The sequence below is a fragment of the Streptopelia decaocto genome (genome assembly GCF_964273445.1).
Source record: "Streptopelia decaocto genome assembly, chromosome: 6".
Taxonomy (NCBI): domain Eukaryota; kingdom Metazoa; phylum Chordata; class Aves; order Columbiformes; family Columbidae; genus Streptopelia; species Streptopelia decaocto.
Window position 1 is genome coordinate 41,692,981 of NC_138660.1, and position 72,089 is coordinate 41,765,069.

Consider the following 72,089-nt stretch of genomic DNA (forward strand, 5'->3'; position numbering starts at 1 on the left):
GTATAGCAAAACGACTCCAGAAACACATACTGAAGATGCAAATAAGATTATTTCTAGCACACCACAACAGCCCAATGGCCAACATAAGAGAAATGCACTGAACAAGAATTTCTAGGAATGTCCCAACTGTGTCTTCTCCAGTTTACAGGATAATACTTTTTCTAACACTCAGCTATGCCATTTTATTCTCTCCAAGGGTTTCCAAAGTAAATAATGCATTTCTTTTAATCCGTGCTTCAAAGCATAAGCAGGTAATCTCTGGAGAAATATAGAAAAGCTTAAAGTAATATTTGCGAAGACTTGACGTGTAAGCGTTAACATGACTATAGATTACATAGACAGTATTCCCATGAAAACACACAGTTCAAGTGAGGCTATTCCAGTTTGGGCTCACAGATTAAAAGCAGGGTGTGATCCACTTTGTGTTCCTGGACTTCCAAACTCACTTGCTCCCTCCCCACCCAAGCCTTGCAAATTTAGCTGGAAAGCAGATATTTTTCAACAGTTAGTGCCCTATGAAAAAAACAAAAACAAAAACCAAACCAAACAAACAACAAAAAAACCTACAACCAACCCCCCCCCCCCCTCCAAACGAAACAACAACAAAAAAGGAGTAAATATATATACAATAAAGAGAATTTGGCAACTCTTCTACTGTCTGGGTCTTGTTAAACTCCTACTGACACTCATGCTTGCAATGTACAAAGGAACAGAAAAGGTCAGGTGCATTCTTAAACAAAAGCAATGCCAAAGTTTCTTTTAGATAAATTTATGGCCAACAGTTTACACATATAATTAATTTGTTGCACTTTTTTTCTCAGAATTGTTGGAATTAAATGTCAGTTATATAAATTATGGAAAAAAAAATTGTATACAGTGGAGGATTCAGACAAATAATTCAATGCCAGAGAGGCATTCTTCAGACTCAGTACTCTCGGGATTTTAAGGGCAAGATCATCTTTGTTCTAGAGTCTGTTTTTTTGGCAACAGAAGTCTGTAAACTCAAATTCATTTTCTACCATAAAAATTACCAGTTTTTATGCTGCAACTTCTAGTATTCTTATTGGAAGTGTACTCCAGAATGGTTTTAAAGCCTCCTTCTACTCTGCAGATTAAAATAACTTCGATCCACAGTTTGTACACATCTGTTCTTGTGCCAGCCCTCACCAAGGAAAAACAGTCCTCTAACAAACAGCTGGCAAGAGCAGCAGAGGCCTTCTCAGTCTTCAGCTGTGCAGCTGAAGCAAACCAAGGTCTTCTCGCCTCTCCCAGCCCCCCTGAACACCTTGGTAATTGTTCTGTGTTCACCTCACTTTTTTCTTTAAGGCCTGTGTTAAAATGGCATTAGAGCACCAATGTTCCGGGTCATTTCCAAAAGGTACTGTTGTACACCACCACTCGTACCTCAGTTTCCACAGTCCCATCGCGTGACTGGGGCAGCTGTGCCTGAGGTGAACAGGAGGAGAAGGAAGAACCAGGACACCTCAGCTCAACTTGGAGAGAGAAGAGAAGCTTTAGCTGAGGAGAGGAGAGGAGTAACCTCCTGTCTCAGCCTGTGTTGTTCCCCCCTTACCTCCGCACCCAAGCGCTGCACGTTCACCCGGGGCAGCCTTGTGCCAGGCCTGGCCAGGCAGCCTGGGCGCTTCACGACCCCCGGCAGCACGCACCATGGCAGCCACAGTGGAGTGCAGGGCCCTGCTGGGACTCCCGCCTGGGACAGGAGCAGTGAGCACCCTGCAGGAGCTTCCTGCTGAGTGACAGAGCTCCAGGCTGAGGAGTATCAGGGGGTGATACTAATCTTAGGCTACTAATTCCCCTTGCTATATGTTCTAGACAAAAGGGCATATGCATGAGAGATGATAAATGAAAACAGTTGTTCCTTAAAGCCGCATTAGTATGGCAACAACGGAGCTTTGAATCTTGGCATTGAGTTCTGTACGTATTGTCACGGGAGTTACTCAAAGGGATAAACTCAACCTTTAAAATACCAACAAAGTACACATGTGAAATAATATTTTCATTTCAGTTCAGTGGAAATTTTATTACCGACTTCAGTAAATCCAGAGACTGTGCCTTTAAGCATGTATTTAATCTAAAAGTCTGCATTGAATCACGTTACTCTATGAAAGTTTTTGAAACAGTGAACACTCCCTAGCACAGACACAGCATGCTATGGGTACTGCTAAATTACTAATAACTATTATCAATGTCCTGTCTCTTGCATGCAGACCTTGTCTAAATAGGAGCACATACAAACTTCAGTTGAACTGCTAAGTGGTGCAAACCAAACAACTGTGGTTTAAGCCTGATCAACACTATGGTGGAGACACTTATTCAGAAGGTAACCAGCCTTTAGTTACTGTAAACTGAAGGACGTTGAGCTACAGCAAAATCAAGTCAGCATGTACTTTTTTGATCATGGCCCACATGTTAGAAGGCAGGAAAAACAAGAGTACTTATTTCCAAAAAAAGATCCATCTCTTGGGATGTCTACTTAGCCCTAATTCACAACAGACTCTCGATGCAACAGATTACCCTGAACAACCTAGTAAGACGTTTGTTTCTCAAAAATAAAAATGTGTCAAATCCATTCACGTAAACAACAAGATCTGGCATTTTTTTCCCTTCCAGAACTGTGGTTATCTGAATCAACTGCTTTTCAGAACTGGGATGTCAGCAGATAAAATGGGTTTCCAAAAGATTTTATAGCTCTCCTGTTGCTATAACTAAAACCACAGTAAAACACTGAATGGAAAGGTACCTAAAATTCAAAATCTGGCATCTTGGTGGGAAGTTTCTTAAGCCTTGTTGCAAATTTTGTCTAACATGGTAATAAAAAAAAAAAAACTTCTCCTTTATTGTGTATGTCAGGGGTTTTCTGCATTTGGCAAAACTGTTTAGAATTTTGTTGATGCATCGTCTCTGAGGCCAAAAGCAGAATTAAGCAAGATTCAACATTTTTCCAAACTAGTACAAAAAGTCAAAAAGCCCTATGAAAGGTTTGAGCCTGTTCTTTCCCTGCAAATTGATGTCTCCCATTTCAAGTCTTGGATGGAAGAGGATGTCACAGGGGTGTTTTGGACATCTACCTGGCGAAAAGTCAAGGTCACCAAAGGCTTTAGGGTCTTTGAGTTTCAGAGGACAAGGATATAGGACTCCACATGCAAAAAAACCCTGGCAAAACCATCTTAAATTATATAGAATTGTTTCCTGTAAGTATTTAAATACAATACTCCCTGTTTGCATGCCTCACTGTTCTCCAAAGGAGGGAGGCTCATTAAGGAGCCTGCTGTAGTTCCAATTTGTAGCATATTTGTATCTCTGATATTTAATTTCAACTACGGAGCTTGTTTAGAATACAGAGAATGAATGAAAAGGCAGTCTTTTTGTATACTACAAAACCATATATACTTGTTCAAACATCCAGAAATTAAAGTGAATCACAGACCTGAAATTTGAGTAGTGACTGGTCTATGCATTCTCACAAGATTTTGGTGACAACTTTCTGGATACTGTTAATGGAGGGCATCTTGGGCAATAATGGTCACAAGTTGTAAAGTTCAAAAAGGGAAAAGAGAAGCACCAAAAATAAGTATCAGGGATCTCTAGGAGGCAGGGTTCAGTAAGCCCGCAAAACTGGCACATGAGCTCTCACAGAAAGTAAATACAAAACCAGAAAGAAACAGAATTGGAGATTTCCCAATGATAACAGACAGGAGGATGAGATAACTGAGAAGCCAAGTAACAAACTGGGATAAAACCTCCCAGGAGTTGGTTTCAGGAAGACCATCTGAGCCTGGCCCAGTGTTTCACCTCCCTCTGTCATTCTTCTTAAAAAGAATTAAAAACATACAAACAAACAAACCAAAAAAATGGCAAGAGAGCAAGCAGGTAGCTACAAATTAACCCCGTTGGTGAGCAGGTACTATTTTGAGCTAAGCAGGGAATTAACACTTGAAAGAATAGTTAGCTACAATAGGTATTTTCAGAATGAAAATCTCACACATCAGAACATTGGTTCTTGCTATCTCAAAACCGTTCACAATTACCTGTGAGAACTGTGAGAAATGATAGCAGACTGGAAAAGGGCAAATACAGTGCTAAACATTTAACATGGTGCATGTAAGAACTCAGTTCCAGGAAAAACAGGGAAGTCTTTTAAGCCTATAAGGACAAAAGGATTTGAGTAATATCCAGTCTGGATTTGCTGAGAACAAATGGGGTACAGCCAATCCAGTGTCTTTTGGGGACAGTATGATAAACCTTGCGGATAATGGAGAAATCTTGATTTTAATACAGCTTGTATTTATTTTACATGACAGTCTTATGAACTGAGGAAACAAATCTTTGACAAAACTAGTAAATGGTAGGTGGAAAACTCAAGAGTTTTTATTATTGATTCTCTGTCAAGATGAAAGCAGGACTGTATGTAGAACACCATGTTCTTCTGTCTGCTCTGGAGTCAGTGCTTCTCTGTATTTCAGTTAGCGATCTACATGACAAACTGAGACCACGCTTATCGGATTCTTAGGAGTCTACTGTGTTGGAGAACATTGTGAAAATTAAAAATTACCCGAGAAATGGGAGATAAAGATGAGAAAATCGGAATCCCATTCAACAGGAAGAAGTGTAAAGTACTGCACCTAGGAAGTCACGCTTTTTTCAGATAGTCACATATGAGCTCTGTCCTCTAAAGAGGAATACATGTGCATTACTTTTCATCACAATCAGAATGTGACTCATTGATGTCATACTACTAGGGAAAGACAAGCCCTATCCTTGCAGAGAAACAAAAGGCTAGCTTGTGAAACACAATGGAGGATTTTTTTCACCTAAGACCAAGACTTTTTTTTTTTTAATTCTTAGCACTGAAAACTTGTAGATCATTTGGAAGAAGTTCAAAGACAAGCAGTGGCTTAAGAGCATCAGGACAGGAACTATACTTCACAGGGTACTCCACAACTTAAAAAACAAATATGAAAGAATTGCAGATGTTTTAAGATCTGTTTAAAGGGCAGAACATATAGAAATGGTCTTCAAGTACATAAAGACGAAGTAGAATATATTCTCCATGTTCACTGTGGATAGAGCAAGAAATAGCAGGCCTGAAGTAGCGTAAGGGGGGGGAAAACAGGACTTGACAACATTTCTTAACAATAAAGACAGCAAAGTCATTGATCAGATTGCTTGGAAAGAAGGCATAGTCCTCAACACCAGAAGTCTTTTCAAAGAGGCTGGGAAAAATCAAAACCAATCCTGTCCAGAATGGCACAGATACGCTTTGGCTCAGGAAAGTTAGGTAATCTGTAAAGTGTCTTTCATTTCTTTTTCTGGGATTCTGAGAAAGGTGTGTTAGGGACTGCCTAATCACACTTCATGAGTTAATTGAACCGGACAAGTACATAAACCTGTAATACCAAAAGTAATGTTCCTGTTGGATTTATTTAGCTACTAAAACAGAGCCAACAGAAATGTCACAACAACAACCAAACCTCAGTTTATTAAAATTATATACATGCCAACAAACCTGCAAGGGTTTTGTTTTCCCCTTTCAAATGTGTTGGAATATATGTTGAATGCTAGAAAACTGTAAGCAGATTCTAAAAGCACACCAGCCAAGTAATTTACAGTTAATTGTATTCACTAAACATATAGACAGACTTCTACTCTAATTCCTTAGAGTCTTCCAACCATGAACTGGTCCTGCAGGATATCAAGAGCTAAATATTTTCTGTAGTCTCTTCAACACTGTTTGGAACCAGCCCCATTTTGGAGAAAGGCACTGGAAAAAAGATCTTTTTTTAGTGAGGACCTGGGAACCTCCTACCTACTCTTGGACTCTTCATCTAGCCAGTTCTCCTAAATTGTGCTGAAAGCTAAAAATATCACACTGACAACACTAAATGTGAAAACAGAATTAGGTGGTGGGATTTGGCTGCACTGAGAAAGGGAATTACCTATCACCAAAGGAGTTAAGGGGATTACAGAAGAGTGGGAAAGTATCAGAGCACTCCTGCGAAATCGGCACTGTTTTTAAGTGTTGTGCAAGAAAAATTCTGCTTTGGGATTAACAGAGGCTACAAGCAATTCCATGTGTCTAAAAGAATGAAATCTAGAAGAAAAACCATGCTGACTTTCAAATTTGAAAGTGGCAGGTCTTTTGAAAATCATTACATTATGGCTTCAAAACAAGATGTAGAGACCATCTAGACACAGCCATTTTCTTTGATACCAGATGAGGGTTTCTTTGGTATATTTTTAGGCTTATTCATATTTATTAGGATTTAGTTCACTTACAAATGTGCCAAGACTTAATTTTCTATGAAAATCTGTGATGAAGACATAGGATTGCAAATGCTGTTGCCAAGAAAACAAAATACTCAACTTCTATCCACCAGGTCTGATATCAGTCTGGAGTTACACATCATATGAAGAGCACAGACATTGACATTAAGCTGCTGCTTTTTGATACAGAGATGCTCTTTGCCCTCTAAGCCCCAAAAGGAAGTAAAGCACAAAATTGACCTCACACACTATTGGGAAAAATGGAAAACACAGATAAAAGGAAGACATTTTGACCAAAAAAATTAGGATTTTTAATGTAAACAGTGCAGTGTCTAGAAATTTTTTAGTGTAAACCTATGTCTGATAAAGCTACTTACCTGTATTTCCCTTCTTTCTATTACAGTCTATCAGTCATTTTTACCCTCATGATAGTGTTGGAAAAGAACAATTAGATTTTACAATGCAAGTTATACAAGCAACCCAATCATATGGGAGAGAGTTAAGAAAAGTCAATACCTCAAGACCACAACTAATTTAAACTTCTGATGACTTAAATACCATTCCGTTATTTTATGTCCTTGCAACAGAAAGTACTTTAGCTTGTAACCTCCCAGTGCTGCAACTGGTCCAAGTTAATTGGAGAATCAGGCCCTTAAGCTGGCATCATAGAAACCCCCTCAAAAAAAAAAAAAAATCTCAGGCTATTTCCATGTCAACATTATATTGTGCTATTCTTTCATTATCTTGGAAGAGAAAAATCGTTGATTTAATATCAATTTCAAATGCCACTATGTGGATTTTGGTTGTGGTAATATTCAATATTCTACTGTTTTCAAAAAAAGATATTATTTGTTTTGTAATCCTTAACAGCAGACTCTCAACATCATGACAGTGAGAGTGAAAGAAAATGCTACTTCACTTTTACAGTTGACATACAATGACAGAAATGAAACCCTTTTTTTTCCCCCTGTTCATTTTTCTTCTGATGACCGTTATGCAGACTACATCATCTATCACCCTGTCCCCCCCCCAGGAATCTAGCAAAGGATTTCTATCTTTGCTCAAATTAAGGAAGTATTTTTAAATCATATGACTGTACAAATAAACAAAGTAAGATTTTCTCCTTTGAGGAAATATCCTTAGCTATAATACTACAGCTGAGTCAGAAACCTCCCACATCTGTAGCAAAATATATTCCAGATTATTTTAGTCCTTCCCTCAGAGGATCTCTGATCCTCTATTAATGAGGAAATGTCAATTCACAATTGACTCTGAGTAAATCCTGATTCATACCAGGACAAGGCAGTGCCAACTGCACATTTTGAAGATGGTGCATTATTGCGCTTGATGATAGTTACTGCAGAATCAAAGTCAACTTCAACATCAACTGCCATTTTCACGTATACCCAAATATTTGTTATAAATAAGCCTCCTCTTTAGTTCTTAATGAGGCAAATTTCCTTTCCCCTGCCCCTCCCCAGCAGGTTTTTAAACTGATTGGGTTTGCTCTGTGGACTCAGTTCTCTATTTTAGTCTCAGATGTCAAATTTACAGACACTGAATGTACAGAGAAAATGGCTGGAACAAAAGCAAAAAATATTTCTTCCATCGACATAAAAAGGCATTCATTTTTAACTGGCTGAGAAATCCAATCATTTTTGAAGCTCTTGTTATGCTAAAATCCTTTTTAATTCTGTGTGCAAGGGTCCTATCCATTAATTTTTTTTCTCATTGCATGAAGGGTTGAAAGGTGTTAACAAGCAGCATTGTAAGCATTGTATTCACTATTTCTGGCTTAAAGCCTCATCTGACTTCACATCAAGGAAAAACAAGACAAAACAGAAACAAAACAGAATGCAGCTTTTCATTTCTATATATAGATAATTCAGAAAAATATTAGAAAATTAATAACTCAATGGAAAAAGTAATATGTGATTGATCCCAACGTATTCTCATGAAAAAACTGAAAGCCTGTTCCTTTGCAGAGCTCAGAGCCTGAAGTGCAAAGTTCACCATTTTGCCTTTGACTTCATTCCCTCAACAGCAATTCTCACTAATGACTGCCCCAGTGTTATGCTCAACAGATGAACAGTCATCTCTGTGCCAGAACATTCTGCTGGGGATTGTGGTATGTGCAATGATGCTAATTCTGCACTAACTTGCTCTTATGCACACGGACTCCCAGAATGCCTCCATCTCGCTTGTAGCATCCTTGTGCTCTGGCTCAAACCACATCCCATCAACATAGATACAGAAAATCTGTAGAGACCATAGTAAGTATTACAGTATTCCTGTATGGGCAGAACTAGGAATCATAAATATGCCACATGAATCATAAATATGAATCATAAACAGCTACAGTTACATTTTTCTGCATAGGACATTGTGTAATATGAAACAATGCAAAGACTGGGTTGTGCATAGAGAAAACTTCCTGATGCCAAGGGACAAAGTTTTTGATGGAAGACTTAAAGAGCTGAGAAGTTTACAGAATCCAGGCTATGTCAGACATGTCACACTGATGGTTGGTGCATGCAGTTTGCATGTAAAAAAAGTTGTAGGAAAGAATTTTAATTCCACCTCTCTCAAGCAGCAATGCACCTGAACCCTGTGAAAGCTGTGATGCAGAATAGGGTTAATTCAAGGCAGAGGTCAAGATAATGTCTCATTTTATCTCACCAGAACATACACTGCTCTCCAGGGGAAAACTGTTCCAGAATACATTAAGAGCAACAACACTGCTATACATAAATGAACTTGATTATTTTGTTTTCACATGAAGATATTAAAAAGGAAGGAAAACAATGAAAAAGCAAATCCTCTGTTACAAGAATCTGACTCTTCATTCCAAGAGGACTGTAAATTCCACCTTATATTTATCCCAATAGAGCAAAACTCCACTCTGCAGCTCTGTTGGTCCAAATATCTACACTGGTGCTAGAACAATTACACCCCCATTCCATTGAACAAAAGTCCTCCATATTTTTTTTTTTCTTCTCAAGTTCCCCAAAAGAAAACTATCCAACAGAAAAAAATGAATGAAACATGGGATCAAGACAAACTAGAAATATAGACTCTCAAGATAAAAGAATTGAAAAAGTGGCTTTGAATTACTTGTTATGTAACAAGCAATTTATTAATTTTAATTGAATTATTATAGTTAAGAAGTAAACTTGCATTAGTAAATATTCAAAATGTTTAAGCAGAGACAAAAGAAACATTAAAACTGTATGTTTGGAGATGCTCCTTCCAAAGTAAAACCCACTTTTAACAATGGTGAAAGACAGCAAATTATAAAAAATACAGTGTTTATTATGCTGTTAAGGTAAAACCCTTCACTAAATATCACAGCATAGTTGGATCTTTTGCTCTACAACACAACTACTTCTGAAATTATTAGGACTGAGCTCCCATACCATGAGCACAGGTGAGTTATGCATAGCTTCTAAAGAAAAGTTTTAATTACAGCTGGTCCTGACAGCTGTTACTCAGACCTCAATCAGCACCTACATCTTCTTGCACATGTGGAAGAACCAAGATGAACAATAGCACCAAGGAGCCAGAACTCTACACAAGTACAAAAAAAAAAAATTAATATGTATGTAATACTGTATCCTGCCTATTGGAGCTTTATCTACCTAAAATACATCAAGTACCACATATTGAACTCAGAGTTCTGTAACTGGAGACAACTGAACCTGATGTCTCACCCATTAAGTAGGTTGCCATAAAGAAAACCCCAACAATGTTATCATGTTATCCTGGAACAGAACTAGGAGAAGGAAAAAGGAAAAAAAAAAAGGAAAAGCTTCTGCTTGCCAAACTAACTCACTTGCTCACACACCACATTTCAAGAGTATAATGATGGTAGATTGAAGCTACAAGTATTTCGACACATAGAATCCAAAGGAAAGCCTTAGCATTTAGACGCTTATCTTTACTGGTGATTTATTTCAAGCATCTTGCAGTCCACACAGACATCTTTAACCCCTGACTTTGAAGTCCAGCTGGCCAGCCTCCCACTGACATAGCCCAGCACAAGCCTGCACTCCACACAACAGCACTCAGTGTAGCTCAGACACCACCAGCTTCTCTCAGCCATTTTCATGTTTGCTCTCACACAGGTAAATCTGAATCAAGACCACAGCAAAAACACATAGCAAGTTATAAAATCAATTAAAGGAAAACATCACCTCTAAGGGTGAGAAGCCCACTCAAAAGCAGGGCCAAAGTAAATAGATTTAGCCTTACTTCATTCTTCCTGACCCACAGCCCTCTCTTCCTGGGATCAAAGCCATTGTCTTAGCCCTAGTTCCTTCTCTTCCCTTGGCTGTGGGCCTTAATTGCTTGATAGATCCCAGCTGCTTTGATCTCATCTCCTTTTAACTCATTCCTCCCCAGTACTACAGCACTAATGACATAAATGGGGTGGGTTTGTTATTCACACATCTGACAAAGCTGGTTCCAAGTATCGTCTTGATAAGCAGAAGATAAAAAAATGTCATAGCAAAAGAATACAGGAAAACTTCTGGAATATTTTAGTGTAATTGGACCCCTCTAAACTCTGAGAAGTCAAAATCTCTGAGAAGCTGCATTTTACTTATTATATCTGGATAGAGAGAGCACACATTGGCTTAATCCAGCAGTCAGAAGTTTCTAGAGCAGCTATTTTCCCTTCTTTTTCCCCAATCCTCTCCAGCATTATTATTTATAGCAGAGATGGCTTGTCTAGTGCACTCCTCACTTCACCCTCCCTCCTACAGCAATTGTGAGAGACACATGGAAGGAGGAAAAAGGCAGGAGGAGGATGTTCTTGTTCCTGTTTTCCTGGCTTGATGGGTAGTTTGAGATTCAGAGCAAAATGAACAGGCAAAACCAAGAAAAATTTACACAGGTAAACTAACTTAAACTCTGGAATTGTGACAAGAATTGCCGCAGTATGTGTCACATGGAGAGGCAGAACATGATGCAAATTACTTTCAAGCTGATTTGGGAGCACCAGTGGATTATTGCCCTCAGAATAAGTCTATATCACAGTCAACATTTCCTGTCAACTGCAGAACTATGTGCTATACAGTCCTGCTGACTACAGTGGAGTACAGAGAGCTGAAAGACAGCAATTTGGGCACAAGCAATGGTATTAACTGCATTAGCTTTTGGCAGATCTAGTTCTACTGCTGCCTGAGGAGAAGGATTTGAAGAAACCTCATTATTACATATATCACTGAGCAGGTGCTCAGTGCTGGACAATCCAGGCAGAAAAATGTGCTGGCTTTTTGTCTCTCTAATTTTTCTCCTATGCTATTTTTTTCCTTTGAAATTTGGAAGAATATAAACAATTTTTGCAAATTCCTTTCCAAATTGAAACATCCAAGGGGTCTTTTTTTTGTTTGTTGTTTGTTTGGTTTTTACCATGAGACTTAGTTTTCTTCTGAAAATCTGGATTAAAAGTGACAAGTATACTGAATTCCTGGAAATCATACCCTTTTGTGGAGTTATTAAAAAGCATGTGCGACATTATCTCCTAAACCTAGAACTCCAGTCATGGGAACCAGCTCCTCAGTAAGATTTGAAATGCGCATGACACACGCAATGCCCATCAGTACCAAATACTTTGTAGTCTATTATGACACTCATGTTGCACTAGTGTCCTCCTGTGAGCTCTGAGTTGGACCATTCAGGTCAATGGAAGAATTAGACCTGCCTGTGCACAAAAGCTACAACACTTCTCCAAGATTTCTTCAATTATTTAAAGAGAACTTGGACTATCATGGGAAATGGTTCTTGAAAGGAGTAGAAGTCTACTCAGAAGTATAGAAATGGAAAGCTACAGCTGGTGAAAACTGAACTCACTTTGCACTTTGAGTCTATCATCAGTTCTGGCGTAAGAAACAGTGAATTCCTGAAATACTGATATTATGTCAGAGTCTGCACATACACACAAAAGATCATCAATGGCATCAGTACAGCTCTCAATAGGACCAGAGATAATACAGCAGCACATGCACTTCTATTTATACCAAGTGTTCATTTCTGGAGACAGCTCCCAAGAGGTGGTATTTTCACTGTGAAGGACAGTTATCAGGAAACTACAAGATTTTTTAAATATTATAAATTTTGCATTTAAATGATCATGACATCTCCAAGATCAGATTCTCAGTAGTATAATTTGCATGTTCCCTCAATATATGACATATAAGCATTTGTGCTTACGAATAAGGAATGTGGCAGAGCAATTCTTCCCTCTAATAAACTATTATGCAGTTACGGACACTGACATATTTTGCAATAGAACAGGCTTAGAAATTCAGCTGCCTACTACAAAAGTATGAATTTAATTATCTTTGGATTCTACTGGTTTTCATTTGTGGTTTGTTTCTTTACTATTAGTATGTCCTCATATTATCTATTATTATAGAAGTTGGATTAAAATGATGCTTTTCACCCCCGTTTTGTTCTGGTAAAAAGTTATACATGCATATGGAATCAAAACATCTAATCTCACCTGTACCCAAGGCCAACAGATTTTTTTTTTTTCAATAGAGATTGCAAATACATTATCTGACATATTGGCCTACATACTGTAGGGCAAGGTAGTTTCAGAGTAGTCAGCTGAATGGAGCAGCTCTTCATAGTATTATGAATTTCTTGTAGCACAGTTTACTACAGTAAGCATCGGCGTCAGCTGGAAAGTGTCCTCTTGCTCTGGAAGGTTTTGTTTGAAAGTAAGGAAATCTGCACGACAATAAATTATTTCCAGTAGTAGGAATTCTCAGGGAAAAAAATCAGTTACCACCACAGAATACAAACAAGAACAAGGAACGGGTGGAAAAAAAGACAGCCTACTCAATATACATGAAAGAAGCTAAAATCACCTTCACGCTTTGCCAGTGTGCAAACCTGCTGTTTAGAGATCGTTTAACTCTTCCTCAGCCAAGGCTGAGTAGTGACTGCTGCAAGAGCCTGACCTCCCTGCAGCCTGAGGGTCCTGCACACTTCGGTATTTTCTCCACCATTACACAGTAACTCTACAGAATTCAGAAGTACAAACCGAGACTAAGGCACGAAAGAACAAAACACACATCAGCATCCTGAGCGGGGAGTTACATAAAATGAAGCACAGGAAATACTAATGTATTAAAGCCTGTTCTTTTCAGAGTTCCTTCTCTCACTAAAGATTCACAGATGAGAGGCCTCTCAAGGGGGACATCTAACATGAGATGAAGTATTTCTGTACAAAATACTTGGATGTTTAGTCCTCTCAAACTTGATTTGCATGTCCTCTTCACTGAATTAAATACACCAGCATATAAGTTACAGGTATATAATGCATTTCAACACCATAAGGCACTGGCTGCTGATGTGTTTTTGGGAGAAGCATTGAAATGAGTGAAGGTCTTTTAAGGACAAGTCAGTTTTGTGTTTTGTGAAATATAAAAATTGACTTATTTTTGGTTTTAAAACCTTAACATGAATTTGACATGAATATGAAATAACAGTTGAATTTTTTTATAGTCACATTATAGTTGCAATTTGAGTTTTCATAAACAATTATATATGAAATTATGTAGCCATAATAGGAATTCACTTATACTTTACTATAAAACCACAAATGACGACTCTCAACACAGAATCTTCAGTACACAAAGATGGTGATGGATCACAGCTTACAGCCTAAACCAAGAATAGTTGCTAATTAATCTGATACGTAAACAAGTATGGCTGACTTAAATAGACTAACCTCTATATTACTATAAAATTACTAGATGTAACCTTTTAAGCAGGATAAAAGTTTTACAGCTACTTCATAGATTATGGGGAGATGGTTATTATAGTAACTTCTTTTATATAAGACAATACAGAATCTATCCAAATATCGTATTACGGGAAAAGTGCACTAGGGCAAACCCTAGAGATGAAGTAATAGGGTAAGCCAGCCAAGGTTTCTCTTTTCTAGCCTGCTTTAAGTGATGTTTTTGTCACAGATGTTACTAATGACACACACTGTTGGAGTGAATATGGAAAAAACTTCGCAGAAGAAATGTTATACTTTAATTTTCCTTGCCAGACATAAATTGCTTCCATATACTGTTACCACAAGTCCTGTGAATACTCTGTTCTGTGCAAAAACATACTTTGCTGGCACAAATACTCTGTGTTCTAGTTTTGCTGGTTTTACTCAATATTAAAACTACTCTTTGTTGCTTGAACTTGTATTAAAGGCATAGAGTTTATATGACTAAGATGAAGGTTTAGCTTGTACCACTATAAAAGCTCGAGAAAATCACTGCATTCTTGTCTGCTCAGTTTTTCTTTAGTTTGAAAAAGAAATGTGAACTCGGCTTTATTATCTGACCACGCATTTCAAGAGCTCTCTACAAGACACTGCTCATTTGAGGGTGTATCCGTTAATTTGGAAGACATTTAAGGAATACTGAGTAGAAAGAGAAAAACGCAATGAAATAACCAAACTTTTTTCCCCTTTCAGCAAAGCTCTTATTGTTCAAAGCAGAGTTCAGTGTAAGTGCATGTCAGTTCTCTGTTTTAATACAAAGCGATTAATGAAATAAAGGTCAAAATCAATCTTTTATCTTGCTGGTTTGGGTTTTTTGTTGTTGTTTGTGACACTAAACTGAGCTAAAATGCCTCCTTGGCTTCTCTGAGTGCTCAAAGGACACTGCAGAGCTTTGCTTTTCCCTCTCTCTTTGCCTTCAGGTCCCATACAATTGAGCCTGACCAAGTGTTAGCTGTTACATCCAACTCCCAGAAATTTCTCCTGAACTACGGTTATTCCTGGTGATTCATATGTCTGAGAATCTTACTGAAAAATAAACTATTGGAACCTTTAAAATAAGTAACTTGGCTCTTTTAATGCACAGGATCTTTTGAAGAGATTGCAAGGAAGGGAGACATGTAAGAGAAGCAGAGGGCTGGACTGTGTCCTTGTGGAATCCTGGCATTGCGAAAGCATTTGCCTTTATCTGCTTACACTGGGGCCAGATGCAGAAAGCCAAGGGCAACTTACCTCCCAGATGCAATGACTAATGATGTGTAAACATATCAAAGAGATCTCCTCTTTTCCAATAAAAATGAGTCCAACATCATTTTTGCTTCAACAGAGTGAAAGGAAAATTAAAAAAACCCTAGATGTACAGAAGGCTCGCACTCTTATCTAAACTGGTCAGTACCTTTCCAATAAATCTTTTTATATAACTTTCCTTTGCCCCATTTCATGTGAACATAGGTATTCAGTCTTGTCCACACAGAATAAGGTTTTAAGCAGGGTAATAATCAATAAAGATTCAAAACTCAAAAGACCTGCTGCTAAGCCTGCTGCTGACTCACTCAGGGAGGTTAGCAAGCTGATTAATCTATTTCTAGTTCTGTTTATTCACCTGGAAAATTAAGGAACAAGTCATAATTAGTGTTTATAAAGCACTCTGAAAAAAACATATAATTACTTCCTCATTAAAAATCTGTATGATTTGTTTGACTCTGTACACCACCAGTGCCCTTGTGTGTCCTCCTAACTTAAGGACTTGTCAACATTTCCAGAAGACTTACATGTTGCTTTGCTGAACACTTTTAGTTCTCTGCTTCTCTGAGGTTTCTTATGCTCCATGCTGTATTGCATACTGGCCTGTAAAAACAGAAAGTAAAGATGATAACCTACATTATTCATTCAAATGCTGGAGTCTACATATCAGGGTGTTCAGAGGGAAAAGAAAGAATCTGCACTTGAGTCAGGTGCACAATAGAAATTTATTGAGGAGGAAAGAAACTTGGATTCAGGGAGATGAAGTGAAAATGCTGATAGCATGCTGAGAACTGGCTTGCATCCTCCAGGGAGGAACTGGCAACTAATTTGGGAGATTATTAACTGGAATCAATAGCTCTGAAGTTTCAGAAGAAGTCAGGTTTGGTAATAACAGAAAAAGCTGAGCTGCAGTGAGCTCTTAACTGAGAATAACTCCTTTTCTTATCTCCTAATACAAATGCTGTTCACTTTCACAACCCCAGTAGAGTTCTCACTGGCTGGACATGTGAGTCTGCTATGTATAGAAACCAGTAAAACAGCCAAGTTCTTTTTTAATAACAGCTTTGAGCTCCTGCTTTTGCTGTAACACACACTGAGGGGAATGAGCTCCCTGTTTGTTAGAGTCACTGGAATTGCATCCCATGTCCTAGATTCGCTTTACCCAGGCTGGCTCTCCCTGTTCCCCAGAAGCTTGAGCAAATCTGCTCTCAGATCTCATTAGTTGCAGTATTTATAGGGGTACATCTTGATTGAACACAAAAGGAAATCAGATTCATGAATTTGGTCTTCCATTAGTTACTTGGAGAGTAACTCTGTGTTTCTATGTGTGCATTTAGATAGACAAATGTATAAAGAACAGCCTAACATCTACTTCTCTGCCTCCTTTGCCTCAGTACTCCTGAGCCTTGTTTTGGCCGTGGTTGGGTACTTGAACTTTTTGCACATACTCTAAACTAAGGGTTTTTTTTTCTCTTTATCTTCCTGACCTTCGGGGTCAGTGCTCTTCCGCACTCTTGGCCACTCTGCGCTCTCCCTCTGAGTCTTTATGTCCTGGCAATTAGACATTATGTCTTTGTCTCCCCACCAGGGAAATTCCATCACTCCAAGTCCTGGCTCTGGGGAGGATGGGGGAAGACTAAGACTTCCTCTTGCCTCTTTTTCCGCCCCCCCCCCCCGCATTCTTGTCTTAGCCACTTTTATTCACAGTTAAGGACTGACTGGTTCAGTGACGTGCCTGATGTGTCTCCTCTGCTCCTTAACTCAAAGAGAATGTGAACAACAGAAGGCAGCAGGCGTGTTCACATACGCTCAGGGAACCTTCCATATTGTTTCTGTTTTGTTTCCATCTTAACAGAAAACTCACAAATAGTATTAACTAAACTAAACCATCTTCTCTTGCCAATGCAGTGAGTCACTAGGACTTTCCATAATAATAAGATGAATAAGCATATTTTTTAGACTTTTACAGTCGACAATGCTTCCCAGAAAAAGGGAGCTTTGACACTGCTTCTGGACCTACAATCTTCTGCTCCTAATAAAACATGGGTTTACATCAAGCTTTTTGCCCTGTGGATGATCAATGAGTTATGCACTTTTAAATCAAAACTGAACATTGTACGTATTGGTCTTATGAGTCAACAAAGCTTTTTAACAAAGCTGCCCTGTAAGCAAGATAGCATCCACAAGATGAAAATGAGAGACAGCTGTATCACAGGGCTTTGCAAAATAGAACCTCGTTTACACGCTGTATGGATACAGACATGATGATCCAGGGATATTCCACCAGCCTCCTGAAAATGAAAGGCTACCATCTCTTTCATTATTTTTTCTGTTGGTTCTAAACAAAATGTGGTACATGGTCCAACTGATTTGTCAACGGGATAGACACAGCACACAGTGAAAGCTGACCGTACTGCAGAAATCCAGAAGTCCTCTTCCTGGCAGGACTTTACAGGGATTCATTGTACTGTTTCATATCACTGGAAATAATGACAAGTGGAAATGTTCAATATGCTTAAAGGAGGTTTTCTCAGTCTAACTGTAGAACTTAATGTATCTCTGATTTTCATAATACAGTATTTCCCACAGATTCTGAGATGATCATGTTTAGTAACTCAGTTCAAGCACTTCAGATGAATGCAGTTTCTATAACAATCAGAAGAAAGGAAGGGAATCCTTCAATTTGAGGACTTAAATCATATATGACAAGGTTTTTTAAAAACTTTATATCAACATTCTCTAAATTAACAAGGAATCTGTGAAACTGAAGTCCCAGTATAACACACTCTTCACTACCAAGAGCAATGAATGAAGAGCTCTTTGTAGGTGATGTCATTAGGACTACTGCAGCCATGAAGGGAATACCGTGTCACTGGGATACAGAAACCGATATTCTATATGGATTTGAAAGCCATTTTTGCTTTCAAACCTTTTCAAATTTGAAATCCAGCTTGAGAAATCACCAAAGTCCATGGGAGGGAGGCAGAGCCCCTGCTAGGATTAATCAGGAATGTAGACTGATTTCTAAGGGATCAAATGATAACAGCAATAGTTTATGACTGGTCATTTCATTACATACCACATTTGGAATGTGGTTATTTCAAAATGTATGTACCAAAATGTCACATAGGCCATGTATCACAAACTACCAGTTATTTTGTGCTCGTATTCCTATGTTTTACATTCACAGTGTGTTACTGTCTGGGGCACACCAAATTTTCTAAGTAAATGCAGTTTTAGCACCCCACTGTTAAGATGCTGTTTACTTCCAGTTTTGGAAAAACGTACAAAGTTGTTAATGGAGGCACAAAATTCACTGCTTTTGTTTCTGAATATTCACTCTATTACCTCCCCACACACATTCTAGTTTAGTCCTATTTATTATTATGCCTTGTCCTTGTGATTTTTATAATCCAGACAATTTAGACTGGGAGTAGAAATTAAAAAGGTACAATATAAAATAGATGGCAAAATAATTAACTCTGTAATGTATTCCATAGAGCTGTACTGTGCCTATAATGAGCATACATAAATCCATTTTGATGTACCATGCTCAGCAAAGAGGTGAGCATGTAATTAGCTCATTTATTTCATGTTTCTTCTAGTAAATTTTTTGTTTCAAAAGCAATCAAATTATTCCAGCACCATTTAATTTAAACCTAGTGTATGATTTACTGTACCAGATCTTGTGATTCTGTGAAGGCACAGAAATTCCTCCTACCCCTGTGCCTCGGCCCCCACAACACCTTCCCCATTTCAGCAGGTAGAAAGAAGGCACGTGCCATACTACATTCAAAGTCACAGAATGTCAGAGTGGTTTGGGTTGGAAGGGACCTCTGGAGATCATCTAGTCCAAGCCACCTGCCAAAGCAGGTTCACCCAGAGCAGATCACACACGAATGCATCCAGGCAGGTTTTGAGCAAAGCTTTGGAATGTGCAGAAGCATAATTAACCCTTTGCTAATGTGAGTATATATTAGTTGATTTAAAGGAATTACTGTGCTTCCTTTTGCAAATCTCTCCTTAAACAGAGAAACAAACAGGAGTCTTCTACTAATTTCATTGGATTTTGGCTTAAATCTTGCAATGACACCAAAATACATATTCATTTGTAAACTATCATGCAGATTTGTTTTTCCAGGATGACCTATTCTCTTCTTCCACAAGGAGCTGTTCTTTCATCTGCTCATACTTTCTTGTACTCTGCTGTGCTATAGAACATCACAATCTCATGAGCAACAGGGAATTATTTTCCAATTCAGAACCCAGAACCTGGATGCACTGGTGCAGATATGGGATAAGGGAGAAAGGACAATCCATTTCTGAGGCACTTGAAAATATTGTCTGTTCAGGCTGAAACTACATTTGCCCTTTGTTGTGCCTAATGACACACACAGAAAAACAAACAAACAAAAAACCCACAACTTTTTCTCCATACCAAATCTGCTCCTGAGAGTTCAGATTTCCTTAGGCAGAGCTGGTATTTTGGCCAGACACCTTGGATATGTGTTGGATATGAAAATGGAAGATAAAGCCAAGCTACAGAAGCTAGTTGTGCTCCCACTCTCTCCAAATAGATGTTGCAAATATATCTGCACCTGCCTGATTTGGCTGGATAGCTGTGCACATCATCTGAAGTGCAGAATGACCAGTCTGCCTTGAAGACCAGGGATCCTCTGGAGTCATCTTGGCTGCTTTATTTTCTGTGCCCAAAGAACTTGGTAGGTTGCAGAATATCCTGTCACACATGATCCTCAGCATATGAACAGAGAGAGTACTTGCACTTTAGAAATCTGTTTAAGCCATTGTTTATGTGCAGTTCAGGAAACTCTAGTATGTCCCTGGGAATATGAAGTTTCATGGAAGGACTCTTGCCTGACTTTGTGGCAGAGACCTTAGCTATGTGTTCCACAGGAGCTCAGCAGGAATGTTTGAGAGAAAAGGACCAGTCAACATTAATCAGTGGGCAGAACTGAGCTCTCATGAACACTTAAAATAGTAAAAATACTGCTGCATACATTTGCATTGTTTGAGAAAATGTGTGGCTTATACTGCAAATACTGTCTGCCTTAGAAATGTCAAGGTTACTTTAGATATTGCCTGCAGAAATCAGCTTAGTCCATAATGTAGTAGAAAGGAAGGTGTCAAAACTGGTCTGTCTAATCAAAGATGTCATTTTGTCTTGTGTCTTTAAAAAAATTCAGGCAATAAAACCTCTTTGTTGGTATGTAAGAAAACGTTGGTAGTGATGTTTCATATTATATTCTGTTCCTGTTACAGACAGCTGCTCAAGAATCCTTTGTTTTTCAGCGAGAGGTATAAAGGCTATGTTTCTTATTACAGTTTCAAAATAAATCTTCAAGAAGTTAAAAATATCATAATTATTTTTTCTGGAGTTAACCTACTTTTCATTCCTATATTGCAATACAAAACTTCTATGCGCATGGTGCACCTTTTTTTTCCCCCCCCCACAAAGGACTCCTGCATCATTCTGTATTCTGTGAAATCCACAAGGAAAATGTAATTTGTTCATTTCTGATTGCCTCACCCCTGACAGAAGCTGTATGGCACTAGTGAATGAAGCACAAGATCACCTATCTCCGGGACAAAAAACAGACAGTATGGTGTCAGTTAAGGTGGTACAATGCTGTACTGAAAAATAATATAAAACTCAGTGCCACCGGCTGTGAATTATCTGTGGCTGATGCTCTAGTCATCTTATCCCGGGTGTCCAATTAGGACATGAACATATCAACTGTGCAGAACTGCAAGCAAGTCACAGCTGAACCTAGTGTTGCTCGAAGCTACACTTTGAAAATGCAAATCCATGCTTCAAAAAAAAAAACCTAAACTGCACCATCTGAGACAATGGCGTGCTCTGATGTTAAACTGTTTAGTTCAGCGGTGGAAGTCTGAATAACACTTTTGCATTCCATTGGCTTCACAGGAGGTATTCCACAAATAACTTAGCAATTCCGTTTTTTAGGTAGCATTTGACAAGATCACAGTAAATAACGTACAGGTCACACAAGGGAAACTGCTTTTTAATGAGCAAGCTCAATCCTCTAAACAGAATGAAATAGAAATCAAATATACTTAGCTGTTATTGAAGACTATACTAAAATCTTTATGTGAAAGGAAAAAAATGAGAGTTGGCAACAGAACTACTTCACCTGTAATTTAAACCCTTGACTTTGCCACCTCACAACCTCATTCCAATATACTTTTAACAGGCAGTGTGTAATTTTAAAATTATTTCTTTCCTATTCCATACATTGTTATTCTCTTCTAAAGAACAGGTGCAGTTACAAGGGTAGATGATAAAAAACAAAGGAACCTCACCATTACGATGCTCCCTTATTTAGAAAACTCAAAAATTAGTTGTAATTAATTAATTTATTAAGGAGAAAATACTGTACTTTTTTTTCCTTTTAAATGTGATAGCCTCCATATGTCTACTAAATGCATGGGAATGTATGTAATAATGCTACCCATTTGGACAATATTCAATACAGATGTAAAGCAGTACAAATTGATTCAGCAAATGAAGTCTTGTGACAAAGGCCATGTTCTGGAAACTGAAGTCACTGGTGATAGGAATTGCAATTCATTTACAACCTGGAGAATAGCTGTTTCCCCACTTTAAGCAAAGCAGGGAGCACTGTACCTGGCTGCTACACAGAACCTTTTCTCTTCTCAGATATCATTTTACAGTTCCAAATGTGATTTCGCTTTTAAATTATGAAAGAAAGATGACAGCATATTTGCCCAAATCATGGTATTTAAAGACATGAAAAAACACCAGTGTCTTTTGCTAGTAAAGTATTATGAAAGTTTGATTGTGTCTTCAATCCATGTCCATGCATAAAGGCTGTCCCCTCTGGGCTGTGACTACAAGCGCAGCAGTGGCGAGAGCAGACCACGCTCCATATACCTGCAGAAAAGCAGCTGACATTTTTCAGGTTGGCACCAAGTCCCTGTGTGTCAGCCAACAGATGTGGCCAGATTTACGACGGAGAGTGTGCTAAACTTACAAGAGAGCTGGAATAAATTACTCTGTTGTTCCGACAACTGAGAAACTGCAATAGAGTTGTGTTCAAGTCACATTTTTCTCCTGGTGCTTCTCCCAAAATGATACAAGTTATATAAGTTATAAAGTCTCCATTACTAAGTTGATGAGTGTATCATTAATTCCATCGAAGCTCAAAGAGATAACCTATGTCCAAGAATATTAATCTTCTCTTCTTGAGAACCATGTACTTAAGTATTTTCTCTTTTATAAACCAGGACCTCCTTTTATGTCAGGAACCTTACTTCTACACAAAAACTGCTCCAATTCCTCTCTGCATCTGCCAGACATCAGAATAAGCTAATACGCAGTTTTAGTGATGCAAAAGAGTTAAACAGTGACTTCCCAATAGAAAAGAACAATGGATAATCCCTTTCCTTTTTCTAACACTGTTATAAGTAATTTATAATATCTAATACTTGGCACAAAGGGTTTTTTTTCTAGTGACTGGGATTAGTCAATTTTAATTAGGATAACTCAGCCTAGAATACCACAAACAGATATTAGCATTATCAAGCAACAATCATGGTTAATGAGATCTTAAAGAGATCACGTCTCTTTTTTCTCTGAGAACATGAAAATTAAAGCTGAATCTTTCACTAAAGATCTCCTCACCTTCAGCTTATTGACTTCTGGCAAGTCTCCCTGCTTCCAAGGATTATGGGGTTTTGGAAAGGGAAAGAAGGTTTTCCTTGTGGAAAGCTTGATGTTGCTATTACTAGTCTTTGGAGTTGAGTGGATGGGTTTCCAAACAATTAAACACTTCTGCATGCACTAATGAAACAGACTAACTTCCAAAATGTGTTCACAGTTTCAGGAGTACTGTACTCACAGTTTCACAGAAAGGGGTATGCCATAGGGCTCCTTCTCACACAGTCTTTTTGGCTTTTGTGAAATAAGTCCTTTATGTTCAGTAGTCAGGCATATTAGAACTTGGCCAGAAGAATTATACCCATTTTGTTCTTCGGGATTTACTCGAGCAACACCTATCTTCTTGATTGGCTTGGCGCAGGTTTCTGTGTGCCAAATTCATTGGATGTCATGTCATGTTTTTATTCTGGGGGAAAAAAAAAACCCAACAAAACAGCATTCAGGCATAAAGATTCTCTTCTATAGGATATGACAAGCACAGATATATGTAGGACAAAGAGCATTTCAATTCTTTGAAAATGACGGCTTGGTCTTTTTTCATCCACAAACTTGATCTTGTTTTCTATTTTTTCCTCTAAGTCAACATTATCTTTTTGCTGTTTCTTGTAAGCCTGAATTCAACTTTGAAATACCCTCTAGCTTGTTTTTCACTCTCAGTCAAGGCTTGGTCTTCTCATTAAAGGATAAAATAAGCTGATTAATTCCCAAGTGGGTAGTCACAAAATGAGGAGTTCCAGGACAGGTTTTATTGACTGTCAAAAATTAACATCTTCAGATCAAAAGGGCAACTCCATTGTCATCTATCTCTGCTACCAAACTACTTGCCTGAATGAAGACAACTTTTCAGTTTAGCCACAATTTGCAACAAAACTTGATCCTTAGTGCAGAATCTGATCTGGTCTGATTGTCTCTGATTCTAAAATAGATCTCTTAAAGACTTGTTTTTAAAGCATTTTCCCCCACATTTTGCAAATGAGTTTTAAAGCTTTTCAACCTGTACTTTTATTTCAGCGGAACGCTCCAACTTTCCATGTTTCTTTTTAGAGTAAATTAGTTGATGGAAATTCTATCTTTTCCATCATATATGGTTGTCATAAGACATACAGAAAAAACAAAAAAGTTGTTTAGAGAGATAGCAATTACGTGGTGAACACTAATATCTTCCTTAAAGTAAATAAGCTATAAAATAAAATCATTTAGAGCAACTTGTGTTGGACTTTATTTCACCCAACCTTGCATCTCTGAATTTAAGTTCCAACCTGTAGAATGTCTCTTAGCCTCCCAACTACCCCAAATGTAACTTCTGTTCCTAATTTCATGCTTCATCTTCATTCAGTATCCACATGTGGATTCAGTGGGTTCCCCACAACTAGTTTACAGTAAACTATTAATTCAGGAAGCTTAAACCTAGCTCTCCCCTCTTTACCTTCTTGATGTACGGAATTGTCAGCTGTAAGTAACAGAATGACCCAATTTATTAATAATTTCATGGTAAGCAACTAGAATGAATAATTCTTCCACATGCCTAATTCATGTTTCTCTTCCCCTTTCCTCTTGCACCTGATGTGAGCTATTCAAACTGTAATCCAGAGCTGCCCCCATTCTCCAACTCAATTTAATGGAAATGATGAAAAATGCCTGCAGAAATGATGCACAAAAATTGTTCCAATTTTTCCACTTCATATTTGAATGAGCATATTCATATAAAATGATAGTATTACTGCCTGTCCAAATATATGTGACAAACTTACTGCTTTTAAAATGGCTTCATGTCTGGATATTCTTTGGATTCCTTTCAATTAGTTGAACTTCTTGTCAATGCATGCCAATTATTTGTCATAAATGAGGTTTTTGCCTCATTTTAGGTGAACGCGGAAGTCTGTACTTCAGCATCTAAGAACAAAGTTTTCAAGGACATGCCAAAGAACTGCGTCTGATTTATAAAAGGAAGGAGGCTTTATACAAATTCACTTCAAGACGTACTTGATAATGGATTAAATCTACTTGTTTTAATTCATGTCAGCAATTTTTGACGGATACTTCAGAACAGTTATTTTGACATATTAACTCAGCATATTCTGATGCACTCTGAAGAAAGAACATTTTCTTCTGGCCTTTTTAGAAAGCCTGAGCAAGAATAACAATAAAAAGTGAATATGAATTTTAGTTGCTGAATGGAAAATGGTATGTAAATTAAAACTTTCCATGGACATTCTTTGAAATGTTTACAATTTTATCTTTGTGTTCTCAATAACTAAGACCTGACAGTTTAGTTAAACATCATACACAGATTAAGTCTAAATATTTTCTATAAAATGTGTGAATTTAGGATTAGATAGGTAAATTGCTCTTAAACCTGTGATTGTGAATACATCATATCTTAAATATGAAAAAACAATAAAATCTGACTGGCTCGTTGTAGGCCAATGTTATACATGTTCCAGAGATACTTCACAAACTTCTTGGGCCTAAAAAGTTTTTAAACTGGTACTTTAAATACCACTCATTCTCATTCATCAGGATTTTTTTTTCATATTTGAGGGCTTTATGCTAGCCTAACCATAAAGATGCAGCTTAAAGTAATAAAACTTACCTTCCACCAAAATTGAATATTAACATGCACAGGAGGTTTTTTACACCTAAATTGATGTTGAGGCTTACCTGATCATTCTGTGGAATAAATGCTGCTATGAATCAAGCTGCTAAACTGCTGTGCTTCATTTGACTTTTCTTGAAATCTAGAAGACCTGGCTGTTTCTGGTCTATGCAAGAAGTGCAGCCTGTCCTGTAATTAAAACAAAAGTAAGGAGTGAATGTGGTATTGACCTTTAGTTTATGAGCACGAAACTACAGTGGCATGCAGAACAGTTCAGGGAAAGGAATAGGTATTAGAATTATATAAATACAGGGGGAGCCTTGAACTTGCAATTAAGACAGTTACACTATGGAAACTAAAAAACTGAGTAAAGAAAACACTAGTTCTACATACAGTGCTACCTCTCTAAACCCAAGAAAAATCTCAGTTTCAATATTGTAAGTGTTATTTATGGAGGGAGATAGCTAGTTGAAAAAAAACTTATAATGGAAGAAATTAGCTGCCATAGCAACAGGACTAAGATTAAATTTATTTTAGTGATGGAAATTCTTTAGCAATCCATCAGTGACGATCAATCTATGCTTCACTTTCCTGATATTCACCAATTTAAAAAAATTTCCTTTCCAGGTTCTACCAACCTCTTTTCAAATCCATTTTTATGGTTCTCCATCTTTCTGGAAATGCTATGATATTGTTAGAAAGAACTTTTTTAACTTCAGTTATCCGTGAGCCTTCTGCTTACCTTAAGAATCACATGCAAACTTTATATCTTTTTCTCCTCGAGCACTTCAGAGGTATCCAGGGTCTGTCCAACTTTTGAGACAACAGATCAAAAGTCTACACATGCCTGTTCAAATCTCTAGAGAACTGGTCGTAGCTTTCAGGATCATGATGCCCTGGTGCAGAAGTGCAATTCAATGCCTGAAACTGGACAGCACATGCATCGTGATGTGACAGGAGTTCAGCACAGAAGATTAAATATGAGAATTGGGAATGCTCTCTTAGAATTAAATACCTGTTGAGGGAATTCATAGGTCTTTAGCAGCAACCAAAAGCAGATACTATCAACCATGCAGTACAGCCTGAATGCAGAGTTCCCAAACATGGGTTCTTTCGAGAAAAGTGATGCTAAAACTGAGAACAGATGCTTTTCAGCAAAGCTAATTAGCTTGCAAGCAGCATCACAACCATGCATCTTGACCATTAGTAATTTTCAACTCAACGTCTCTGCCTGGTTTTCTCTTGTGAAGGGTACCCAAGAGCACACAGCACACAGATTCAACATGGAGCCCGTGCTGTCAGGGTGTCAGAAAGAGAAAACTAAAAAGCAGTAGCTAAAGCTAATTAAATGTTCACATGTCCAGATGATTAAGTCTGCCTTACAGCTGCAATCTAACTTAGGCAGTTCAAAAGCCTGGGCCACATTTCAGTCTGTGGAAGCGGATTATAGAGCCACTCCAAACATCTGCACTGCGGCAATGCATAAGCTGTGCTCTTAGCATGTTCCTGCAGCCGTCAGCCTTGGCTTCGCTCTCCACTGGTCTGCTGGAGTTGAAGGGGCTCTCCAAGGAACAGTTTGCAGCTGTCTTGCAGAAGTCCTATGCCAAGACAATTTTCTTTCAGTGGGAAGCAGGCTTTGAAAATACCTTGTGTATCTTCAACCCTCTACTTGGCATAAAAATACTGGAACGGTCCTTAGGATATCACTCAGTCACTCTTTCCATTAATACCACTCTAAAGGGTAACATTTTAGCACTGACTTGGAAAGGTGATTAATACATCTTCAACTACAAGTGCTCTTTTGCAATTTTCTCTCTAAATATCCTTTCCAGGCACTGCCTCTTGCTATAGGTTGACAGACTGGAAGAGATTATAGCGTTGAGTATAGAGACTGAAGAACGTCCTAGATGAATGACATCCTAGATACAGTATAACTATATATAGCTATGAAATTCATTACTGGAAAGCAGATTTCTTTTTGTTTCTGCTGCAACAGTAGCTATATACAGAGTAATAATCAAGAAAGGACATAGTATAAATCACATATTGCTTGAACAGCTTCCCTAATATTTTTCTATTTTCTCTTCCATGTAAAGACAAAATACTGTAAATCAATTATCAAGAGGCTTAAAAACCATCAGTGATATGACTAGACTAGACTACAAATTAATGGGTGTATCCACACCACACGATGGAACATTATACCGAGATCCTTGAGCAGGGACAACCAAACTAATGAGACATTTCATTAGTTCACTAGAATATTAATGATCTTGCCTAACAGGATATCTTTACAGGTACGTCTTGCTTTTAAATAGACTTATTATAATTTTTTATTTTGTAGAAAAAGTGTGAAGTTATTGGCTTGGCCTTTTCCTCTCCTCCACAATTTGAATTCCTCTGTTTTTCCTGTTGCAGTGCCCAAGACCATTTGGTAGTGTCTTAAGCTAAATAGAAGAGATTACAAGAAAGCATACATCATTTGCACATACTTAACTGGATACATTTCATGTTATTTAGGAAGTAACAGAAGCATAGACATCTTCTCATAAAGCAAACAAACAAAAAATCAAAATCCTTTTTTTGTAGAGTGAATAACACTGACTTACCCATTATGAATTCCTACAAAAGAAGTACTGGAGATTGGACTTGAGCTTGTTTTGCGAGAGTAATATATTTCCATTTTCATACTTTCATACTTCCATCAAGCAGCAGTGGAAAGGCCTAGAAGAAATGTCTGGATTTCAGAAAACCAGCAAGTTGCCTGAATATCTCCCTACCCCTGGAGCCAGGTGTTTTAATTAGTACCTGAGGCATTTGGTACAAAATCCACTAATTAATCTGATTAAATAATAATGATCTTGACCCTTTTAATCTAATGCTTGTGAAAAATATTGCCTTGTTCTAGTTTAGTATTAGTTTCAAGGAAAGGTAGTTTACTAGCTGTCTTCTCTGCATACCCCGTGAATGAGGCTAAGAGTAACAGGAACATTTCAGTGTCTGTATACTTTTGAAAGTAGTTTTCTACATTTTTCATGGTGACAATCCAAGCCTAGTATCACATGGCTGTTAGGGCTGATTTATTTTTTCCTTCCTTGCCGCCATTGTGAGTATTATTCAAGAAAGCAAAAGCAAAATTCTGCTTTGCAGTTTTCTTGCACCTGTTCCCTTTCTACAGTATTTCCTTCTGTGAGAGGAAACATGAGTGCATGGCTTTTGCTTGGAGCCCAGGAGGAAATGTTACGATGCAGCTTTTCTGGAAATCTATTCAGGGCAGACTGAACAAGCTGGGCTAAAAAATGTTAGGAAATATGTTTTTCCTGTCTGAAGAAAATGAACCAAAGTGTCCTCCCAAGTATTACATTTGGAGGCTGTAACTGGAAGTATTGCTGAATGGGATGCACCACGAGTAGCAATATTCAGGCCTTCAGTGTGTTTTTGGATATTGGTCACTGATAACAATAGTTTGAGAGCTCAAATTGAAGCTGCAGGTTGCCAAGTAGTACTCTGCGAGGCCACTAGGCTGTGATGGTTTTTGCATTACCTTTAAAGCCACTGCTGGGAGAGACACCACACTGCTGGCTAGTAGTGTCATTTCTGCAAATCCTGGTTCAGAAATGGAGCAAGCTGCCAAATGCCTCCAAGCATGCCAGCACTATAAAGTACTTTATTTCCCTGCCTCTTTGGCTCCCCCATTCCTCCCTGAAATCTTATTTCAACTCAGGAGCACGTCCACTTCACATAGGTATCTGAATTAATTTCCAGCTGTTCCTAGCACATGCCTTCTATGCAACAGTCCTGGATGCCAAGACAATGTGGAGGCCCAGACATAACGTTACTCCCACCCTTGCCCAGATCTCTTCCCCTTTCCCCATACAAAAAAATAGCCAATTTTCAGTGAAGATGGCCCCAGTTGCAGAAAGCACCAAATATAAAAACACTTTTGCCAAAGCAGAGAGAGTGCAGGAGCCAGTGCTGCAGTAACTCCTACCAAAGTCCCTGAGGATTCAGACTTTACCCTGCTGTAGAGGACACACCGGTGTGGGCAACAGCATTTGTTTCCCAAGAACAGAAGAATACTTGAAAGGCCCTGGGAACATCCTGTGTAAAACTGTGGTAGAAGTTGTTGGTTTGGGACTTCTTTTACGACCTAGCATAACAGAAAAGAGCATCAGAAAGAGATGCTGCAATTTTATATGAGGCAATGAAGAGCAACTATTACTTTGTGAAACACAACATTGCTTTTCTGTCTGACAGTGTGTTTGTCTCATCAATGGTGGGTCATTTTATAGAGCATTTTATGGTGGCTGTAGATCTCGTGCTACTTAGGACAGACACCATTCCTGCCTGTTGTCACTTCTCCAGTTTCTCCAGCCCTTTCATGGAGGAAGGTAAAAGTATAGCCAAGGGGAGAAACACCACTTCTACCCATCCTGTCAATTCAAGCCATGTCGTTTTCAAAACCTCAGTATTTCCACAGTGGTAAAACTGCTTTTCCATGTTTTCCACCCATGTAGTTCTGCATAGTCGAAATAACTTACAGGCTCCAACACAGTGAGTGAATTATTCAAGCACAATATAGCATAATATAACCGATCTGGTGCCTGCTGTTCTGCGGTGATCTCTCCTCATTTTCTCTGTCTGTCGTCTCTCCTGTAGCAAAAAAGTCATCACGACGGCCTGATAATGACTGAATATAGTGGTGGGATACCTTCTGCATTTAAGAATTGAATTCTATTTAATTCTTGTCCTTTCTCTTACCAAGTCTTTATTTATAACCACAAGTACAGCAACAAAAGAAAGAATAAAGAATCTCTCAAACCACTCCCAAAACTCAGGGCCTGTCATTAAGCCTCCCTACCAGGTAATAGGGAGCGTCATTTCAAATGCCCATATTGGGATTAGAATTTATGAACAGCTTCATAAGATAGTTTCAACATGAGAGAAAAGCTTTTAGACATTTAACTAGATGAAATTCAAAAAATGCTCAACTATAGCTGCATACTTTATGCCAGTTTTTCCTACCCATGTGGAGCAGAAAGGAGAAAATAAATGCCAGTTGTTGTTCATCATATGCCTTGCATAGTTTAGTGCTTGTTTACTTGTGACTTCAGACCTGATCGAGATGAATGTTTGTTCTGACGGACAGGCTGTTTGCTCTTCTTGTCAGCAGAGCTACTGGAAATATCTTTTTAATTTTACCACCTGTGCAAACCTTACCACAGATGTAAAACAAAACTTATGCAAGAACATTCTTAGTGCTTTATTATGCCCACTATGCCAAAAGACTGTTCCTGGTATGAAAAGGGCAAGTTCAATGAGAGAAGCCCCCTTGGAACTCAGAAGCATAAAGAAAGAGAACAGAGGAAAACTGATGTGTGGGGTCAGAGCGCAAGTCTGAAGTGGCACACTGCATTTCATTTCAACAATTGCTGAAAGCAGGACAACATGGACCAGTTGAATATCTGCAGGACAACTTAATTCACTCTTGAACTCTATGAAAAACCTTAACTTGACTTGCATCCATTTACTTGCTTAATTTTGGAATATTGGGCCAGATCCAGCTGAGATCTTGGCACATCTCATCATGCTGCCGGGATGTAATAAATAACAAGGATGCAAGTCTTGAGCAAAAACATTTCTCATCACGCTCTGTATATGCAGAAAAGCAGAGCTGAGGGCCAAGCCTATGGAAAATAATACATCTATCTTTTGCTTCCAAACTCCTGCTCCCACTGCCATCCTTACTAAGAGCTCAAACTTTCAACCTCAGAGACCTCTGCTAATCTGTGAAACCTTTCTGCTAGTTTTTTCCTATTTCTTAGATGTTCTTGAGGCTTTCTTTCTACATTTGCTCAGATTTGCTTCAACCAATGCCATGGTGGGGAAGGGATGTTCAAAATAAAGCTCAAGAAAGAAGAGCTCATTTTATGAGCAGCGCTGGCTTTCAAAAACCTGCATGGCTTAAAATACACAAACAGATCCTGAGCAGAACGTTATCTCCATACGAGTGCAAGAAATGAGATCATTTGACCTCGATAACCTGTGACTTTACAAGTTCTAAGCGTAACTCAGGCCATTAACCAGTGCCATAAGGTGGTTAAATGTGAAAGATTCCTGTGAGTAACACAGCATTAGAAAGTACAAGATTAAAAAAAAAAGAAAGTATTAAAAATCCAGACCAAAAAAGGAATAGCATGAAAAGTGGCATGTTGTAGACAGTTGGCCATAACACTCTCAGAAGTAGTTGCATAAAGCAAATAGGAATGCAAAGAGACTCAAACAGAAAATATTCTTCCTTTGTGGAGGAGACAGCACTAGCCAGACACATACATTCTAATACTGAACACTTCCATCAGCTCCAAACCACTGTTCTCACTATGAAATAACAAGTTAGATGGGCCTTTGGAAAGCAGTATGGCAAATTGAGAATGTTACAAAATATGCTTAGGAACTCTGTAACACAAACCTGCTGGCAGAGCCTTAAAAATGTCAGCCACTTTGTTAACAAACAAACAAACAAACAAACAAAAGGGCATAAAGTCTCCTCGATGTGCAGTGTTGGGCCTGATAACAAAGTACTGCATTCATAAACATAGGCATGTCTTTAAAGAGAAGCCCCAGAAGTGCTTCCAAATCACGCAGCTAACTAACCTCCCTTAATTTCAGGGCAAACAGGCATTTACTATTACAAGATTCCTTTATAGGACTTTGATTGTCTCTGCAACCCAAAACAATATTAATTCCTTCCAAACCAAAATAATTTCGTTTTCATTGTCCTCAAGGTCTTTGGGTCCTTTCTAGATGAAACACATTTGTCTGTTTCGGCTTTTCTATGGATATTTATGTATTATTTTAGGGCAGAGGTTTTATTGGAGGCATTGGAGATGGAAAGGACTTAGTCATTTAGGACTGGCTTAGTCACAAGTATGGTCCTGCAGTTCAGCCCGTTGTCAAGTGACCTTGGTTCTTGCTGGATTTTCCCATGTTGCTGTTGCCTAGAATTCATAATAGGGAAGTTCCCTTGAGATTACCAATGGAGTCTCCTTTCTCATCCTTTTCCTTCTGTCCTTTGACATTGACCGTTTGTCCCTTACCCTCTTCTGCATGGTTTCATATTTGAAAGATGTTGTTTTATATATTTAATTTCTGCTTTTCCTGACAGATGTGTTAACAGTGTACCACTTTCACCCTATGGACAGAAGTATTATTAACACCAGATGGTACCCACCAGTGTTACAATTTTTGTGTAGCTGCCAGAGCCTCCATTACCCACTGAGAAGACCTGTGTCTTACAGGGAGCAGGGAAGACTGAGACCTTCAGTATTGAGTACGAGAAGTTTCTCTTCATATAAAGAGATAAATTCAGAGGGAACCAATTCTCTTTATTTATCTTTAAGGAACAAAAAATGCCATCAAGTAGTTAAAATGTGCATATTACAGTCATATGAGTCTGGAATCAGTGGTGTGGAAAGAGGTTCATTAACAGACAGTTTGCAGGAGGAGTAAATTCCTGCTGACTGGTGCATGTTTTCTGAAATGTGGGTTACAACTGCAGCCCCTGACTAAGTCATCAGGATAGTACTGAAATGCTAGTGCTAAAAAAGCGTTATAATGTATCAGTGAGCAGCAATATGAGACCCGTCTTTCACCGATAGTGTTTAAAGACTCAAGAAGTTTTAAAGGTACTTACTGAAGATAGCACGAGGGCCTTTCAGCCTGTCTCTTTTGCCTCTTGCTCGCATATCTTGGCAGCTCCCAAAGCTTTTTGTGATAGATCTGAGAATGAAAGTCCAAAATTAATCCATTCAGAATTGAAATCACAGTAACCTGTTGCTCCATTCACACAAACTGTTTGCCCTTTATTGTCTATTGTTTTAGAAAAAGGCTACAGCTTTTTAAAGTGCATTTTTATTTTATCATGGCATGCTTTTATGATTTTATAATGTATTTCAGACACTGAATGGCCTATGCTAATAGCTTAATTGATTAGCTGACTTTCTCTTCAATGATCTACTCTTTTAACTAATTCCTAGGTTGTAACACATTTGTCAATACAAACCTCCCTACTCCTTAAATTAAAAATGGTATCCAAAGTAAAGACAGTAGTTCCCACCTTTCATTTTCCTAGTGACTCTACATTGGATTTCAGACTGAAGGTAAGATAACTGAACAGTATCAATTAATCCCTTTCCATTAGGTTTTCACATGTCTTATGTGTTCAGTTGGTTCTTCCTTTTGCACGTATGTTTTAAAATTCCCTGCCATATTTTCCTTCCAAATGACATAATTACTTCAGGATGTCTTTACTTGTCTCTTGTTATTTTTGCTCGAAACAGAGAAAATACACTTAAACAGCTCCTTGGCAGCCATATATATATCATACTGACTCAATTTATAGCATCTGCCTTGCAACAGTGTGTACTATCATTTGCCAAATGTTCTGTAACTGCAAAATAATAAGAAAATAATAACGCAGTATTCCTATCCTTTCTTGCTCTCTATTCTGTATCCCACATGTCCCATGGAGCCTACATAATGAAATGTTTTGTTTGATAGGCTGTTGAATCAGCACAGAGAAACAGAGTCAAACCCACGATGGAAATGTTCACTGAGCAATGCTCATGGCTCCCCAGGCCAAGGTCCCTGCATCAGCTGTTAAACATACACCACTATCTCTTTTATTAAAGCAAGCCATTGAAGAGTACTGATTAACTAGCAAACTTAATGGCAGAGCAGAATATTCTTCTGCAGCCAAGGAAAACAAAAGAGCACTAGAAAACAAATGTATAAAATGGTACCTAAATTATTTGAATTATGTTTTGCTTTGAGATATGCGTACATCATTTTCCTCTGATTATTTTTGCATACTGCAATTAACATTGGGGTTTTTCTGGACTTCTAAACTTGTATTTGTGATCAGCAAGGGTCCAGTTCAGTTCACTATGCTCAGATTACTATACAGATGTCACTTACGCAGCCTTCTTGTAAAGCCCTACAATGCATTTTGGAATATTAAAATAATGGATGGGTGAAATATTCACTGAACTGTAAAATTACCCTTCTCTTCTTAGCTCCAACTCTGGAAGATTAATGTAAAATGAGTTAGTACATTTCTTTCTGACAGCTGTAGATAGAATGCTTCCTTTTGTTCCTCCTCTCTTCCTCTTGTACCTTCCCAGAGAGAGGCTGACAAGATTTTATTCTGAGATCTGCAGAGCAGAATTGAAGAATTACACCCTATTGGTTTCTGAAAGCTGACTCCTTCATCCTCTCAGCTGTTAGAAGATTTGCTTTTTACTTTTTTTTTTTTTCATAGTATAGCTTCCTCCTCACTGAGTTTCTGTGATTTTTCCACTACAAAATGCATTAGCCAGATTGTCAAGATTTTCTTCATTTCCCTAGACATTCTGCAGCATGGCTATTTTTGCTTGGGCATGTTAAAAATAATGATCTATATGGCCTCAAACAGGAATGATCTAGTTAAAGCCTCAAATTAATTCTTTGGAGGATATCACTTGTCCTTATTTTGAGTCATACTCTCATTGCATAATTTATGAGAAACAGCTATCTGGAAGAAATAGTGAGTTGTGAAAACTGTAACAGATAGGAAAAATTCAATAGCAGCAAAAGTATTTTCAAATGGGCAAGCTCTGTGGTAGGAAAGCCAAATGAAACCTTAGCTTTCTTATTTAATATATGTCTTTTTTTTAGAGAGGGAAGTTGCAAGAGGCAAAGCTAAGCATGAAGGAAGCCATGTAATGAGTCTGCTAGCAGGAAAAGACTTCGGCTCCAGTGCCAATCCCTTGCACATGTCCCATTAAGAGCAGAAGGTGCAGAAAATGTCCTTGAGGCTGAAGCTGGCCTAAAGCTGCTCCTCTCACCATGATGGTGAGTGTCATCACTTGTAGGCTGAGGAAGCACTGTTACCCAGCCTTGCTCTTTGCTACCCCAGATCTTGTATTCCTTCTTGGAGTGAAACAAGAGAGCTGAAATAGTTCTACCTTCCTCTGGCTTAGGAGGCTCTTCAACTGGTGTCCCTCACATCCTATATCTGATTCCTTGGGCACCATGCAAAAGGCGTGTTGCTCCCTCACCCCCACTGACCAGGCTGCTCAGACCAGCAGGAAAGGCTTCAGACGCAGTGCTCTATTCCCCAAGTGCCTTGTGTCTGCCTGCAATTTGCAAAAACCCCAAATAAAATCTGTTTTCTCTTCAAGGGGGCCTATATACACTGTAGCTTATACAACCATATAACCACAAATGTTAGACCTACAATTTCAAATTGAAAGAGCAGATTCCTTATTATTTTATTAAATATAAAATGTTTTGCCATCCAAACTGTATCTAAGTTTCACAGCACATGTTCAGCAACTTAAACAGTCAAATAGGACATAAAATGTTTGTGTAGTCTTATGATCTTGGTATCCTAAGTTAGCTGAGTCATAACAGGTGTGGAGAGGTCAGAGCAGTAGGGCCATTAAATCAAAGTTAAATTATCAGGTTCCCCTGAAGATACAGAAAAAAAAAAATAGCACTTTAAGTCATGGACCTAGGCCTGAATCAATGTACTTTTCCTTTTCTGCATGAGTTGAATCTGCAGCTGACTAGCTCGCCACAGAAGCCAAGATAGGGTGGGAGAAGTTGGCGTCTCGTAGCTCTCCCACCCACACTGCATCTCATCTCTGCCTTAAAAATGTCCTCTGAGAATAGTCCGGCACCTCACACAATCAGGAATTGTAAGGGGAAGAAGGACCGATATAATTCATTTTCTTATCAGCATAATTTTTCCCCATTCTTCAGATTTGGTTTCCATGCACAGCTGTGTCTTAGAAGTCCCAGCTCTCCATCGGTTTGATTGCTTTCATGGGTGTTGCTTTGTGTTTCCTCAGTCTTTGTAGGAATGTAAGTACATTGGTCAAGAATAGGTGAAAGGAGGTAAATAAGTTACCCACACAGAGATACTTGGTCATGTCCATTCAGATACAACATTTGATAGCTGCTGAGGGAATGGGTTTGTCATTATATGACAATCAGAATGGGGAAACTGGTTTCTGAGTGCTAAGATTCTGAAGTATTTTGAAACCAGGTTTATTCCATTAAAGCAATTAAGCATTTGCAGCTGTAACAGATGACTGAAACTACCCGTTAAAATCATGGCTTTAAAATAACTGCTTGCTAAGTGGAACATCATATAAGGACTTGGTGCGGATGGATAAAACAAGTAGAATGTGTTACATGCATTCTTAAAAATAAAAAAAAAAAAAATTTAAAAACCCACTTTCAATTAAGTAGAAAAATACTGGTTTAGTAGTTAATTTGAAAAATGGTCTAATTAGTTTACTCATGGAAATACTCAGCACTGAGACTACACAAACAATCTAACACTTTTGAAAATGGACAGAACACACAAATCAACATGAATATATCCTAGAGCATACAGTAAGTAAGTAGTAAAAAAAAAAAAAAAAACAACCAAGTGAAAACTACTACAAACATTGAGTTATGTTCTGCTACAGTTTTGCTTCGGAAGTAACAAGCATCCACAGCTATTGGTGCCTTTGTTTTACATGCCAGAGTCTCACTCCTCTCACATTACAATTACTGCTGCTGTGTACCTGAGTTTGAGAGACAGTATGAAACCCTTGGCTAACATATAGCCTTTCATTCTACTGTGTACTGCAGTTGCCTTTAGAGTCGGCATCAGTCATCAAGCGTTTAGACAGTCTACAAACAAACCCCACATATTTGGATGTATTTCTGGGAATACCTCACTGAGCTGTGAGAGTTTGTTTACAGAGTTGCTCAGCATCTTCACTTTCCATTGACTTCAGTTGCTGGCTCTTTGGGCCCTCCATTCGCAATGGGAGGAGTAATGGAAAAGGGAGCGTGTGCATTATTTCAAGAGCTATGCTGCTAGATTTTTGGAATATTTAGATCCATTTAGAACAGGTGTTTCAGTTCATTTCTAAACATCTCACTTAAGAAGACCACTAGATTTACTTAGTAAAAGCAAAGAAAATGATAAACCTTTTAGGATTTTCAAAGCAGCTGAGCCAGTTCTATGTCCAGTGCCTACAGAAATTTATTGGGACTTGACTGTCAAATTTCCCTAAGCTTTACTGAAAGTACTGGCTTTGTGTGCAGATATGGAAAAACTGAAGTCATTACTATTAGCCATGCCATCATCTTAACACACAATTAAAATAAAGAAGGCAGGCCAAATGCCACAACATTGCTCAGAAAAGGAAGCTTTGCACGCAGGGAGCTTGCATGGTTGGGAGTAGGGAAGGAAATAAAATTCAGGTTCTAAGGAAGACAAGAGTATTTTAGCAACATCCGAAGCATTTTATACCAGAATGAAATACAGACAATTCTAAACAGTTTGATTTTGAAAAATTAGCCTGTAATAAGACCTATTTTGTAATAATCATCTATGTGAATTTTTGTAACATTACAATTAATTATCACCCACACTGATCCTTTATGACCCAAATCTTACACATATGAATAGTTCCACTATTGCCAACAAGAGCATTATTCATGCATCTAGCAATCATCTAGTTTATTTCTGCATTTCACTCTCAACAACTCTCATTTTTACCATAGTGTCTTCAAAATGATAAAAGATTTCATCTCCAATCAAACAGAATAAAATTATAATAGATAGAGTAAAAAGAATTTTTTTGCATCCTTCAATTTTTTCTAAACTCTGAGGCTACAAATACTTAGAAATATTCTGGACATCCTTAGGGTCAGAAACTTCATATTAGATGTGAACCTTAGAAAGTGATGCATTATTTTTTTCTGAAATAAAAAGTCAGAATGTCAATATTCTGTGAAAGTTTTGTGGACATATAAGAGTGAACACAATCAGAAATGCTACAGTGGAAAGAGGAAAGATGAAATACATAGAAGTTTATGGGATCTGAAGTTGTTTTGGGTTTTGTTTTGTTTTAGGCATAGAGAATACTTTGGATTCCTCTCTCTGTTTCATGAGTTAAGATTGCCTAAATCATATCAGCTTTGGCCTTCTTGGGTAAACATGAAGATCTACCCCAGCCCCAGTGCTAGAAGTATCAGGAATGGATCTTACATGAGTGAGAAAGAGACCCCAAATTACATTGCTACTAATCTGAAGCCATTCATGTGTTCTTTTAAACTGGATGTCATAGTAGAGAATCTTTTGCTCCTATCAAAACTGTCTGGTAATGCAATATTTTACTGCCAGATGTGAAAATTAAGTAAAAGGGATACAGTAACATGATGGTGAGATGCTTGGCAATGTTTCTGAACCCCAAACTGTACAGCCCTGACCTCTCAGACTGTACTCAGCAGAAACTCTGAACTTCTGCTTTTCATCATGTGCTGCATAGGAATAATAGGTTTTGCACATGAAGTCGCTTAGAGATTTATTTACCTACAATAAAGGCTCCTACTTCCCAGACTCATGCTGAACCATCTAGAATTGAAAGACTCTCCAAAATTACTACTCATTCAGTACTTTAAACCAAGGCATAGCAATTTATAGATTAAGGTTTCTCAGAGTACATAAGCACAGGGAGGCAATAGTCTAACCCTGTTATAAAAGTCTTACAGGACCAGTTACAAACATCTGTCAGGGTAGTCAGGATGAACTGTTGCTCTCTGAAGTCCCTTGAGTCCATTTGATCCAGAAAAACAGGGATTTGGAGTCTGAAATGCATACCATTTCTGTGTATTTGCACATAATATATGTTTTAAGGAAAAGCAAAGACTGAAAAAAATGAAACATTTATTTACAAAACATTCATGAATTTGCTTACACCCTTTTTTTGGCCAATTTAATTTTTAAGCTTAATGGCTGTAAAATGTCAGTTTCCCAAGTGTGAAATCATGATAATTTCTTTAAAGCACCTGCAGCCTTCATTTAAACTTGACCACTCTTCAGAGGGCCAGCTGTAGAATTATGTGAAAAGTTTCTGTGGTATAAGAGAATTATTATGATTTATAGTTTTGTTCATTTGAGATAGGAACAAAGTTTGCACTTCAAGACTATTGGAAATGTATCATAGAAGAAAATAACATCATTTTTATGGGGTATCATAAAGATTGCTTTTGATTTGACATCTTCTGCTTGCGCTCATTTTTACTGAACCATGCAAATGTTAAATCTGCCTCCCGTTCAATAACAAAAGTGAGGCTCTCTGCAAGGACTGGACACTCAAGTAACTTTTTTGAAAGTTCTATTTCAAAATTTGCTTTTAGCTCCAAACATCACACAGAATAGATGAACTGTAGCTGTGACCCATAAAATAACAACGTAAGAGGAACAGGGCATTTATTAAGAAATAGAGTTCATGTGCTGGTTACCAAATCATTTATTTCAAGTACACATAGGCTGGTGTTTTGTAGCAACTAGAAAAGCAGATCATTTTTGGACTTATCCCATCCATTTAAAAAAGGTAGAAAATATTCTGAATGCTGAGGCAGATTTCAAGGCAGATTGCAAATTGCATCGGTTTTCACTACTGGATTTGAAAGCTTGATCTGTACCTCGTTTTGAAGCAGCCTACTCTCAGTACTTCAGCTAATACACTTCAAGAAACAGCTGGCATCCAAGAAACCATCTTTATCACCTCTCCCTCCTGACAGGTCTTGCACTGGTTAGAATGGAGCAGTATCTAAGCTACACTACTCTCAGATGCCTAAATGCCTCAAGATCTCTCAGTAAGGACAGTTTGGGCATACCATGTGTTTTTTTCCAATTAAGGCTGCAGGACAAATACAAAGAGCTCAGAGGTCACTACTGCAGGTTTGAAAATTCCTGTACTCTGGGCATTTCTCAGAAAATTTTTAGGATGATTTTTAAACTGTGGAGGACTGCCTTGGGCATTTTCTTGTGGGAACTCATAGTCTATTTATTGGTGCAAATTTAAATCATGAAACAAGATAACTCTGTTTATTGTGATAAGGGATTATGGTGAGAACTCTGCTGCTGCTGCTTTTTAAATTACATTGGTTTTGTCTATTCTAGGAATAGGAAGAGAATATACATCCAAACTCCTTTCTCAAAATTGCTTCCTGAGCCTACCATTTTTCTCATATGGAAGTGAGTGCTCTGCTCCATCACCCATCCAGCACAGTAATGCTAACACATGCAAATACAGAAATACAATACCCACGCAAAGAATCTAGAAATAAAAATAAACTTTTGTCCAGTGCAAACTTGCCCCTAATGCTCTGTGTTACTAGGTAGCATCTGCTCTTATAACACAATTTAACTCTGTAAAAACTATTTATGACTAAAAGTCATAAATAATTATTTAATACATCAGAAATTTTTCACATAATTCTGCAACTGACCCTTTGAAGAGGGGTTACATTTAGATAAAATCTAAAATCGCTGCATTGTGAAGGGAAAATCACATATACAAACAGCAATGTTTCTAGTGAAAACAGCAGGCACTTTCTTCTAGATTCAGCGAAGAAATTACAAAAGTTGGCTACGTGCAGAAAATGGCAACTATTGCTAGCCCAGCCTGACACAAATATTCCTGGCCCTCTCAGGACCACTCCTAAATCTCCATTTTTGCTAGGACCACGTTAGCCCAATGCCTAACATTAGCCCCCATCAAGACTCAAGGTATCTGAGACCTTTGTGAATCACAGACACTCCTTCCTGCATGAAATTCCCAGTGCTAGCTGTCTAGTGTGCAATACTGACTGCTAAGACATTCTAGGCTACATGCCAGTGCTACCTCTAACCTTGAGCTTAAATTCTCTGGTCAGCCAGAAATGACCAAAAGGAAAAGCCAAGGAGCTATGACTAAGCCTGGATTAGGAACATCTGTTTCACTGATGCCAAGCCCCCCAGCATCAGCCCTTGCTGATGCTGTAAGTCAACCCACATGTATTACCACTTTAAAATTCATGAGCCACAACACAGTGTTGCTAATTCAAAACTTAATTCATAATTCCCCTATCAAGTGAAATTCTGACCCATTGTTGTTATCCTGTATTCATCCATGAGCCAGTTATGCTGTCATGAGACCCAGTTTCAGCACTGGCTCAAATCCACCTTCCGTGGCTTTTGAGTCTTTCGCAATCCTAGTTAGGTCGGTGCTGTCCTGAGTCTTTAACTATGGTATTAAATGTAAGCTAGAGAGAGAGGATCCAGTCAAGCGGACCTTGCCCAATTTATCTATGTGGAAAGCTGTTCTCCTGAATGGTGTTATAGTTCTGCAGCACCTGACATATCTGAATCCTAACTTCAACCCAGCAACAAATTGATTTTCCTATAAACTGAAATTCTTGGCAACTAAAAGAACCTAATTAGTGTGTTTCTGTTGGCAATAGTTTTTTTTCCTCTGAGGGCAAAACATATTTCAGTTGTATGTAGTTCAAGCTCCTTGAACAGCGCCAGCTAAAACACAAATCTGAACCTAGCTGAGCATCCTCTCTGGGCAACAGAACTAATTTTATGTCCAATATTTTGACACTGCTAAAACTAGGGAAGCAGCTTCATATGGAGCTACATATTGGTTTTTGTCTGCGTTAAGCTTAACCCTAACACTAATCTTAGCCTTAACCTTAATCACAGGCCAGAATAAACTCCTTGAGTCCTAAATGAAAGCTGTAATTCCATTATGAAAAAAAAAAAAAAAATAAATCTAGCTTTGAGGTCCCTGTCAGTTCAAACAGAACCCCTCATTTGATTGCTAGCCCTAACCTGAAGCTTTTATTTTTCACTAGTCCTCTAAAGGACATAAGCTAGAAGCAGCCCTACAATTGTCTGTTTGTTAAACATATACAATAACCTTACTTTAGAATCTCCTAACATCTGATTCCAAAGCCTCAGCAATTTCTCACCTGCATTAATTGAACAATGTGTGTTAAATATCTTTACTCTTGGCACCTCATTAAAGCAGCTGAATAAATTGACTCAAATCAAAAGAATTATTTGTTCTGAAGAATCTGCCTTTCAAACTTGAAAATCATAAACAACTAAGCAGAGGGAACAAGAGAAAATTTGCATTTATCTTACTAGTTCCCTTTACGCCAACAAGTTTCCACCTCTGACTGAAAGACACAGGTTTTCCAACTGGAATAAAGCTGAGACTTCGCCCTCAGTCAGCTGACAACGTGCTCATTGCTTCTGCTGGCTAAGCCAGCACTGGAAATGATCAGATTTGCCTTTGACCCTTAGAGAGTGCACCCTTACAAATAATGAATGATACCGCCTGGTCAGGGTCAAATAGGTAACTGCTTGGCAATTTTGCTTGCTATGGTGACCTTTAGACTTCAAGTGATTTCTCACTGTAATTTTTTCTCCCGTTCCTGGCAATGTGGCTAGCGCCAAACAGACCAGCTGCGAAGCACGTGGCTGTACTTTTTTTTTGTTAAATATAAATACAACTTTTTTATTCTTTATACAAAGTAAAAATCCCAGGTTAAAAAAGGTCAAGTGAATCATTAAACAGCAGAACCACAAAATATAATTATTACTGCTAAACTACATATCCTAGCATATGCAGTGCCATTTTGCAAGCCTAATAGGAAGCTTTTAAGTATAAGATCCTCCAGGCAGCTGTGCTCAGTAAAGTAGAATCAACTTCAGGCAAGTATAGAAGCACTTTGAAGTGTAAGATCACCTGAGTTTAAGAAAGAAACAATAATTTAAATAGTAGCAGTCAAGCAAAGTCAATTTGAAACATGGCAACCAGGGAAAGTAAAGCTGTATAGATTGAACGACTGTATTTGCCAAGGAGAAGTAATGTGATGCCTGGCAGAAGCTACAACAGTATTTAGGTGTCCTTAACTGCTGCCCAGTTCCACATAATCCTAAGGATCCATTTGGACATCTCAAGGTATAGATACATTTTGCTCTTCTTCCATTACTCTAGGAACATTCCTGGTTAGTGACTACCTCCTCGAGAGCTGTATTGTCTGGGAAACCCCAGAACTGACAGCATTACAGGTTTTGGTGATGCCAGAACAGAGATGTCTATAGAGGGAAGGTTCCCATAGCCTTTTGGTCAATACATGGGACCTATGACCTTTCCACAGGTGGGACCGTTGCTCCCTCCATCTGATGCCCAGCTGTTTTTTTGGGATGTATCACAGTTTTATTTGTGGTAAGGTAAGAGTTGGGCATTTGTGCCATATTTCCTTTGCTGTAGTTCCTGTTCTTTCATTTGTAACTACTTCAGCCATTGACTCAAAAAATAATCATCATTGTAAAGAGACAGTGTTACACACACCAAGTTCAGACTGTTACAATAAAACATGGTGAGATGGTTTACTATGATAGCAAAGCTAAGTTAACTTTGACCTAGTATCATTACTAAAAAATGCACACGGACAAATTTCAGTACTATTTATAACCATCCAATAGAAAGGTGGTAGGGAGCACAAACCTGACTTGGTATAACTTTAGGTCATCATGGACAGCCAATCTGTTTAATGGGGAGTGTCTTGTTTGGTATCTATTTCATCTTGGAAGTGGAAACACTTCCCATTGGGATCGAAGGGGAAATGTTACTGTCATTTACTACACACACCTAACATCAGCAGAATTTCAGGGTTTAATTAGATGAAGAATTTTGTCCACATGAAAAGCCAGTAGTCATCCAAGCTATGGTGTGTGTCACATTCATTTGAACTCTCCCAACGGTTTCCCAGATATTGCTGAGAGCCAAAGCCAAACGCTCAGATAAATACCAGATGCCAGGTGCTTGGTGTCTCTGGGCTTAATACAGTCCAACAATGCTCACTCATACAGGACTACTTTTCAGTTTGTGGTTTCTACTCAAGAAGATCACATTTTAGCTTGCATTAGGCAATACACACACATGTTACTCTTAATAAATAACTCCCATTTGGAAAACTGCTGGAAAAACTGTTTTCTATTGAAAACAAAACTTACATGATAGGGCAATACCTATAGGGTGCCTATTAAGCCAAACCCCAAGCAATGGTTTCTCTCATGCAATAGTGAGTTCACAGCAGTTGTTGTGACAGACTCCTTAGACAAAGATCATTTCTCTGTTGCACTGGAACAAGCTATGGACCACAAATCCCACATTCCAGTTTTAACAGGCAACAGATATGCTAGGTCATATTACGTGCCTATGAACACATATTCATAACACTGCTCCTTTTCAAACTTCATGGAGTCACTCCTGACTTATTCCAACATGTTATTGACCACTATTCTATTGGTGAAGACCTCAAAAGAGATTTTGCATATAATTTTATTTTCAAAGAGAGATTACACAAAAGCACTTATAAATTAAACAGATAATGAAGAGTGTGTGTGAGGGGTAACATGGCAGAGAGTAGAATAAATGATTTACAAAATATTAGAACAAATTGTTTGAAATTTCTTTCTTTTACTTCTGAGAAAGGAAACCTGGATAAAGAGTTCTGTGCAGAAGAGCAGTCATGATAGGCCCAGATTAGTAAGAAGATGGGGAAGGAGTTACAGAAGAGCAACCAAGGAGGAAACCATTCTCCTGGGATAAGAGAGTTATAATTAACTGGAGTAATAAAAGATATGAAGGACAGAAAACTGTGAAAGGCAGAAATCAGCAAATCTAGCATATCCTGAAAATAAAGCATGGCTAATTGGCAGAAAGCTGTCCAAAGTCAAAAAAAAAGAAAAAAAGAAAAAGGACTGAATACAACTTTTTTGAGAAGACCTAAAAGCCTTTTACGCTGCTAACACTGTTATTGGCCCCCAAGTTTCTGGCTCCTGCGAGCACCAAGTAAAGGCGTGGGAGGAGAAGGCATCTGATTGCCCCTTGGTCTGGAAGCCAGCCAGCAGCACTGCGCAACTCCTACGCTTTGCGTTTTCTTTCTTTTTTTTTTTTTCTTTTTTTCTTTTTTTCTTTTTTCTTTTTTTTTTAAGGTTTTGCTACTGATTAAAACCCTTTCTCTCTGTGTCTTTTCTTGGAGGAAGGCTGGCATGAGCAACACACTCCTTTTGCTCCATAAATTCTTCTTCTTGCACTGCTGTCTTTTGACTTTTCCACTATCAAAAATGCCTTTGCTAATTGCATCAGCCTCTGAGGTACAAATTATTCCATGTCACTAAACTTAAACTAGAATTCAGTTTGGAATTTTGTATATAACAAAAATTTTAAATTATTAATGTATAGCTTCAATCACCATCTTATATCTTCACTTTCCTTGGTTATATCAAAGATTAGATTATTTGCTGATTTCTGAGAGTATTTTTTCTTATTTGTTTTAGACATAAAGTTGTGACAAGTCTGTTTATTCTTCCATTATTTAATAGAAGATGTCCTAAGTTTCTGTGGGAAAATGAAATGACCTGGGACAGAGGCAGAGATGGGACTATTTCAATTGAAAACGTGCTCTCAGAAATAAAAGACTGGTTGCAACCAAGTTAGAGGTGTATCAGTTCATTAGTTCAGTATGACACCTGATATTTTAAAAATCACAAACGAGCAGATGCTCCTTATCTGAGAGATGAGAGGGCTTTTTTTCCACAACATCCTTCCATGACAGCCAAAAGTCCAGGGAATTATCAGTGTCTACTGGTTCTTTTAGTAGCCCCTCTATCTCTGCCCGCCCCAGCAAACAAACTTCACCTGAAAATGTGTTTGGGCCCCAAGGCCAAGTGGGCTGGGATGGCCTCTGTCAATACTAGATGTCTAACGGCTTTCGGTCTCCAAAAGGAGAGGTTCCAGGGCTGCCTACAGGGAACGGCGAGCACAAACACCAAAATGTGCCCAAGAATTGTTCGGGTGCAGCACTGTTTGGATAAGGATGAATTCACACCAGCGAAAGTTCTGGTTACTAGCACAGACGTTCACAGCCCAGTGCTGGGAAGTGTTCCCAGGCATGTTTGGATTTACTCACATAGACACAGCCCAGAGGTGTGAGAGCATTTCAAAGGGGGCTATGCATTAGAGATGTGTTTTATGACCCATATTTAATGTAGATCTTCTCTTTCTGGTGTCCTGGAATCTCCGTGGGAGTAATTACAAACATAATAGTGCTGTTCTGTTTCTGCATAACATGGAAAGGAGAGAACAAATGTGGGGTGTTTGCACTTTTAAATAAACCACTAGTTTGTTCTAACTAAGCCACAAAACGAGCACATTTGAAAAGAAAAAAACATGATTGATAGTGGATATTAAACAGGTCTTTTCAATCATTCAAGGGGTAAGATCGCTCCTAGTCATCTTCAAAGTATTTTTTAAAATTTATCAACTTATATGTACAAAACTTTCTTTTTCTGGATCAAGACAACATTGCTAAGCCACACACGTGCTCACAGACACACAGACTAGCCTCCATGAATTTTGGAAAAGCCTAAGTTCAGATCCATTTCAATTGTCAGAAAACCACACCAAAAAAAGAGCAGCAAATATAAACCAGAACAAAAATCTAAATAAAATACTTCAGAAGGTTCCCTTATCCCGTTGTATTCCAGTAAATTATGCATGCTTTCCTGTGTGTTTTGGCATGAGAAAAAAATTCAAAGCTGCCTCTTAATTCTGCAAACACAAGGAACATACACGTCCTTTACGACAAGTTACTTCAGCTCTGCTATTAAACTTTTAAAGCAATTCATGTAGTTCTGACATCCTGTCACTTCAAAGCAAGAATGTAGCATTTCATCACAGGAAAACAGGTTTGCTGAATTGTGCTTTACAAGGTATAACACAAGCAAAGTGCTGTACAGCATCTTTTAAGGTTCACCTTGATTTTTGTTCAAAAGTAGAAACGCTTCAGAGAAATGCTTTGGCAAATACCTCCTTTGTGCAATTCTCTCTATCTTCCAAAAGTAATGGAAGTTTTCTAGTATGAATAAAGACATGGATATATATGGTTTGTGCCTGAGTGTGGTGCCTATGGGATATGGCTGAGAAAGAAACAGGATTTCCTTAGTGGATCATCATACTTACACTCATTAATAACAATTATTTTCTACCTGCAGCCTGGTCAATTTGAATGTCCTGTTAAATGCAAGCGCCAGAACGATTGGCTAATTTTTGAAAAACACAGGCTGTAATCGCTCTGGCTGCCATTCAAATGTATATAATTGTTTCAGAATGAGCAAAAAGCATGATGAGGCCATGTGAGGCCAGCAAGAGGAGAGCAGGGAAAGTTTGGATTAGAGGTTTCCTGTATGGAAAACATCTGCACTGGAGCTGAAGATATTGTGCTTTCACTGCAGCGTGGCTTAGATATTTACAGAATTACCGGGCCAGTGCAGCGGCCATTGCTCACCCTGCCTGCCCAGGTACACTGCTCTTGGGGACCCAGGGATGCGAGAGCATGTTCAGAAGCATCTCCACTTTTTCAAAGGTAGTTACCCTATTTAGTGGTGGTTACTCAAAACAAACTTTTGAAACAACTGTACTATTCTCATCAGTTTGAATATCAGCTTCCCCCTGAAAACAAAATCTTGTAAATTATTCTTTTTATATTTCATTCAGAATGGTTGGATGCTTGAGCCATGAAGGTCTGTGTTTTACCCAAATATCATTACAAACTGAACAGGGTTGGGTTTTTTTTTGCTACAAATTGCACCCTGTCGGTTCTAGTGACCTTTTGGGGACAATGGTGTAATTATGTTAATGTCTTTAAGAACCTGTTGCACGTATGTCTCACGCCCAAAGTGGATCAGCGAAAGGTAACTCACCTAAAAAGAAAAAACAGCACCATAGACCATAAGAACAGAAGTGAGACACACACAAATCCACCAATTTTCCAAATTCCTCTTAAGAAAGTGTTAATTTATCTTAAAAGATGATAATCCTAAAAGTTTTCCCTTTCATAGATAACTATTTCTTTAGTGGTATAAACACTATTATTTAGCATGTTTAGAAGGAACATCTTGAAAACCAAAGTGATTATACATTATACTTCATCCTGCTGACATTCTGCAGGGATCTGTCCTCCAAAAGGTCATTTTAGTGTTTATCTCTGTTTAAAAGTGCTTCCCACTCCTGCACTCTCCCACTTTCACCCCAGCACATCCTCTCCTCTCCAGTCTATACACAGGCTCTACCACAGTAACAGGAACAGAAGGGAACTTTGTCAAAGTTACAGCATATAATTTCCAGAAGACTATCCTCTAATCACATAAGTGATTATCAACAGGATAGGCAAGACACTCCTATAGTTTAGGAATTACATTACGAAAAATATGACGCAGAAAGGCTTATGATAATAAAGTTTGCAGGAACAGAGGCATAGAAAGAAATACTTAATATCAGGAGAAGCTCTTTCTTTGGCTAGATACGATAGTTCACCACTGTGGTATTACCACACTCCATGCAGTTCTGGTGTTTATCCTACTGAAAGGATCCGTAAGAGAATTACGACATCTGAAGAACTAGAACACCTATCTTACAGGACACTAATGGAGATCCAGTGAGTGGACATACCAAAATATGCTTATCAGGAGACTGTGGTTTGTAAGAAAGAAAGTAGCAAAACATTCTTAATTTATCAGATAAATGCAAAATAAGTCACTGTTAAAACATAAATCAAAATAGAAAAAAAATTAGTAACAAGAATTAGCTATTAGACCTTTTTCATTTTATGAGATATGTTCAGGTTCTTGCAGACTTTCCACCAACAAGGCTCAATATTTGTTAGAGCTGACAAAGCTCTAGCGCAAATCATGGACTTGCTACTAAGAACAGATTGCAAGCCAGAATTATTCTATTATTCACTTCCAGCCTTACTCTTTGCATAGGCAGTGAATCCCACATAAACAACAAGATGCAGTCTGTCCAACAGATGGACTGTATGAGCTGGAAGGAACACTACACATGTATGAAAGGATAAGGTCATACCATAAACATCAGTAAGAGGGAACACAACAGGTATTGGCCATTCCTGCCTTTCACCTTCCCAAAGTATTAAGAGATGTGGTAAAGAACAGATGCCCATCACCAGGGGGGATAACCAAATGGCAAGAGGAAGCTAAAGAAAGGATGTAAATGAGACATTTCCCCCAAATCCACAAGGTCAAGTGGAAGGACAGCTGGTTTCTCCTAGGCAAACAAGGTACTAGAGGGCCTCTTGACTCTTTTTTCCCATTGCAGTCAAGTGAGGCAGGAGCCCGTTCTGAGCCAGGTTCTTCTGGCCTCATGTGACCCCAGCAGAAGAAAATAATGAGAGCCCAACTAGACACAGCTTGCCAGTGGGTGCAGCCACTGAGAAATTCCATGTCAGGCTCGGTACCTTGACTGCCTGCCAGTGCTCCAGCATGCCTGAACACTGCTTCAGACACGTATATTGCCGAGTGACTTCAGTGCCTTAGGAAACAAGACTGATGCAGTCACTGATGCTATAGCTCTATATACACAATTTAATTTACGTAGAACAAAAACTCTTCTAAGAACAACACTAAATACTTTCTAGCTGAGATAAAGTATTTATATAAGTTGTAATGTTCTGGCATAATGCAGCTACAAAACCTATTATATTTTATTTTCTTTTATTATGTATCACATTTACCTGCTATACGATTTCTGATAGTAACATGAAAATAAAATATAGGATTCATTTCTACTGTAAATCTTTATTTCCATTTTCCATTTTGGGATCATCATTCTACAAAACTGATACACATGCTCTTAGGCTGGAAACAATTTTGTTTATATGGCATGAATTGTTGTTCTGAATCATAAAATCCTATGAGGAAATGTCAATTTCTGCTATAATTGTTTCCACTTTTAAAATCAGGACATTTTCAACATACAAACATCCACTCTGACATTGGTATTGCCTTGTAGGATGAAATAATATCTTGTATGTTTGGTAAGAAAAACAGTTCAATTTCAAATAAAGGAGAGAGCATCACATTCCCCAAACACTGGATTACTAGATACCAAACTGAAAGCCCCACTTGAATTATCTTTGCAATTGAATTCATACTTATCTCCTTAGGAAGAAACAGTAACAAAGAATGGAAGTACAATATTGCATCCAATTTTTCCTTTATTAAGAATCGATACATGTTAGTTCATATTTGGAACCTTCGGACCTTTCTTTATGTGCCTTAGCATATTACTTCTATAAATTCAGGGACTCTAGATTGCCCTCCTTGTGCATAAATAGTAACTCTTGTCCTGAAAAAAAAAAAACAACCAAACAAAACACAAACCAGGAGCAGACGTAACAGCATTAGAGAACTGCCTGCTGATTCAGCAAAACTCTGATTTGCTCTACAGCTCCTCCATAAGCAGCGACTGGAACCGTATGATTAGATTTCCTCTTCTGATAGTCTCACAAATTGCAAGCAAAAAGAAGCAGAAAGTTATTTGCTACCTGCACTCTGCAACAAGTCCTATGCACTACACAGACTGAATTTGCTCTGACTCTCCTTAATTACATCTGTCCGTCTTCTCTGGGGTGAAAAACATGGTCCTGGAGAAAACAGACCAGTAAAACTGGAATGGAATACCACCTACAAGACATAACTGTTTCTGAGTTTAATCATGGTGGGATGAGATTTGAAAGTTTTGGACACTACAAAAGGATATTATTTCCTTGATCAGAAAGAGGAAGACTAAAGCAATAAGACTAGATAAGATTTTTATAAAAGCACACTCTTTAATTTACCTTCAGGATAGAGAGATACAAATATTCTTTGTTTCTTTCTCTAGTAAAAGAGAATAGCCAACTTCTTTATTTACTGGTATTTCTTGTTTGCCATGACAAATGTTTCCCTGTCTGTTTCTCATGGAAACACTTATTTTCTGCAGCTCACTCTGTTTTGAATGGAAGACTGAAGTGGAATTGTCAGTGACCAGCAGACAGCAGCAGGAGAAAGACCTCTACTTGCTCATTATCCATCTGTAAATCAGACCTACCCATTACAGTTGCAGCCTGGAAGGGGGGAGAACGGGATGGAAGCAAATATGGATTCAGAGTTAAAAAAAATAATGTGCAATATTGTCTCAGTTCTTAAAGAAGCAAAGTCCTTAAAAACTCAAAATTGCAATGATAAAATTATTGCAAAGATTATTTATTACGATTTATCCTATCAAATAAAACATTAAAATCCATTGTTATCTTGGTGAACCTTTGCTACCTGAAAAAAAATGCAATTTGTTCAATAAGACATACAGAGTAATGAACAGCTGGGTAAACTAAAAGGTTTTGTAGTAGAAGTGTTCTAACCATACTGGCAAAGAGTCTACAAATTAGGAAGAGGCTGTAGGGCTACCAATTAGTCTATATTTGAGTCTGCAACATCACTTAAAGTTGTCCTTAAATAAAAGCAGAGAATGAATACTGGACACAAAACACACGGCCACTGCTTTCCACCTAAGACAGCTTGGGAAAGTGATGTCAGTGTTGTTACTGTAAGTGTCTTAATGAAGTAAAGCAATGGGCTCTCCCTGTGCTAAGAGCAGACATGGTGAGTAAGAGAAAGCAAATGCAACAAATCAGCAAGATGTTGAAATAACCTTTCCAATGGGGAAAGAATGTGACATAGTACAAAATCTGAGTGAAGATATCTGTTGCATTTTCAGTCCTGGCTGTGGGCAGTTCAAGCTAAAAGACTAAAAGCATCCTTGACTCAACAGGAACACTGATGGGCAGCAAACACAGAAGCGCATAAAGGTTGCACAGCCCTGACAAAGCCAAGCCACGTGTCCCACCCAGCATGAGGCTCATAGCTCCTCTGGGTTTAAGTTTGCACATCCAACACCACTGCACGGTAACTGTCCCAGCTCCGATCAGGAGCAGTACAGCTTAACTCATGCAGTGCTGCGCCCAAACCCTGACTTTCAGCTGCCTGAGGACTAAACTGTACTTTGTCCTCCTGCACCTCATTTATGTGTCTGGAACCACCACACAGGCCACTGCGTTCTAGCTGGACCTGCACCCTAAGCCTCTGCAGGTCTCTGAAAAGCTCTCAATGCAAACCTGCTAGGCATTTAGGGACCAGGACAGATGGCTGTTGCATGACAATTATTATGCTCAGAGCACTTAGAAATGTTCTTCAGCATTTGTTCGGGTTGAGGTGGAAGCTTCTAAACCCTGTTACCACATGAAGGCTTGAGAGGGAGGGCAACATCATTTTTACCACAGAACTGGGCTCCTCTGCACTCTCTTTCCTGTTTTGCAGGCAGAATATATCTTATGTACCAAAATATTTTTTTTTTTTTTTCCAATAGAAAAGAGATAGTAGTAAGTGCATCCATTACACTGTTTTGTGACACTGCCTGGGTAGCACAGCCCCAAACTGAAAGCAGAACATTTAAGATAACTGTGTGTTTCACATTTTTCAGAAAACAAGGGCTATCAGAGTTGACATCCTCTGCAGGCTGTTGCACAGAAAGATACCACTAAGTCCAAAACAAAGTCCTGTTCACAGTACAAAGAGTTATTTTCTTCATGTTCAGCACATTTCATGTTGATATGGATGGCTGGATCCTATTAGTTATATAATAAGATAAAGATGACTTGGAATTTAATGTCTCTGGAGGGATTTCTGGATTCCAAGAAGAGTCAACCTTATTCACTCTTCAAAACTGAAAGAAGAAGAATGACATTCATGATCCTATTAGGATCTGCCCTGTTCAACTCAAACCAGTAATTTTCTAATAGCACTCCACCTCTTTAGCTTGAATTAGGTTATTCTCCACAGTGATGCTTAATGCTCACTTGTCACTTTGAAGAGTTCAAGCAATGTTTTAAGGCTGGAGAGAAGACAGGTGTACTGCTTGGGTTTGGGAGATACTCCAGGCTGCAGAAGGTAACCATGTCCGCCAACAGAGCAGTTGCTTGATCTGTTGAACATCATAAAATGATCTCTCTCCACTGGAAATGCAGAAGCCCATTCTGGCTGTCCAGGCACGAGGCTGTAATCCATCCAGACATTCCTGCTGCGTGGGTGGGGGGATGCAAAGTTTTTAATACAGGAGCTGGAAGGAACTAGCTATCATTCTTTCTATCAGTAAGTTTTGTAATTTTCCAGATACATTATCCAGTCCTTTTGCTATAGCTGCCTACAAATGGCAAAATACATTTAATGTGCCATTTCATGGAAATAAGTAAAAAAAGAAAAATACTTCTCCCTTGTTTGCATGATTTATGGGGTCAAATATGCAGTGGCATTCCTAGGACACACCCAGAACTTTCATAAACAGACTTAAATGCACGATAATATTATCAACTAGGTATGTAATTTCTTCATTATCATGAGCAGTTATTTGATTCTGTGAATATGATTTGGAAAGGTGCTGGAAGCTTTATGAACTATCATTCAACCAGGAAACGAATCTCTAGTTCTAGAGTACAAACAGGAATTGATGTTACTTTTGTGCACAGGCGTTTAGTAAATAATGTTGCTTCCATTTGGCCATCTGTTGCAATGTAGTATACTCACACCAGCCACATTAGTGTATTAACTTTTCATCTTAACAGCTCACAGTATATCTCTAATAACAGAAAAAATGTTTTTATTGTTTTAAGTTTCTCTGCATGCACAAGGACTAACAATAATAGGTTAATAGTCTTGTTCTATCTTAAACATGTTTGTACTCAACACATTGTAGAAGACAAGTCAGAATTCATGAGGGGGACTTTTATGCTAGAGTGCGGAGAGCATTTTCTCTTTTAAAAGACATAATAACACTGAGCAATTAAAGATACAACTGTAGTGTTTTAAATATTGTAACACAGATCTGATATAGTTGAATAGTGCTGACACTGGTTGCACAGTCCTCGCTTTTTTTTTTTTCTGTATTTTTATTTTGGTAACCTAATGCTTTGTTCCCTGGGAAAGCCTGTTTTTTTTAATATTAATCAGGGAATGGTTGCCTTTCAAATAGAGAAGCATGGAATGAGTCTCTCATATTTCTCTGTAGGGAGGAAAGAAACCAAGCAGACACAAGTATAAAATATGTTTTCATTTTTCCTGACCCTCTTTCTGCTAGTTAACAGGTTTTGTTTGTATTCATGCATAAGGCAAGAGATAAGAGAATTAAAGTCTTGAACCTTGCAGGAAAAAAAAGCTTGGAGTTGCAGATAACCCAAATCCTTTGTAAGAAATTTTAGAATGGGGAAATGAAGGACTAGGGAAAAAAATAAGCCATACTTGATAATAAAACATGAATATTTGAATTTATCATCTTTCAATGCATCATTCAAAAACTCTACATCAAGAATGACAAAAATCTATGCCACATCACTCATGGAATGCCCAGAGTAAGTAGGTAAGTAATCTAAAAAAGAAGCCCCGCCTTTGATTTTAGATTTTTAGAGTGCTGGGAAATGCACGTTGGCCATGGACCACTTTACTGGGTTAAATTAATTTACACTGTGTGTTTTGAAGGATTGGTTTTCCTTAATTCAAAAGGAAAGAGATTTTAGCAGAATTTATATGTTTCTATGTAGTCAACTGAGGTAGTTCTCACTGATTCATGCAAATGTTCCTTGTGCATATGGAATTTTACCTGACTGTGCTTTAATAGAGGCATCTTGCTTAACATGCAAAAAGAGACATTTTCAGTAAAGCTGAGACACAAGGGAAGCAATACATGTCCAAATCTAAGATATATTTTATATACCATATATACTGCACTTTAAATTGCAACTTCTTGATTTGGCAATTACTTTTCTATTTTTTAAGCATGCACTTCTCTTTTGAATTAGTGTGAAAAGCCTGCTTTACCTTTACTGTTCACTTTTACTCTTTAATTTTTCACTTTTTTTTAATTCTGTCTTAAAATGTAGATCTAAAGATACCCTCTCAAGCTTTTTCTTCAACATTTACTTACTTGTGTTAGGATTCACCCTGTTCAAAAGCATATACTCTCAGATCTCACTTACCAGCACCTCAGAATTTAGCTCCAATGCCCTACAAAGCCCCCTGTATATGACATCTCACACAGGTTATCTGTGTTGGATCCATAATGACACAGGTTCACACCTCTATCAGTTGAAGCTGACAGCTGTGAGGTTCTTGGGTCTTAAGCAGTTGTGTCTCTTAGGAGTAATTTGTTTGCTAAAAGCAATCCAGACTGAAAAGTATTTTTCCCTTTTGTTTGCATGACTAAATCTTCCTTCTGAGTTGGATGCTCCTGTGCTATATATACAGCATGAGAAGGTACCATGTGCATGCTCTTGTACCAAAAATACCCCCAAACAAACCAAACCAAATAAACCCAAAAACCAAATCATATTAATCTTTCCTATAGATATCCTCTTTGATGGATTTGATACACTGGGATTTGGCTGCCTGGCTACGTTCATACTACTGACAGCTGTGTCATAAGTGTTTACGGGAAGTCACATAGGTACACAGGGCAAGGATTCATGTCTTTTAGCATTTATATTCAGATCACATTTTTCTAATTCAAAATATAAATGTATCTTAAATTACAAGGCAGAGTTAAGTGTTTCTTTGCCAAGTTCCCATTTCCATGAAGATTGCCAGATAATCAAGCAAATGAGAACAGTCACACTGAAACAAATTGATTTTTTTCTTTCCCTATATGGAGGGCTATCATACCATCAGCAGCTCAGCTCAACACAAGCCCAGGGGTGCTTGTCCTGGCCAGAAAGATCCCTAGGGCTTGGGACCACATGCAGGGATGTCAAGGCTAAAGAGAAGCTTATCTGATGAACTGTTCTGATAGACATTCATCTCACAAAGTTGTGAGATAAATAAAATTGTCCATAAAAGGTAAAAATGAAGACTAGTTTTAACTCATATGACAGAATAGGAGAAGAACCAATCTAAGCCAAGTGTAATGAATTCTGAGTTGCTTTAAACAGTTGAATAACAACGATTAAAAGAAATTCACAGGATAATTTTTTTATACATATAATTGATATCTCAGATTAATCTCCAATCTCTAAGAGCTCTGTCCATTTTGAGAGGAAATTACAGACTGGATAATGCAATTACCTCCCGCTAAAGAGCTTTGTGAAATAAATTTCTACTGTGGTAGCAAAACAAAGGACAGAGCAAGTGTTCCTCTAACTGTGAAAAGCTCACAGGGAACAAATAGATTTCTTAATCCACAGCTCATATGCTGAAACTGTTTATTCTTTAATGGGTACACAGTTCACAGCATTAACACTGGTATAGAACTATCAACGAGTACTATCCCTGGCACTATTAAAAAATGGATTTGACTGTCTCACTCTTATTAAGAAAGAATTGTGTTTTAGTTAAATTAGTGCTCACTAGCAACTGGAGGATGTCTGAAGAAACTAAAATTGCAATGAAATGTTACTTAGAGAGGAAACTACAAGAAAGATCTAAAGCAACTGCACATAAAAATGTAACATTTTGGCTCTCCAAATGCTCTGGAAATAGGCAGATATGTCCTGAGCTGATTACGGTGTTACAGATTACAGCATGATACTGATAAAACTATCAGAGATTTACACCAGGGAGCTGAACGAGGCAATTATGCTCATCTAATTAAGCAAGCAAATAGCAAAATGTACTCTGTAAAATTACTGTTGGCGGTTGTGATGGGTGGTCCTGCAGCGTGTGATGATATTCCTGGGAACAAGGACTCAGAGTTCACTAGCAGAAGCCACCTTGCATTCTTCCTCCAGCACTGCTGAGAGGATGCTGTGTTAGAGGTACGAGACAACAGGAAGCACATTTCTGTCCCAGATCGAAAAATCCAAGAACAATCAGCAGCCGGTACAACCCCCACTATCTGTCACATCTAATTAGCTCCCTACAGATGAACAGAGAAGATTCCCATCCTAAGAACTTCTATGTCATCTCTCCATTCGTTCTGCCCAGGTGTCCAGTAGATAATAACAGCTTGGCACAGACCTGTCTGCCAGGTGCTTTTACACCTACCTGTGTGAGGCTTTGTTGGCTGATTTAAATCAAGCAACCCAGGATGATATAACTGCATTCCTGGGGACCGCCTTGGTTTAGGAAAGGCAAAATCTCCCAGCTTGAGGATCTATTCAGTTACATAACGAGGCAATGGCATGTGCTGATTCATGGTCATCTTCTGAGCCACCAGGCACCTGATAGAAACACAACTGCTATAAAAATTTCCAGGATCGTGCAGAATTTAGCTGTCCTATGCATGTCTGAGCAAAATGTCACCCAAATGAATAACATACTACCTTCTCAACTAGCAGCCTTGTGGTGCAAGATGTTGAAGGTCTCAGATGAAACTGTTTTACCAACAAAGCTGTGGAATGGGATTTCTAAAAGTTTGATATTGTTACATGTTGCTGGCAGCAATTCAGGATGCAGTGGCTGTAATGGAAAAGTAGAATACAGAACAAACTCAGAATCAATCCATCCCATAAGACCTCAGAGATGGCAGAGTGATACATGAGGTTAAACAGGCCTTTTATAGCATCAGTTCAAACAGAAGAACATGCACGAGTTTCATAGGTGAAAGCATTTACATCTAACCACTAAACATGGGACCTAAAAACACAAGGAACTTAAACATGTCCTCAGACTGATGCAATCTGCTGCAATCCAGAAAATTCAAGTACCCCATTGAGTGATGGGGTGAATAAACCCAAACAGCAGCCTCTGTGGGACCAGGAGCAGACATCTCGCACTGAGGTACTGACAGCTCCACTGGTCAATGCTCCATCTCTCCCACTGGCCAAAGCCAACATCTGCACGGGGCTTCCAATGAGCACCTTTAAGAGAACAGCACTTTTAAGCCTTATGTTTGTAGCAAAAAAATGCAAAATCTGACACATACAACAGAGAGTTAGAAGCAGCAAAAAGCCAAATTTCCTATAAATATGCCAACTATAGTTCTTATACTATTATTCATTTGAGTTGGTAAGGATTATCTGGGGAAGCAGATGACTTTATCACACATTATTTGTTAAATATTCAGCACTAAGCAATCTGCTTATTGATGCAGTCAGTTAATCCCATCTTCGCCAGTTCCAGGAAAGAAAACTCCACTGGGTAAGCTTGTAATTCTGGCTATAAAATTTTGCCTTTCCAGATCCCCTTTTCTCCTAAAGGTTTTGGACTAGGTATAAGCTATGGAAGATTTCCTGAAAGGTGGGCCATCGCAGGCCACAGATGAGTCCACAGATCCACCTTTCATAATATCTCTTCCCTCCTTAAAGCTTTGTGGACTTTGCTGCTGTATGTCACCGATCTGTGACAGGATTTGGTCTCAAATGGGGGAGCTAAACATGACCTGTTCTCTTGCTGTAGTGCTTGAGCAGGTTGCACAAGTGCCATCAATGATACAGTCAGCATTTGCTGGGTGTAATGCTTCTTAATCTCTTCTCTGAGTGGAAAAGTGCATGTGGGGAGGCCAGAAAGTGCATTTGAATGCATCAGTGTTTTGCAGTGTGATTTAATCACCCATAATGCACAGGATTAATGAAATATTGTTTTTCATGACCAAAAGCAAACAAATCCTCATGTCCTGCTCTGTCACATGATAGAAGCAATGACTGAATTATCCCTTTTACATCTTTACAGTTTGTCATTCACAGTTCTTTGTGTTTTTACCAAAACAACAAACAGGATATGAACATGTGGATTTTGTCACGAATAGAATATGTCCACGTAGATTTTTTCACTGTTATTGAAATCCACCATACTTAACTGAAGTTAAGTAAAGGACATTCTGATTTAGAGGTTTTAGTGTGTAGCCAAGACTTCTCTCAGCTCTAGGACAGGATTTAAACCAAAGAAGAATCCAATTGGCTCTCACTGAACTAAACTACTTAGCTTTTACAAGCAACACTAATCATGTCCCAGATGACAGGTTTATTTTTTTTTGTTGTTTTTAAGTTAAAGAATAAAGCTGAAGTATTTAGTTTTCTATTAAAATACAATTTAAAGAGTGTAGTTCTATATCTATCAAATTAAATGCATTCACGTAAAATGAGAAATAAATAAAGCATAAAAATGAGCATAGATGGAAAATAAAAATATGAGATTCACTGATTCAGTATTTTTTGTTAAAAGGGATCTATATATATCCTGAGCTTTCAATAGAAGTGTTTTCTATAAGGCCGGCTGCAGTGAATTGTGATCCCTAAAGTCATTTCAGTGGTACCTGCAACATATGCAAGGTTCTGGTGACGAGGAGAATTTTCTGCTTATCAGGAGATGTTGCATTTGGTATCAGCAGCCCCAACTGACATCAGTAACTTGCCTTTCCCGTCACCAGGTCTGGCCTCCTATGCTCCGAGGATAATTGTGGAGTTCATTGGTTCAAATTCTTGCCCATTTTCCATAGGAACTGATCCTCTTCCATGAGGTTGGAGGAACTCCACTAAGAGAAACTTCTTGGATGTTTATGCGTATCTACTCGTAACAAGGTTTAGTTGCCAGATAAGTGTTTTATATTTACCCAATTTGCCAGTTTTCTGTTAAAAAAAAAGAAAATCTGGAATCAAATAATCTGTATTCAGTACAAGCCATTAACGTATCCAAGCACTGTTGGATGCTGAAGCAGAAAATAATAGCTATTTTTGATAATGATGTCTTTCATGAAATAGACAGCATATTTTACTCAGCTGTGGTTGACAGAAATAATTGCTATTGTGAATATATTCAACTTCTCATAAAAACATTTCCTTTATCAACCTTTTTGCTTTTATCAAACTTTGAGGAAAAGATTTTTCTGATCAACAATGATTTTAACCTCTAAATCCTCATACAGCGTAATAAAGTTAATTAAAGTTTTTAATAAAGTTTAATTAAAGCTACAGACTTAAGACCATGGAATCGCTATGTTCAGCACAGGATATAATCCACAGTTCCTTTTTGGTCACATAATTCTGAATTACAAAAGAGAAACAGACCTTTTAAAATCCCTTACACACAGGAGCAGCATGCGTGCAAGTGAACAATTCTTTTGCTTATTCTAGTCTTCAATGGTAAACCCTCAAAACTTCAAGAATGCGTTTCCAAACTGACCCCTAAGCCAAAAACATTTGCCTCAATCCTCCAAATGGTATTGATGTGAGTTGTGCCAGTAATAAAGGTTTTGACTAAATTGGAGACAGAGCTGTATGTGGCTACAGTTCACAACACGGAATACTATGACTGAAGACAATAAACACCAGCCTATTTTACAAATAGGAGCATATACATTTAAATACTTTTCCATTCCATTAACAAAGAAAGGAAATAAATTGAGAAACTACTTTGGTTTATGAAATGAGAAAAACAAAACATAAGAAAGGAAATCAGTCTTCAAACAAAACACAATTCAATGAGACACCACGCCAGGCTGTCAGTAAAGCCCTGCAGAGCTCAAAAAGCTTTTGAGTTACAGTCTGGGAGTGATAAATGTGTCTTTCAAAGCATATATACTGAGTCTATAAACTTGCAAACATGCACATGTTCTTGAGATGGCCATGTCAGCTAAGGTTAAACAAAAGCATTCAAAACATATCTCATGAGTATTTTCCAGAAGAAGGTATAGGTGAGGGGGAAAGTAAGCATATACATAAGTAAATAAATAACCCAAACAAAGCCTGACTGACAAACAAAATGGAAAAGGCTCATTATAGGTTCTTCTTGTTTTTTTTTTTTTCTTTAAAAAAATCTAGATATAGGGCCACAAATTAAAACCACACAATTACAAATACTCTTACCTATTTTTGTAAACAATAGACTAAATACCAAATACTAATGAAATAACTGAATACAATTGTGGCTAGCATTCTTTGGACACATTAGAAATGGTCTATAGACAATTCTACATCTGCACTTGTGCCCAGAGATCCTAAGATCCTATTTAGGCTTTCCATCAGCAAACACAGAGGTACTGCAACAAGCAACCTGTAGTACAAATGCACAGATTTGAATATTATTAATTTGAAAATGTTTGGTTTTCCTTCATTTTTGCTAAACTAGAGCTGATGATCCTCCTCTCAAAGCTGTCTGATTCCTATTTGAAAGATAACCAGAAACAGAACCAAGTGGCATTTAACTTTGTGAGTTGAAGATAAGGGTGGTTTATTTCTGGTACTGAAACATAAAAATAAGATATAAGCTGACTTACCAATAAACACGGCAAGTTTCTAAGTGCTTTACTCCTTGTGCCTCCTCTCTGAACTCAGGACAAATATAAACTTCACCCCACCTACTATTTTTGCCCTTGGATACCACATGTAGTAAGGCTCATGCCCCATTTACACACTTACAGGCTTAGTGTTTAGTGACGGCTCTATTTCACTGGACTCCATGATTTTCTCTACTGAGTATTTCTTGGTCGGTACCATTTTTGCTTTCCAAATGGTGCCCATCAGCACCAGACTAATTCAGGCTGGGATGTCCCCCGGAGGTCATTTGGTCTCATCAGGTGCTCAGGGCACAGGTAACTTCAAAGTTCAGTCAGGCTGCTCAGGACCTTGCCTAATGCAGCACCAAATGCCTACAAGGATGGAGAGCCCACAGACCCTCTGGGCTACCTGCTACAGTGCTTCATCACTTCAGCTGTGGATTTGTATCCAGCAGGGTTTCCCTAGCTGCAATTTGTGATTTTTATGTCTTTGTGTTGTTTCTTTAACAAGACTCTGGCTCTGTCCTCCCTATAACATTCATCCCCAAGGTACCTGAAGGCAGCAATTAGATGCTCTCTGCCTTCTGCCCTCCATGTTGAACAAAGCAAACACCCTCAGCCCCTTCGTACATGACACAGCCCAATCCCAACCATCTTGGTGGACCTCTGCTGGACTCCCACCATTTCTCAGCATCCCTCTTGCCCTATAATGCCCCAAACGTGTCACACCACTCCAGTTGTGACTCCACAAGTGCCACTTAGGAAGGAATAACCACTTCCCTCAACCTGCTGGCTGTGTCTATGCTCCAAATGTTGCCTGTTCATTTTCGGGTCCCTTGAGGATCTGGGAGTCAGCCTGGGCCACTGTCCAGCTTCTGTGCTCTCAGCCTTTCTTTCAGACTGTCCTCCAGCATTTTGAAAAAGAAGTTCATCTCTATCCGCCTCTTGCCTTGGGGTTCCTGCAGGCATTTTTTCTTCTTCCAGCCTGACCTCTCGCCTGCCCCTTCTGAAGTCACTCCCCAACTATGCTCGTTTTTAGCTTTCATCTGTCTGACAGGGTCTCAGCCCCATCACATGCTTCATAGCTGTGCTGTGTAGCCCAGAAACAATAAATTACTGATGTTCTGGCTTTATGGCCACACGGTACATCTTTGTCCTAAAGCATGGAAGAACTTAGTACAAAATATAGACATAATGCAGGGGTTTCCAGTACAAAAAAGACTGTTCATCAACAGCTACCACCCAGTCCCCCTGCATTAGGAACAGGAAATGCTGCGGTCTCTCGAATATTGCCGTACAAAATAATCTTCCAAGGTCCTAATTTTCTGTATACTTGGGCAGTCACCAAGTTGCTGTATTCATCCTGGCAGCAAACTACAGAAATTCCCTTAGTCTGGTACATGTTTTCTTGTCAATACAGAGGACCTTAGGAAAGTGACAGAAAAGATATACTGTGCTCATACATGATGTTGCTTCAGAAAAGTCTTGCAACAGAAACAGATTAAATGTATTCACATATTATTATGCACAAAGTACATCTTAGTTGTGAAGTAACTGCAGAGAAATGCAATCTTTTTGTAATGCATCCTTGCTGTTGATACCGAGATCTGAAGAAAAACCTTCCCCACTCCACCAGAAAGGCATGTTTCTTTATTACTTAAAACTTGCTGCTTCTAAATGCAGAAGCACAGCTATGCAAGATAATTGCCGTTTTCTTGTTAACACTAATGTAACAGACGCAATACCTACATACACCTTTAGGCTATGGACAGAAAGGTTTGCCTAGTACCTGGTGAAGTTTCATTTGTCCTGCATGGGATGAGCAAGTACTCATGGTTTTATGTCTTTACCAGACTTCACAGTTATCTTGATACAATGCTGGTACCAGGGTTTTGGTTTATTTCGAAAACAGCCATACTTATTTATAAGTATGATTTGGGGATAAACTCTTGCACAGGCAGTCTTGCTGGCTTCCTCCATAAGATCTGATGCATTAAAGCTACTTTTGTTTATCAACTATACCCAATACCTATGCTCTAGTTTGTAAACTGTGAATATTCTCCTTTGTACTATCTGCTTTCATGTTGTGTAGAAACACAGATGTTCACTTTTTTAAAGAAATACTCTTTGTTCACAGAGATAAGTATGCCATTATACGGGTCCATACAAATTAGAGATTCACACTCTTGAAGCAGAAGCTGCTTGTTCATATTTGGGTATTTGAGAACTGCCTCCGTTGCTCATGTTTTGCCTGTTGTTTTCTAAAAGCAGCGAGAGCGACCCAGGCAATTTTCTTCTCAGTAATTAAGCCCCAAGAGGTCACACAACTCACGCCCTCCACTTCCCCACAGATGATTTCCATCAGTGGTCAGCAGGGCTCTGCCTTTCGGAAGGCTCCCAAACAGATGCTCTGAACAGACTGTTTCTGCTCCTCTGTCACGTCTCTGCCTGGAAGGGTGCTCTGGGCTACACACGCCTCAAAGGAAAAAAGGGGACGGAGGGAGAATATATCAAAGCCCCAGCAAACTACTTCTTCATATTAACAGTTAGTAGATCTTACACAGAAAGGAGAGGAAATCACAGCTTGTCTTGGAGGAACTATTGGGCTGCTGGTTAGAATCAAAACTCCAGGGAGATGAAGGCTGTCATGAGAAAACTGGAGAATAATTCGAGATTTTTTTCATTGCATTAGTCAGTCAGAATGCCTGTAGTGCAACTTTTACCGTCGTTAATACCAGGTTTGGTTTTGGCTCAGTTAGAAACAATCTCCACTCATTACATATTTGAGGCACGATTATATATATTAAAAAAATGGTTTTTAAATGCTTTTTTGTCTGACCTTTGCTACGAAATGAAACTATAAAATGTCAGAACTGCACCTCAAGTTGCATCTTTTGCAATAACCTGAACAAAAGCACAGGTTAGTGCAAGCTGCAGTCCCTCCCAGAAAAGCTTGTATTTCTGTTTTTTAAAAGTTAGACTTCTTGCTTTGTTTGAACTTAAAACATTTTCAAAGGAAGCATTTTGTAACAGTTTTATAGTGAGAACAGGCTACTTCAGTAATGGAATAAATAAACCTAATGCTGAAAATACATATAATGTAAATTACTTTGCATTTCTGCATTTTATTTAACATTACACTATAGGCTAAGCTTGCTATTAAGTTCCAATAGTAATAACATTTTCCAGCAAAATGCTACATAATTTAAAAACCTATTGAAAGGAAATAGTAACATCAATGGCATTAGCTGCTATGTTCCCATTGTCTGATGTTAATTTTTCCCCTATTTTAAGTATTATTTGCAACTTAAATGGTGCAATAGCAAATATTTGCCAACACGTATTTTTATATTAATCAAGACCATTTCACTCAGGCTTCTTCCCCTGCTTAATTTTAGTAGATTATGTTTTTGTGTCATAATTGATTGTTTTAGCTTTAACCATCAGAAAGCAAAAGCTGATGCATCTAAATATAAGGAAGGCCATAAAGTAAACAGAAAAAGTATCATTGGTATTGAATGATTTAGGATCAGTGCCATTCATAGCTTCTTGTGGACATCTGACAGCCTTACATATAACTGATCTTGAGCAGGACTACTTCCAAGATTTGTTATCTATATGCTCTTTTTTCATGGAGTCAAGAACTGATTAAAACCTGAATTATTTGAAGGCACTTACTTGCTGCATTTGACTTTGACCGTAGTTCCCTTATCTGCCTTGCAAAATAAATCGGAAACTTTCTCATGTCTAACGACCTTACATAAGGCCAGTTTACAGTCAGTTGCTATCTACATGACACCACCGTCTTAATTCAGTTTATTTGGCAACACTGATTTGGACAAGCCCCAGATGAACTTGTCCTTTTCATGTAAAGCAACTACTTTCTTGTAAGAGTTAAAGTTGAAAGATAGGCCAGTATAGTCCAGACGTTCTCTGCGCTATCGTGCATGTCATTAATTATGCTTCGTCCTCTATCACATATGTGCTACATTAATTAGTATGAAGCATGCATTGCTTAATGAGACATTTGACTTTATTATTGTTTCCCAACTGTTCAGAGACATTTATATTTGTAAGCTTAAAGCACAGCCAAATTGACAGTGATAGACGGTTTGGAATTAGCTGCTTTTTTCCAAGATTTAGTCCAACAGTGTCTTATTGAATACAGCTGCAAAATCAGATCTTACAGATGGTCACCACAATTCTTGGAGACTAAAAAGCCAAGACAGTGGTGCCAGCTTATGTAATGACCCTTAAAGTACTGACATGTACAAGAAAATCCACGTCTTTACTGTAATTTTTTTCCCAAGCAAGCATGGCTGGAAATAGGACCTGAACTGCATGATGTCCACTAAGAGGCTGATATTACCCGAGATGAACATGAGGGTATATGCTTTGATTCCCTGATTAGAAAGTAACAAAACCAGGTTGTTAATGATGGCTTTCCCATGGTGGTGGGAAAGGACAGCAGACAATCTTTGCTAGCTTAGTTTCTCTCCAGGGCATATTGACTTTCTCATGGAAAATAATGATTTCTTTTTCTTTTTTGCATCTGAACAGATAAAACACTGCTTTTATTTTGTGTGGGCTGTTCTGCAGGGAAAGCTGCAGTCAGCAAACCGGGATTTTTTTCTGCTCCTGTTTCTGCATGCCTAGCTCCTACAGCTATGAAATGAGCTTGTGTTTCATGGAAGACATAACTTAGCCTGTAATGGTTTGTGAAAAGTGAGAGGGAAGGTTGTTCCAAGGCTTCTCATTTGTGTTCACTACAGTTTGGAATCCATCTTCTTGGTTTTATAGAATTGTCTAATGCTAATAAGAAGCTCTAAAAACATTACATAAAGAGAGATCTGTCCCTGTTATTTAAATACTTGCCTTCCAGTCCTACTGGCCCCACTTCTTACTCAGACACTGACATTTTAACATTCAGTTGCAGAAGAACTGAAAATTCATTACACAAAAATTAGGGTTGCACAGCATTTGAAAAGGACAGAACTGCCTCCAGACAATATATAACAACATGATTTTGTCTGATACTTCTTTGAGGCATCAGCACCTCCCTGAGAAGGAGGAGGAAACTGCACGGTATTTTGAAGTTTGATGATCCAGCCAGCAGTTACACTCATGGCACGACACTCTCCTACAACCCCATATAACACATTATCTATAGCAAATTGTATGAGTGTAGAATTTATTTCAACATGATAAAATTATATTCCTTTTATTTTTCTCCCAATTGCAGAAATCACTTGTTCCAAAATTCTGAAAACTTAATTTCTTGAAGTGTTTTGCATTAATTTATTATATGTGCTTTCAATATCATTATTAAATAAGATTTGAACTATTAAAGTGTTATATTCTATTTTGATAATGAGCAATAAAAACAAAGATTAAAAATGACAGAATTAAAGATGACACTCTCTTAATCTTATTTGGTCTATTAATTGGAAAATACACAATTATATATATCTATATTTTTACAGATTATTGTTTTGATAGCAGGAAGCAAGATGTACAGACACTAAGTTCTAGACACATAGCTAGACCCTGTTCAAAAGTCAGTTGAATAAAATAAAACCTTGCCAATTTAAATCAGCTGCAAATCTCGCCTGTGACTATGTTGTTTTCCATTTGAACAGAGGGATGTGCAATGCATCACCTGGTCGTATCCAAAAAAATGATCCCAGAGTTATTTAGCCAGAGAAATCATTAGGTTGTTTGATTCTGCACTGTGTCCATGAACTTTACACACCATCGTGAGTGAACATAGAATTTTTCTTCCCAGAAACAAGAGAAGAAAAATGGCCTATATGCTATATAGTTCTCCTCTGCCCTGTTTAAAAGGGGTTAGTAACACTAAACAGTGACCATTGAACTAGAAGTCACTACCATGGTGCAAAGCTGAAGGCTTTGAGGAAATGACCAGTGCCTGGAGAAGTGGAGACAGTTTGGGAGGGGAGAAAAAAGGAAGGTGAGAACATGACCATTTGAGACAAGGGTGAGCCAGGCAAGGAGAGAGAGACATGAAAGCACTAAAAGACATGAAAAAAGGTCAGATGCAGAAGCAACACACTTTGTAGGTAACAAAAATTAGATCTCAGAAGAATGTGCATGTTTGTTTGCTTTTGTTGTTGCTTTTTTGTTTGGTTGGTTTGGGTTTTGTTTGTTTTGTCTGGAGAAAGTTTTCCAGAAGTTTGCCAGATCCTTGAGTGCTTTCTGTTGTCATTGCTTTCACTCTCTTCCCCTTTCATCACCTCTAGCCTCTCTGGTTCCACTGACAGCCACCTGCACAGGGAAGCCTGCAGCACTTTGCCACACATCCAGTCACCCTGTACTACCTCACAGAAGACATTTCCACTTAGTTCTTCCAAGTGTCATTCAAAAGGCCCAGATCCCACATGCCCTGGACCTTGCCAAACATCACCATAAATATTTGGGTTACCAGTGTACCATACTTACCACAGTAAATAACCAAATACCTATACACTATTAATTATGAATATCCTACAGCATGAAGTACTGCCCAATGCCTTTCCCAGAAGACCTCCAACCATCATTGTTGACAGAGAGCAAGAGGTCTCTTCACTCCTCAAGAGCCACATGCTGTGGTCCCACCACCTCCAGCACCCTGTGCCTCTGACTTAGCTCCAGGCAGCCTCTGCAGGCTACTTTGCTTCCCAGCCCCAGAAGCCCTTCAGATGCATCACCATGTCACGGGTCCACTCTGGTGGCAGCCTCAGAGCTGGCAGCCCTTGGGACAAAACACAACAGCTTCCATCTGGGCTAACACAGACTATGACTTTCATAAAATACAAAAAGCTCCTGGATCTCAGTTTCTTCTGTTTTCTTCTGCCTCATCTGTCTCTCACTGCTGCACTCCCTTGGGATTGCACATAGTTTTTTAATAGTGCTGAGACCGTGACTCCGTACTAACTAAAATATCCACATTGCTCTGATATCTTTTTTGTTTTTTTGGTAAACAATTTTTTCAACACCTTTTTCTTACCAGCCTGTTAGATTGAAATTACCCCAAAGTACACAGAAAACTATTGAGGTGTTCACCGAACTATTGTCATCTGCCAGACACTCATTTAAAATGCATTGCATATAGCAAAAGTGGATTTGATTAAATGAGATTTCACAAATGTATCCTTACCATCTGAAATTAAGCCAAATACCTCTTGCTTATCTATACTTTTTCCAAGGAGCTGATTTTTCTGTTTTACTGACATGTTCTCCTTTGAGATTTTTGTATAATCTTTGGCACAAGCAAAAGCCTTAACAATTTCCTTGATGTTTTCTGTTTATTTTGGGCCAATGTAAACCATCTATTATACATCCCAACCTTGAATGACCCTTAAATGTCAATTTAAACACATTTTTCTCAGAATGAATACCACTGATGGTAAAAAATGAGTCTAGGATATCTAAGGACTAATACTGAGCTGTAATGACCACGCTATTCTAATAAGTTCAATCTATTTTACTGGGTCTTGTCCTCCACAGGAGTTTCAGAAATTGCAGATTATACTGATCTGGAATCTAGATAGGTTTATATTTTTTGTACAAAGTTGAAATACGTAATTTCTTGCTCTTCACATCAGTGCTGTTTTGCCATACACCCAGAACAGTGTTCTTCAGGCATCACATATCATGTATTCACATACAACTTGAAATTTCAACAATTGTCACTAAAAAGCAATCTTCTTAAGAATTGTTTGCGAGGCACCCATTGCTGACCAGGTCCTATTTAAAGTCCCTGATCCTTGTGTTCCACTGCTGCAACCCCCCCCGAATCAGATTATTTTCTGATTATTGTCGTCTCGCTTTTCCTTGTTTCCTGCATCACCGATGCTACTTCGGGATGCAAGCACCTACTGAGACCAGTATTATTCAATATATTCATCAGTGACTTGGATGAGGGAATAGAGTGCACTGTCAGCAAGTTTGCTGATGACACCAAACTGGGAGGAGTGGCTGACATGCCAGAAGGCTGTGCTGCCATCCAGAGAGACCTGGACAGGCTGGAGAGTTGAGTAGGGAAAAATTTAATGAAATACAACAAGGCAAGTATAGTGTCTTGCATCTGGGCAAGAACAGCCCCAGGTTCTAGTATAGGTTGGGGAATGACCTATTAGAGAGCAGTGTAGGGGAAAGGGACCTGGGGGTCCTAGTGGACAACAGGATGACCATGAGCCAGCACTGTGCCCTTGTGGCCAGGAAGGCCAATGGCATCCTGGGGTGTATTAGAAGGGGGTGGTTAGTAGGTTGAGAGAGGTCCTCCTTCCCCTCTACTCTGCCCTGGTGAGACCACACCTGGAATATTGTGTCCAGTTCTGGGCTCCTCAGTTCAAGAAGGACAGGGAACTGCTGGAGAGGGTCCAGCATAGGGCAACCAAGATGATTAAGGGAGTGGAGCATCTCCCTTATGAGGAAAGGCTGAGGGAGCTGGGTCTCTTTAGCTTGGAGAAGAGGAGACAGAGGGGTGACCTCATTAATGTTTACAAATAAGTAAAGGGTGAGTGTCACGAGGATGGAGCCAGGCTCTTCTCTGTGACAACCAATGATAGGACAAGGGGCAATGGGTACAAACTGGAACACAGGACATTCCACTTAAATATGAGAAGAAACTTCTTCACAGTGGGGGTGACAGAGCCCTGGAACAGGCTGCCCAGGGAGGCTGTGGAGTCTCCTGCTCTGGAGACATTCAAAACCTGCCTGGACACATTCCTGTGTAACCTCACCTGGGTGTTCCTGCACCGGTAGGGGGATTGGGCTGGATGATCTTTCAAGGTCCCTTCCAATCCGTGACATTCTGTGATTCTGTGAAGTAGAAAGCAATAGAAAATTACTCACTGAAAGAGAGGAAAAGGAACAAATCCTCTCTTTCAAAGACAAAGTTGGCTGGCAAATGTTCTGTTCAGATCCTTCTATTTTCATCTGCTTTCTTTTTTTTCTCTGTTTCGTAAGTTACCTTGTTCCAGATATCATGCAAACAAACCTGGTTTTTGTTTGTTTGTTTGTTTGTTTTTTTTTTTTTTTTTTTTAAATTTTTGTTTGTACAAGGGTGCAGACAGATCTCAACATCTTGTCTGGCTTGGGATCCTGTCATACTTCCTAAACTAACAGTGCTCCTGTCACCCCATCTGCCAATGTGCTGATCACTCTTCTGGCACTTTCAAACCAGCTCATGCCTCCTAGAGGGGCTGACCACTGTTCTGCTTTGTATATGCTGTGACAAACATGGCAACACGATATGCTTTTTCTTATGAGGTTCTTTGACTGAACTGGTTTGGATTCTTTGTCACCTCCTGGCTGTGAGAAGATAACTTGCTTTCTGCATCTTCCATCTGAATTGCACCGACTGGCCAACCTCTAATTATTTTATCGGGGTTTTGTTCCGGTCCTGCAGTAGTCTCCAAGAAAATCTTGTCCTGGGTCCCAGTTCCTGTCTTTTATTAGATTTTCAGCACCCTCTTTTCACATGGTGTTCAGAAATCTCTGACTATATTTCATAACTTTCCTCTTCTTCTTTCCTTGCCCCAATCAACATCACTTCATTCTTGCACTAGACACAAAAAGCAGAATACCAACATACTTAGGAGACAGTCTCTAAACACACAGTTATTCAAAAAGAAAAATGGGCCAGATTCATCTGTTCAGTAAGGAATTCCCACTTCTGGAAGAAGATAATTGCTTTCATAAGGAATTAACTTGATGATTTTCATGAACACAATCTTTTTAAGAGACAAGAGAAAACTAGAAAATAAATTATTTAAATTGAACCATGATAACCAGCAAAGAAAATCTATGACCCAGAAACTACCAATTTGCTTTATAGCTGTATAAAACTTTCCCAAGTATTGAATCTCTAAACGGAGATCTGGCTGATGATGAAAGATTACGTAGGATGGATAGGATATCTGTGGATATCTACAGTAATCTATACAATACTATGGAGTTTTTCTAGGATTTCTCCCCTATGAGAATTTTCTGCAGTTTTATTTAAAAAAAAAGGGTTCAACAGAAATATTACAAGAGACTACAGAATTTAATTTAGGTAGTCCTAGAGGATTTCATTCTTACATACTTCTACTGACATTTAAATGCAAAATTACACAGAGTTCCTGTTTGAGTTCTAGGATATTACCCCATAAAATATAGTATAACAAGTACAGAATAGTTTTCCATAAGCATGGAAGTGGAAAGTTCCTTGGAGTAACTATATTAATTATCTCTTATTTGTGATTTTATTTACTTACAATATTTATTTGCAGTACTTAGAGTGGCGTCTGCTTTCAACTTAAGACCACGATCATTATATTTACTTACCTACTTTTGCATAATCTGTTTTTGGTACCTTCTAGATATTGCTCTTCATTGCAAATGTTTTCTGTTCACGTTTTTCCCAGTACATATACTCCGGCCATAACAGAGTCAATCACACACAGTACTGAAGTTGTA

At 38.5% G+C, this 72,089-nt stretch overlaps 2 long non-coding RNA genes across 2 annotated transcripts; both read right to left on the reverse strand.

Moving 5' to 3' along the window:
- Positions 1–23,048: 23,048 nt before the first annotated feature.
- On the reverse strand, positions 23,049–26,485 carry LOC309441195. The gene is made up of 3 exons (XR_014184344.1): positions 26,381–26,485; positions 25,704–25,827; positions 23,049–23,448 (listed from the first exon to the last, which is right to left on the reverse strand). It is a non-coding gene; the product is annotated as an uncharacterized lncRNA (long non-coding RNA).
- Positions 26,486–28,281: 1,796 nt separating this feature from the next.
- Positions 28,282–57,613, reverse strand: LOC309441574. The gene is made up of 3 exons (XR_014184420.1): positions 57,458–57,613; positions 33,332–33,417; positions 28,282–28,362 (listed from the first exon to the last, which is right to left on the reverse strand). It is a non-coding gene; the product is annotated as an uncharacterized lncRNA (long non-coding RNA).
- Between the last annotated feature and the right edge of the window lie 14,476 nt (positions 57,614–72,089).